This window comes from Mangifera indica, chromosome 2, assembly GCF_011075055.1.
Source record: "Mangifera indica cultivar Alphonso chromosome 2, CATAS_Mindica_2.1, whole genome shotgun sequence".
NCBI classification, from domain to species: domain Eukaryota; kingdom Viridiplantae; phylum Streptophyta; class Magnoliopsida; order Sapindales; family Anacardiaceae; genus Mangifera; species Mangifera indica.
Genome location: NC_058138.1, coordinates 7,505,795 through 7,577,883, shown reverse-complemented (window position 1 = coordinate 7,577,883; position 72,089 = coordinate 7,505,795). Strand labels below are relative to the sequence as shown.

Genomic DNA, 72,089 nt, shown 5'->3' with positions numbered 1-72,089 from the left:
TGAACATTAAAATTTAAGTAAATAACTGCTGAAAATTTGGATTTTGTTTAATGTTATATATATCATCTATTAACTATTAGTTGCAAATTTATTACAGGATCACTATAAAAAAAGGGATACAACAACTAATTTCAATTAGTTATTGAGAATTATTTTTAACAATTAATATCTTAGTTACTAATTAAAATTAAAATAGTTGTAAATTGGCCTAAATAACCATTCATTTTAGTCACAAATAAATGTTATTAGCATCTAAAAGAATCAAATGCAAAAATAAATGTGTTTAGCAACTAAAAAAATTAGATGCGACTAAATGTCGTTAACAACTAAAAATATTATATACAAATTAGTAATTAAGAAAATTAGATGTGAATTAATGTCGTTAGCAACTAAGTAAATTAGTTGCAAATGTATGTCGTTAGCAATAGAACTTAAGATTATAGTTGATTGATTTATTTTATTGAATTTATACAAAATAAATCTTACTGGTAGTATCAAAGTAGTATGCAATAGGTTATAAAATTTGAATTCTATAATTGAAGTCATGGTTTAATATTTTTAATATGAGATTGAAATTGTTTCATTCTTAGGATTTTTGATTGATGAATCAAATAATGAAATCAAGATTATAGAGATTGAAATTAGGGGTTAAAATTTCAAAAATAGGGTTCTTTTGAATTTGGGTTTAATTTAGTTTTTAAAATTAGGTTTAAAATTGAATAATCCAAATAAAAAAATAACAATCCCTAATCTGATCTTCGGTAAAATACTGTTGTGATTAGTGGCGGAATGGGGTTGAATGAGCTGCCATCGGTGTGAGCCATGTCTCACGCCACTTCCTTGTCAGCTGAAACCTCCAATAGGTGAATGAAATCTGTAGAAAGAGATCATCGGTGTTGCTAGCTTTTCCTTTTCTATCATGACGTATGTATTCGAATCTGGTGACTTAGTCTTTAGTAAAGCAATAATTGTGAGTTGACTCTCATTTCCCTTCTTGCATTAGTAACACTTGGATTCAAGTATGCCAATAAACTCTATTTTTAAAATTACCTCTAGAGTTAATTTTATAAGTTGCTATTTAAAGAAATTGTGAAGAAATTCTTTAAAACTACTAAATAAACAATAATTTTTAAAGGGATAAAATGGTCATTTTAGAAGGATATAAGGGACAAAGTGAGAATGTGAATTGAATGACACACTTGAAATTATATGATGGAGCTAAGGGTTTTTGGTAATTGTATAGGGATATAATAGTAATTTTTGGAGAAAGCTAAGGGTAAATTAGTCCAAAATGATTATAAAGGTAAAAACTATTTATTTTCTTCTTCCTTGGCCTAGAATCCTCCATAAAACTTCACTAAGGTTTTCATCAAACAAAGATTCACTAAAAAACTAGTTAAACCATCTAATTTCTAGAGTCTCTAGTTATAAAAAATATATATCTATGAATTCTGACAAGTTCTAAGGTAAAAAGTTTAATTTCTAAGAGATGTCAAGTTTAGAGTTTTAATTGATGATTATGTTTTTGGTTGATTAAGGTTGCTAAGAAAAAGAAAAGAAGGAGAATAGGTTTAAATAACCTAATTAGCAAAGAAAATGTAAGAATTTCATACTTTACATACTTAAAGTAATTTGAGTTAAGTTATTCAAATAACCTTTACTTGTATAAGTGTGTAGGGTATAAAATTAAGATGATTTATGCTTAAAAGAATAAAGAAATTCATTAGGACTTATGATGTAATTTTTGGCCATAGGGTATTTTAGACATTTCTTATTCCTAGGGTTAGTTTAGTTGATTTTGTGTATTGAGTATGTGAAAAATGATGAATTGATGGAAGAATTTGCACTAAGGGTAGGCATGTAACTTTTGGCCATAAGGGAAAAAGTGTCATTTTATGTGATATAGGTTAATTTTGCTTAATTATGTGCATGCTAGGTGTAAAAACCATTATAATAAATATTATATTCTTATGGAATGTGGTATGTGCTGTCGTTGACACCCAAATTAAATCCTAAATTCCTGCAAAAAAAATGTAGTAAAGGAAAGTAGGGATCGTTCCCTCGAAGAGCTTTAATTAATATGTCGTCACAAATAAATCGAAACAAATAAAGAAAAGGGGGGTTTTGAAGTGAATGCAAATTACAATGAAAAACACTAATTAAAAATTCAGTAAAATAATCTAAAATGAATAAATCGATTTAACAAACCTTGGTCTTCGGTCACATCTACCATTGGAACTACGATCGATCATTGAAACAAAATATCAAATTAATTATTCAAATATTCGTTGTGGTATTTAAATTAGCCTGTCCTTCCTTACGATTAGTTAACCAAAAACATGTATTTCAATTAACCCTTATTGATTAATAATTCGGATACGATCTCGAATTTAATTAAACAATAGCATTACGAATTAGAAAGACCAACGAAGCAAGACAACACAAACGTATGACGTTGCATTTAATCTAGTTGATTATTTTCCTAGGATTATAGCTTCTGACGCAGCAAACGATAAACCTAGTTGCCACTTCGATTAGATGGATTGAATAATTACGGATTCAGCACCTAAACTAGCCGTACATTATATTAATTGATAAACTAATCGCGCGCCTTATAAATCAACCAACACAATCATAAACAAATAATTCAGAAAGATAATCAATACTCGAATAAATAAAAAAGATGCATTAAAGAACAGAATAAATCTCACAATCATTATAGTTCCATGGTTTCAGATCCCTTTAACCAAGAAAAATTATTCAGCCACTGTAAACCATATTTTGCTCTCTAATTCTCTAATTACAATGGTTGATAATTCTCAAATAAAAATAAGAGTATATATATTGCATTCCTACTAAAAATCTGGAAATTGAAAGTGAATCTTAATCTCCTAATCCAACCAAGCAAAGTGATACATATCTTCCAAAAAGAAAGGAAAAGATATGTATTTTTAATGTATATCCTTCTTCTAAAAAATATCCTTCCTTATCTAGCTCAATTAATCCTCTTTTCCAACTGGTGATTATCCCTTTCCTAGGAAGCAAATCTTAATATTTTATGGACTCTTGCAGCTGATCTGGGTGTTCAGATCTGTTTTCCGAATTTTGCTCTCATCTTTCATTTGCTTACGCCTAGTCTGCATTACGAAAATTCCAGATTAATAAATCTGCTCCAGTTTTTCATCTTTTTGGCCCAACTTATTCCAAAAATGCTCAAAGCTTCCTAAATGCAAAAAGATAAGTAATTCCATTAGATTGAATCAAATTTCCACACAACACAAGGGAATTATAAATCAAAATAGTAACAATTAATGGCCTTATCAGAATATATGAGAAAATAATCTGATGTTTGATGAGGCTTGAAAAGAATAAGAAAAAAACAATGAATGGGTATATTTCATATTACGGTTATACATGTATACATGAGGAATCATAGCATATATATGTTTTCAGAAAAATAAAGAAAGAGGAAAAATATTTTCTAAGCAATGTATGTTTTCAAAAAATAGAAAACAAGTGTTTTTTTGGTTTTATAATGACTCATATGATACAGGAAAACAAAAAGTATGCTTGAAATCCTTATATACGAGTTGTACTGTATGGACAATAAAAAAAGATATTGACGATATTATGTGGACAACAAAGAAAGATATCAACTATACCGTGTAGACAACAAAGAAATACATATTGTACCATATGGACAACAAAGAAAGATATCAATTGTACTGTATGGATAACAAATAAAGATGTCAGTTGTCTTTGTAGACAACAAAGATAAATAGTGAAATGTGCGTGTAAGAGAGAATTATACCTCGTATAGTGATTGTAAGTACTATCATATGTAATCTAGATCAGTCAATGAAAATATTTGATAAACAAAAAAAAAAAAAAGAATTGTTAAATTTTGTATGAAAGCCATTTGTATTAGAATCATACATGTAAGCTTATATGACTGATAAAAAGTTGAAAAAGATGTACGATCAGAAAATGGAAAAGTCATGACACTTATACATGCATAAATCATAACATGTGAATCATATTTGCATAGTGATAAAGAGAGAAATGATATATGGTTAATACATGTTACGTGTAAATTATCTTCCATATGACTAGCCCAAACACATACTTTGAGTATTTAGTATGATTTTCTTACCGAGCCGTGGTCACTAACTTTATATAATTTAATATTTTATAGGTAAAAAGTTACAGTAAAAGTTCCCAGAGAGTACTAGCGAGACATAAGGTTGTGTATATATGAATATATGTGTGTGTATATATATATATAGGTTCTTATATATGTATATGTAGTTATTGTACTGATGTGCATATACCTCTATCTAGTGGATAGTATATACTTATGAGAATATATATGTCTTTCTGATTATGGGATATATGTGAATGTGTATGTATGGTTAGTTGTTGAATTTGGTTATAAAGTTCTTGTGGGTGGTAATTTTTATGATAGTTACTATTTTTATTTATTCCATCAATTGTGACCAAGTTGATGAAATTCCAGTTGGTTGGTAGGACTGGTTTATGTCAATTGCTAATTAGGAGTGTTACAGGGCATAATAAAAATTCTCCGGGCCCTATAAAATAGGAAAACTCTTGTCGTTTTTCTATAATATACCTATTGGTTAGGATAGGTTATAGCATTTGAGATAAAAAAATTTGACATCAATGATAAAAAGATCTTAAAGCTAGGGTTTTTTTATATATCAAGTCGATTCTAGGTTAGGAAAAACCTAGATATTCAACCTATATGCAAATAGGCTAAGTTGATTAGGTCAAAGTCAAAATGGGTTAGGCTTAATCCAGTTTGGAACTTGTTAACTAGATAGGCCTCGAACCCTTGTATTTGTAACTTGATTTTGGGGTGCATGCATTACACATGTGCTAGTTCCTACAGGACTTGATGCCTATTGCATGTGAGAGTGTGTGCCAATAAGATCAAGCACGTGATCATGGATCAAAAAATTTAGTTATGCATGTAAGCACATGAACCACTTCTAGTGTTGTGTGTAAGTACATAACTAGGTTCTAGTGGACCATGCCAATGTGTGTAAAGCTTCCAGAGGATTGTGAAAGCATGTAGAGCTTATTAATGGCATGTTCTGACATGTGTAGTGCTTTTGGAGGCACGTGAAAGGTTTTTTAGGTGTGTAATTATGAGTTAGTGGTCTTTAAAGGCATTTATAAGCTTATGGTGTGTGTAAATAACCTGTAGCATCTTCTAAAAATATCTCAATGCATGTTAATAATGAATTCTATCGAGTGGTTACACATAATAGTATGTGATCAGTTCCAATAGTGTGTGTAAGTGGAAGTGATAAAGTTGTAAAGTTTTTTAGGTCATGTTATTGCAGGTGATAAGGTTTTAAAGTTTTCCTATGATACGCAAGTGCACATGAAAGGTTTTATTAGTTACATGTGAGTATATAAGCATTAGTTAAGCCCATTAGAGTGTGTAAAAGCTTAAGCTAGTGTGTGAAGCATAATAAAGACATGTGACGATAAGTGAGATCACATTAAAGGTTTAAGGATGCACGTTAGAACTTGTTAAAGGTCAGCAACAATCCATAACATCCATGAAAGACTTATGTTAACACTTGAATGGCTTATGATAACATGTAAAGACATATGAGGTACTTGTAGATCTCTATTTAAAGGAGAATTTAATTTTAAGATAAATATTATGGCATAAAAGTACTATCCTTTTTAGGAGTCATAAGTTTAATTATGATATCAACTTTATTGTGTATGGTCAAGTTACCACATACCTCTACACAGAATATAGCCTGAAAAGGCATGCATTACTTGATTTCTTAATTAAAGACATCGAAATTTAAAAGCATGTAATTAATTCACTTATAATTAAAAGTATACAAAAAGGTGTCAATTGGATAAATACTTTAAATGCAATAAAACCGTTCATTATTACAAATAAATTTCTGAAAGTAATTGAGAATCTTTACAATACATAAGTGGAAACAAAAACACATATATGAGATAATTTCTAAAATTATGATTTTGCCCTCACTTTTATGCAATAGCACGATTGGACCGTTGGCTTACTCGCATGCCTTGTTACTTACCTCTACCTGTAAAACCATAAAAAGAAATGCATGAGTGAAAACACTCAGTAAGTTGGTGACACCTTGGTACTTTACACAAAACATAAAATTGAAATCGTAGTGTTCCATCGTTAAATATACTTCTGGTTGAAATGGATGTTTTTTGGGTCTTTACCTTGGCCATCTGACTATTCTTGGCATCCTTGTGCCTTATGTACATAGGCCATCTCACATAGACTGGTAAGGCCTAAGCTGAACTTTGTAGCTTTGATACCCTAATGATAACAAATGACACCTTGTATCTCTGCTCAATAGCGTCCCTTACGCATGGGTCATACGACCTATTGGGCGAACTAATTATGATGCCCTGAATAACACATAAAACACATAAGCTTGGTGTTCCATTCGTGAATCTCAATGTGGTCACAACTCAACACCCTCATGCCTTGACATAATCCATCCACAAAGGTTATTAAGACCTAAGCTAAGATTGACATATCTGATATCTTAATGAAAGCATAAGACACCTTGTATGTTATTATCTATCATGTCTTATACATATGCCATACAACGTATTGGGTTAGCTATCTGGGACACCCTAGTTATACAAGAAATAATGTCGTAGAAGTTTTTTCTCTTATCACATAAGCTAATCAGAATTGTTGTTTAAACCACTTGGGATGACCCTTCATGTGGATACATGGGTGATACATCTCACTAACCGCATGAGAAAATATTTGAGAAGTCACAATCCTTACCATGCATATTTGAACAAATTAAGTGGCTATGCACATAATACATCTTATGGGTCTCCAACTTTACTACTTTCACGAATCTTTTCATATACCTATATAGCTAGTGGTTTTTTAGATGTGAACCACTTTTCTTAACTTTTCTGATTTTTAACCTAGATCTGAATTGGTCAAGGTCATGTGTCGTCTTTCACATAGTTAGACACCTCTTTTATCTCTAACTATCTTAACTTATCTTGCTAAGGTCTTTTATTCTCTTTGTTTCTCCTTCCTTATCCTTATAATTAGCTTAAGGGTAAAATAGTCTTTTTCTTATACTAAAATATCTTACGTTGGCATCAATTGCCTTTTCATTCCTTTGACCTTCATTTAATCTTGCATGGGTGTACTTTTAATTTACCTTCTTATACTTCTCCTTGGATTAAACACAAAGGTATACTTGGTAAGGAGCGAATGTCTCTCTGATTTGATTATATTTTGTTATTCTTCCTTATACATATTCATCCACTTTTGGAAAAGTCACTCATAAGTGTGTGTTTCATACCACACAATCATGTATGTCCTCTTCAGAATTAGTGTACAAAAATTGAGAAATTTCTTAGTTTGCTTGAAGGACACATAAAAGTGTATGAGACCATATACAGTCAAGTGTCGCGATTTGGAATCGTAACTTATCATTTTCCTACATTGTTTTAACTATCTTTTAATGATCTATTAACACAAAAATGGCCCTACAATACCCTTAAACAATTATTCATACTTTCATCTAACCAATAAACATATACAAGGCCTCATCAAACTTAAATCACAATAATATTGCTATCCAGGCTGTTTTTATCTCAAACAATATCAATCAATTTATATAACAAACTAGAAGGGTTCACATATATGCCAACATGATTTAGTTCATTATAATCTTTCTTAGAATCATTAATAGAATATAAAAATCATTTAAACATTCATAAGACAGTAATTCATAAGTCAATCAATCAACAAACAAGGTTCTACACTTAACTAAACTAACCACTATATTGATTCATCAGTCTCCATCCATACCCTCAACAAAACATCATTATTTGATCATCAAAAAGGCCTTTAGGAATCTAAGAATCACCATAATATTTTTATAACAAACTAGCTTATGCCTTAAAAATGTTTAATCAAGCCAAGAGCCACTACTTACCTAACTTCTAAAGCTTGTAAGTTCTTAGCGCTGCTATAAGGATTCTAGTGATCATAAACTCTTTTATAGTGATCATGATCCTCTTTTCTGTTTTTTCCCTCTAGATTGGATAGCTACCAGGGTTAATTCCTTGTAAAATGATCAAACTTTGTGTTTAACTACAAATCCTACCCAACTATAACATACATGCATATTTAATAAGGCATACAGGCGTATGCCTCTTTTTAATTAACAACTTTCATACACTCATGTGAAATGACTTTCTTGCCTTTTCTAGGTATGAACAGACATCACTCTTACGATGTACGATCTTTTTTGCTATAAATCCATTTAAATGACACTTTAAACATAATTTTGGATTAAAAAACACTAAAATGCCATAGGCTTACATGTGGATGTTATATTTCTTCCCCTTAAATGAATTTCATCCTCAAAATTCAGCCAAAGAGTTATGAAAACCTCTTTCTCATGTATTCCTTGTCCTCCTATGTGGCCTTCTTGACCAAATGCTTCCTCTAATATCTCAAATGGTCTCACCAACCTCGACACTAACTTGTCATTTTTGTCGAAACTCACAACAACTTTATCATCCACTCTATACTTAAGATCTTAGTTTTTCTTGTCAGCATACTCTTCTATTAGTCTTGAGTTTGCTCATCATTTCTTTGATCTATCTAACATCTTTTATAGCCTTTAGGTCAATTCTTGTCCTTATGCCTATGTTAGGGCATCTCTCTCATGTATCTCATCCATATGTGAAGGTGATTAGCACTTTCTACCTTAAAATTTCTCATATAGAGCTATAAATATAGTTGTTTGGTGGCTAGATTGTATTGAAAACTAAAATCATACCCAATCACCACTATATACTCAACCAAAAACTGGGATGAACTTGGTGTTTCAATTTAATATTATTGTCTTGGGTACCCCATAGAGCCTTACTATCTTCTTAACATACATCTGACCCAATTAATCTATACTCATGGTGTTTTTCATTGCAATGAAGTGTGTTGACTGGTCAATTTGTCAATTATGACCTACAAAACATTGTATCCTCCTCTGAGCCTTGACAATCCTATCACAAAATCTATCGAGATGTGTTCTTATTTTAACTTTGGAATACTAAAAGGTTACAGCAATCTTGATGGTTTCTGATGTTCAACTTTAACTTACTAACATACTTGATACTTGGCCACAAAATTTGTCTTTCAAACTCTAGTCTCAAGGAACATACACTTAGCCATTGAATTTTAGAATGCCTTTTATAACATTAAAATCTGGTTTAGTACTCTTAGTGAGTCTGCCTAATCTGGACACACCTATCAATTGATACTTAGGCCGTTGCGGAATTCACCTTGTGTTATATCTGAAAGTTACATTTTGTCACTATGGAAATTACAGAATCAAGTCTTTTACTTTCTTTCACCCTCTCCATTGACATATGCACCAAAAAAAAAAGTGATCATGCTCACAAGGTTGACATGCAGTGATATGTTTCACCATTAGTTGTTTTGATGACATTGGCAGGCTTACAACTGTGACGCTTTGTGAAGTTGTAAGATTTGGTTTCTTTTGTAAAAAAGAACTGAACTAGTAGTTTTCTTTCCTTCAGGTTCTATCCATGAACTGCACTTCTTTTGCAAGAACTGTTTCTAAATGTGAGTGGTTGAAAAATTTTGCCAAAATTTGGGAACTTGTAAAAAGCTTTCCTATCATCTCAGATTATAGTAAAATGCTTCATAGTTTTGGTATGTTTAGGAAGTAGTCAACTCAAAATGCTTCATATGTTTTCTCTTTCTTAGGTGATACCATGGATAATCCTCGTTTGCCATTTTGCGATAAGCTAGTATTACTTTTTATGCTTTATTAGTGATAATATTAAGTATCAATTCCCTGATTAGGATTCGTATCAGCTAGAGCCCTCGATAATGAGTCACTTGAACCTTAGAATTTGATTTTTTGCTGATATTTTAATCTTTGTCTCTTTATATATACCCTAGTTAATAAAAACGAGAATAATTCGCGTTTAATTTTCGTTTATGTTTAATTCACATATTAAACACTATGTTTCATATTTTTGAATTCAAAACTTATTAAACACGTATTTTTTACGTTTGTCATATTAAACACGTTAATACATTTTTCCTTTTTTTAATTTCAAAGAAATCTAAAATGACATTATTTCGATACCTAAGTTTAAAGTACGAAAGTATCCCATTAGCCTAGTAACTTGTCATTCCAGTCTAAACTGTTTAACACCCATCCACCCAAATTCAAACTTAAACAATTATCTCACAACCCCAATATTTCACCTCCTTAACCTAACTACGAGCATAATTCTAACCCACTTTCACTAAACGAAACCCAACCCACTTATACAAACACACCCATGCCAAACTCTCTTGAACAAACACAACCTAATTGTAACACCTTTAACCTGAGCCAACTGAATTCCTCTAACCTTACTGACTCATCTTATCCATTTCTCCTTATTTCCCAAATCAACTTTACCATAACAAAACCGACATCTCCAACTGCTTTGCCATTGTTAATGCCTTCCAAAACTAAATGTCAAATTTTAATTTTCTTTCTTCTCTACTAATAATTTCCACACCAACCGTTTTTGTTCTCCTCTCCACCAATCCAAAATGGACATATGGACGTCTAGATTCTTGGATCACACTTTGTTCATTACATGATAAAAGCTCTATTAATTTGTTGGGTTTGCATCAATATATAATAAAACTTTATGCACTAATAATGGTTACACATGCAGGTACAAATATTGATATGTCATAATGTAATTAAAATATTTTAAATTATAAATAAAATAACATATAATCAATTGATGACACGTCAATATTTATACTTGTGTTTGTAACTATTATTACTCAAAATCACCCAATCTTATTCATATAATTAATTATTACTTGTTATGAAATAATAAAAAGGAAAAATGATCAAAGAAGAAGGAATATATATATATATATATGGCCTGGACCTCTTATAATTAATATCATATATCAAAACCATTGTAACGGTAGTTGAGGTCATAGCTACTTACGCATGGAGGTTGAGAGGTTGCAGATGCTACAAAATTTTGCTGCAGAAGGAAACGTGGATGCTTTATTTTCAGTACTTGAAGAGGATCCCTATGTTTTGGAGCGTATTGAACAAATACCATTTGTGACTACTCCCTTACACACAGCTGCAAGTGAGGGAAATATCTATTTCGCCAAGGAAATACTAAACTTAAAGCCTTCATTTGCTGGGAAGCGAGACCTCTTGGGCGTAGCCCCCTCCATTTGGCTTTGGAGGGGAAACACCTGAAGGATGAGCTTAGTCCTCTTAATTCAGATTTTGAGGAGAAGTACCAGTAACTTGTAACATGGTTGATAAAGCATGACAGTGAGCTTGTCCGTGTTAAAGCAAAGGGGATGATTACTCCTTTGCACTATGTAGCTCAAATAGACGACGAATCCAATTTGGCTGATTTTTTGTATGTTTGTCCATCATCAATCGAAGATTTGACTGTTAAAGGTGAAATAGTTGTCTATGTTGCCCTCACAAAAGGGAGTCTCAAGGCCTTTAAAGTCTTGTTAGGATTTCTTCGATGCTTCGACAAAGAAGGGATTCTAAACTGGGAGGACGAAGAAGAAAACAATGCATTGCATACTACAGTATCTGCAAATCAACCTGAGATATATATATAAGCATCCCATATGTTTTTAACTTCTGGAAGGTCGGACTAATGAACTGTTTTGCCTTTTCATTTTCTTCTCAACTAAGAAGCATGAAAAAGCAGAGCAGTGTGCGTTTCCACGAATCTGAAACGTTTTGATTTCTGAAACGGCCCGAAACTGGTATGAAATGTTTCGGGGCCGTTTTGGTAATTTTAAATAAAAGGGAAATGCGTTTCTTAACCTAAAGAGTTTCCTATACATACTAGGATTCTGAAAGTGCATCCTAAATGAATTCTAAAAAGATTTTGAAAATAAATAACAAAAATAGTTTTCTGTATATAATAGTCTTCTAGGCATCTTCTCTTCTTTGCTGTCAATCTGCTGGGCGTCTTCTTCTTCTGCTGGGTGTCTTCTTCTCTTCTTTGCTGTCTTGGGCGTCTTTCTTCTTCTTTGAAACACTGGCTGGAAGAAACAAATCTCTGTGAAAAAAGTATGAGTTTTTTTGCCCTTCTATGATATAAATTAATTTATATAGATTTGAATTTAATGCATCTCTGGGCCAAGATTATAATTCTGCTGCGTCTTCCAGATTTGTTAGCTTTCCAAGATTTGTTAGTTTCCCAGGACTTTTATTTTATTATAAAACATATATTAAACTATTATATATACTCTACATTAGCCTGCCTTTTGCTCAAAGTAAATTAGACTCCATTAGCCTTTGTCGTCAATGCATGTTTTCTTCCAGATGTGTCAACCTCAGCCTTGGAATTCTAATTTATTATAAAATATATTTTAAAACATTAAATTATTTGCTCTATTCCCCCTAATATATATATATATATATATATATATATATATATATATTATATCAATGCAATTTGATTAATTTTTGCAATATATATATATATCATGAATATAATTTGTAATTATAATTCATAATTTATTTTATTAATAATTATTGAATATTTGATTTTATATAATTTAATCGAATAATTTTATAGTTTGTAATTTAGTTATTCTTGTTTAATTTGAATATTATTTATAAATAAAAGTTTTCCTATAATTAAATTGATTTATTTATGTTTCCAATTTGTGCTTTTATTTCAGTTGTGTAGTAAGCTGCCAAGAAGAATAGTCGGTGATTTATGTGATTTGGTTGATTTTTTTGATAAATTCTAGCAAATTGTTGGTGATACTGAATTTGAGTTAATCATTAATGGATTCTGCTACTGGTAAGGAAAATTCAAATTCTAAAAGTAGTAGTAGTAGTGTGGGTTCTGCAAAAAAGAATAGTGATGAAGACCAAAATCCATTGTGGAAATATGTCACAAAAATTGAGAAACTTGGAGAATCAAAGGGTACATGCAAATGGGTTTGTAATTTTTGTCAGAAAGAAAGGCAAGGGACTTATACTAGAGTTAAAGCTCACCTATTAAAAATTACGGGGAAAAGAATCGGTGCTTATTCTAAAGTGAAATTTGAAGATTTAGTAGAAATGAGAAAATTAGATGATGAAGCTACCAATAAGGTTTATAATTCTCAACCTAAGGAAGTGTCATTGCCTAGTAGTACTACTAATGTAAATCAATCATTGTCTTTATCCTTACCGTTACCGAGTGGGTCAAATCTTTTTTTAAAGAAGAGAAAAGTTGATGATTCTCCTATTGCTAAATCTTTTGACATACAAACTAGAGCTCAATTAGATGAGAAAATTGCTAGAATGTTTTACACTGGTGGTCTCCTTTTTAATTTTGCTAGGAATCCAAACTATATTAGTGCCTTTTCATTTGCAGCTAATCATTCATTGGGTGGTTATGTGCCTCCTGGGTACAATAAATTAAAAACTACACTACTTCAGCAAGAGAAAACAAATGTGGAAAGGTTATTGGAACCTATTAAAAGCACTTGGATGGAAAAAGGGGTTAGTATTGTTAGTGATGGATGGAGTGACCCACAAAGGAGACCTTTAATTAACTTCATGGTAGTTTGTGAATCAGGCCCGATGTTTATTAAAGCTGTTAATTGTGCAGGTGAAGTTAAAGATAAATATTTCATTGCAAATTTATTGAAGAAGATAATTGATGAGGTTGGTCATAAAAAAGTAGTTCAAGTAATAATTGATAATGCTAAAAATTGTAAAGGTGTTGGGGAAATCATTGAAGGTATGTTTCCACATATTTATTGGACTCCATGTGTTGTGCATACTTTGAATCTAGCTTTGAAAAATATATGTGCAACTAAAAATGTGGAATCTAATCAAGAGACATATGATGAATGTCATTGGATAACTGATGTTTATGGTGATGTTATGGTAATTAAAAACTTCATAATGAACCATTTAATGCGATTGGCTATGTTTAATCAATTTAGTCCTTTGAAATTACTTTCAGTTGCAGACACTCGTTTTGCTTCTGTTGTTGTTATGCTCAAAAGATTTAAATTAATTAAGGATGCTCTAGAATCAATGATTGTAAGTGAACAATGGGGACAATATAGAGAAGATGATCAAGGCAAAGCAAGATTTGTTCGTGATAAGGTGTTGGATAAGAATTGGTGGGCGAAGGTCAATTACATTCTTGCTTTTACTGCACCGATTTATGATATGATTCGAATGTGTGATACAAATAAGTCATGTCTTCATTTGATTTATGAGAATTGGGATTCTATGATTGAAAAAGTTAAATCAGTTATTTATGAACATGAAGGAAAGTTTTCTACCCAAGATTCTCCTCTCTATTCAGTGATCTATAGTATTCTTTATGATCGTTGGGCAAAAAGTAATACTCCACTCCATTGTCTAGCTCATTCATTGAATCCAAGGTAAATATTTAATTGAATTATATATTTCTTTCATACTTATTTGATATATTTATTTATTAAATTGGGTATTAATTTGTTAACTATTTGATATATTTATTATTTGTGAAGGTTTTATAGTGAACAATGGCTTGAAGGAGGTGAAGGTAGAGTGCCTCCTCATATGGATGGGGAAGTATCTATTGAGAGGAACAAATGTTTTAGAAGGATCTTTTCTGAAGATGAGCGTTTTAAAGCATTGGATGAGTATGCTAACTTCTCTCTCAAAAGTGGACCGTTTGAAGATCCTGATTCAATTGGTGCTAGATTTAATACAGAACCGATGAAGTGGTGGGCATGTTTTGGTTCAAATGCTCCATTGCTTCAAAAGTTAACATTCAGAGTACTTGGACAACCTAGTTCCTCCTCTTGTTGTGAAAGAAATTGGAGTACTTATTCTTTCATTCATTCAATTAGAAGGAATAAATTAATTCCAAAACGTGTAGAAGATTTGGTTTTTGTTCATAACAATCTTCGTTTATTGTCAAGGGTTAACTCTAAGTATTATGATGATAAGGAGAAGATGTGAGATGTTGGTGGAGATGACTTTGGGAGTATGGAAGATGTGGGAGTTCTTCAATTAGCCAACCTATCATTAGATGAACCAGAATTGGAGTCTGTTTTTTTCGATGAAGATGCAAATGACATAATGGATAAGGAGAATGATCAAATAGAGAAAATACAATAAATATTTTACTATTTTTTAAATTTTTTATTATATTTTATTTGATGACTTTGATATTGACCCTTGGAAATTATTATTTTGATGAATTAATATTGAGTTTGTAGGTTGATTTATTTACATTGTGATAAAATATATTGATTTATATACATGTTTATTTTCCATTTTAAAAGATGAATATATAAGTGTTGATTTAATTTATACATACATGTTTCAAGAACTTGAATTTGTAATTTATTTTTGGTATAAAATTATTTTGTTATATGTTATTTTAAATTGGTTGGAAAAAATCAATTGTTGTATTTTTTTAATTAAAATATAGGTTATTGTATTTTTTATAAAAATTTCATATTTATAAAAAAAACCCTATATTTTTTTATATTTACACGTTTTCCCACGTTTCCGTTTCCTACTTTTTAAAGAAAATATGTTTCCACGTTTCCGTTTCCGTGCTACCTAGCTTCTCAATCATACAGGCAGTGAAGCTGTTGATCAGAGATGTCCAGGTCAATAGAAAGAACAGTAAAGGTTTGACAGCTTTGGACATATATGATCGCCAAGGTTCGCTAGATACAGCAGTTAAGGACATTCTACTTGCTAAAGTTAAAACAGCACCCATAAGTCTTTCAAAAATAATTAGTACAAATTTATTTGGTTTACGAAATTCAGTACTGGAGTGCTTTTCTAGGCCCCTAACCTTTTCAGCACGAATTCTGAAAAGTTCAGGTCTGGTTTACCAAAGAATAGAACATATTCCTCTGGAAGCCCGAAGCATACTACTTGTGGTGGCTGTATTGGTAGCCACAGCCACATATCAAGCTGCACTAAGCCCACCCGGAGCATATTGGCAAGATGACGGCAATCTGCAGCCTGCCAACAGCACTGGTGTCAGTAACACCACCACCAACATCTTCAGTACAGGTCCATCAACAGAACGAGCAGGACATATGATTCTGGTGTCTTTAACGCATTTTGTGTTTTTGATATACAATTCTTTGGCTTTTTTCATGTCTGTGTGTTTAATTGTGATTCTCACAACTGGCCACCGATTAGTCATTCTCCCGACAACCCTTTTGGCATGTTTGTTTTGTCTTGCGGTTGTTGACACTTCCTTTTACAAGAAACGTACAGCTGTAGGGCTTTGTTTTTGTATTTTCCTGCTTGTAAGTGCACCTATAGCATGTGGTATCCCATTATTATTATATCTCCAAGGAAAGGAGCTCCAATGGCTAGGCCGGCGGAGGAATCTACGTCTGGGAAGCTTTTAAAAACTTAAAATGTGAAGTCAGCATCATTTGTAATGTTATGCCTGCTTTGAATATTTAATAAAGTTGCTTCTTTTATCAGTAGAATGGGATCTCAGCTAGCTCTATGATATCACCTTCAAGTTATACGATGCTTAGACCCAATTATACATAAAATTGGATCGAAATTAACCTAACACCTCTAAATAAAATTATGTATAAAATTCTAAGGAATGTTTACAAACTTACAATAGTTTAAATTTGTAGATACTTGGTATAATAATATAATATAAAGATTGTTTATATTATTATAAACTTGGGAATTTTAATGTCTTGATGCTGCTGCATACATGAACTTTGAACTGCATAGCTACCTACCAACCTGACCAAGACTAAATCCTCATAATGAAAAGGAGTTGGCTCTCCTTACCTTTTTAGAATGGCAATTAGATACCCAACAACATTTTCGGCCTTTTTAATGTTGGAAAAGAATTACATGTACGACCTTTATTTTTTACTAATTAATTATTCATATAAATTGACATGTACTAAGTGATTAAATAATATAATTTTTATTTAACCTTTGAGAGACAATTTGTGTGATAAGGATTTGGGATTTCAAATATAAAAATAAGGATTCAAAGTTTTTTTTATAATATTTTAATATTAAACTAAATTTTTATTGTTATTAAAAAAATATATTTATTTATTTTTTCTATTATTTCAAAATTATCAAATGGTATAAATAAACTAGTATAAAATGTTTGTATATATCTCGTCTATAATAAACGTGTTGAAGTAATATATTGATTGGATATATGAAACTGAATAAAAATAATAGTTTAAGGTCGACAGTTTTACATTTTCTACCATTGCCAACGTTTGTTAGATATAGAAGTTAGGGACATCCTACTTGCTGCTAAAGTTAGTAGTGTTGTTATAAAAAAGATAGAAACACTTAAGAAAATGCAGAAAATATTGAGCAAATTTTAAAATAAAGATAAATAACACTCACATCATTTGATGAGGTTTGACAAACGTGTTTGTGTCCTTAGGTTGTGATGCCCAATTTACTATAAATGAGGTTTACAAATTTTGTCGGATACATTATTCTTATACGTAATATAATTTATTTAAATAAATTATTAATTATAATAATTATAGGGTCAGCTTTTTAATAATATTAAAAATTGGTGTCTAATGAAATTTCTAGAACTTTCGGGGAGATAATGTAATAAACTAAATTTGTGAAATGCACATTAAAGTCATAATCACCGAAGCAGTAAGTTCTCAGGCGCGCAACAATGGCTACCACCGGCTCTTCCAATACTTGACCGGTTCCCTCGGCCCCCAAAGTGCTCCTGGCGAAGCCGGGGCTGGTCTCTTCAGGACCCGTTTCCGGGAAATTCGGATGCAGTGGTGCCGAAGGCGAAACGACGGCGCATCGATCTAGTCTTCCATCCCTCAATCTCCTCTCCGATTCTTGGGACTTCCACATCGGTCGGTTTTTCCCGGTAACGTCTCAATGGCAGCTCTGTATATTTGAAATATCAGTTGGTACTTTTACTTGTTTTATGAGTTCAAGGCTGTTTATTTCCCTGGAAAATGAGAGAAAATTGAAAAAAATTTCAAAATTTCAATTTTTTATAGAAGTTACAAATAGTTTTCAATTGGGTATAATTTTGAAGTTTTTAATCATACTTAAAAAATTGCAAATTTTTAGTTCTGTACGGTAGCTATAATAGTTTTCAAATGGCTATTATTTTGAAGCTTTTAAACAAACTTTAAAAAAATTGCAAATTTTAATTTTCATGTAGTAACTATAAATTGTTGCACTTGGCTATTATTTTGAAGCTTTAATCATACTTAAAAAATAATAGTAATAATAAAGCAAATTTTGAGTTTTATGTGGTAGCCATATATAGTTGTCAATTGGCTATTATTTTGAAGTTTTCCAATCATACTTTTAAGTGTAACTTGCTGATTATGAGCTGGGGTGGCATTCTAGAAAATGCTTACTTCTGCTAATATATGTGTAATGACTGTGAGTAGATTAAAGTACTTTGTGATGAGCTGGTTATGTGTAATGACTGTGAGTAGATTAAAGAATTTTTCGATTATTGTCATTCTAAGGTATTTTAACTTTTAGAATTCGAATTTTAGTTCTATTTTTTCGAATTTTACCGTTTTACGATATATCGACTGTTAAAATCTGGAAAATACGAGTCGATATATCCTAAAACGTTGAAATTCGAAAAAACGGAAATAAAATTCGAATTCTATACGTTGAAATACCATAGAATGTTAACAATCGAAAAATCAATCGAAATTTTAAAAAATATGAGTCGATATATCCTAAAACGGTGAAATTCGAAAAAACGAAACTGAAATTCGAATTCTAAACGTTGAAATACCCTAGAATGGTAACAATCGAAAAATCGTTCCAAAATCTGGAAAATACGAATCATACTCAATACTCAAAGTATTTCATACCAATACTAATTTTTTCCATGCTCAGCGTGTCTGGGCTATTCATATATAAAATAATTGACATGGAACACACATTAAACACATATCATAATTCTCTTCTTTCACCCATTTATTCATTTTTTTACTATACAAATATGATTCACTTGTTATGATTTATACATATATGAGTGTCATGACTTTTTTATTTTCTGATCGTACATCTTTCTCAACTCTTTATCAGCCACATAGGCTTGCATGCATGATTCTAATGCAAATAACTTTCATAAAATATTTGCTAATTCTTTCTTTTTTTTTCAAATATTTTCATTGACCAGTCTAGACTACATAAGACAGTACTCATAGTCACCATGCAAGATACAATCCTCCCCTACACGCATATTTCTCTTTTTTTTTTTGTTGTCCACACAGTACAACTAACATTTTTTTTCTTTGTTGTCCACATAGTACAACTAATATCTTTCTTTGCTGTCCATACAGTACAATTGACTTTTTTTTTTCTTAGCTGTCCACATAGTACAGCTCGCATGTAAGGATTTTAAGCATGCTTTCTGCTTTCCTGTATCATATGAGTCATTATAAAGCTAAAAACATTTGTTTTCCATTTTCTGAAAACATGCATAACTTAGAAAATGTTTTTCCTGCATCTTTATTTTTCTGAAATCATGCATATATTATGATTCCTCATGTATAAATATATAACCATAATATGAAATATGTCTATTCATTGTTTTCCTTATTCTTTTTTTTTCAAACCTCATCAAGCATTAGATTATTTTCTCATGTATTTACATATATCTCATGCATTCTATATGAATATACATATTTATTATAATGGTTTTTTACACATATCATACACATAATTAAGCAAAATTAACCTACATCATATAAAATGACATTTTCACCCTTATGGATATAAGGGTTATTCCATATATTATACACATAATTAAACAAAAATTAACCTTATGGATAAAATTCCATGCTTACCCGTAATGCCAATTCTTTCATCAATTCATCATTTCTTATATATTCAACACACAAAATCCACTAAGCTAACCCTAGGAATATGAAATGTCCAAAATACCCTTATGGCCAAAAATTATATCATAAGTCCTAATGAATTTGTTTATTCTTTTAAGCATAAATCACCTTAATTCTAATACCTTACACACTTATACAAGTAAAAGTTATTAAAATAACCTAACTCAAATTACTTCAAGTATATAAAGTATGAAATTCTTACTTGTTCTTTGCTAATTAGGTGATTTAAGCTTACCCTCCTTCTTTTCTTCTTCCTAGCGACCTTAATCAACCAAAAATATAATCATCCATCAAAACCCTAAACTTGACATCTCTTAAAAATTAAACTTTTTATCTTAAAACTTATCAAAATTGATAGATCTACACTTTTTTATAACTAGAGGCTTTGGAAATTAGGTGGTTTAGCTAGGTTTTTTGATGAATTTTTGCTTGAAGGAAAAGTTTAGCTAAAATTGTGGAGATTCTCGGTCAAAGAAGAAGAAAATGAATAGTTGGTTGGTTTTATAAGCTTTTTGGACTAATTTACCCTTAACCTTTTCCATAAATGAGTATTTTATCCTTAGCCAATTACCAAAAACCCTTAGCACCACCATATAATTTCAAGTGTGTCATTCAATTTTCATTCCCACTTTGTCTCTTAAATCCTTCTAAAATGACCATTTTACCCCCTTTGAAAATTATTGCTCATTTAGTAATTTTCTATAATTCTTTTACAATTTCTTTAAACAAGAAGTTATAAAATCCACTTTAGGGGTAATTTTGGAAGTAGAGTTCACTGGCATACCTGAATCTGGGTGTTACAAAAATAATCTGCATAGAACGAGATATAAATCTCGTTGTTATAGGTCTAAAGCACAAAGTGTGCAAGCTTTAGGAATGTAATATGACCTAAAACTATCATCCAAACATTGGTACTTAAAATTTCATTAATACTTTATGACTTTAAAATCATTAATCAAGACAACCATGCCTATGTGACAAAATCTAGTGACAAAATCTAATGGCAAATTTTGCAATTCTATCTATATGTATAATGATGTGTAGATAGCTAGAAATGATTTGAAGTAAGTGATGATCATTAAATGATGGTTATCTATACTTTTGACCTACAAGATGTGGGTAAACAAATTAGATATTGGGAATTAAACTCTAGAAGGATTGTTCAAAAAAGCTTTTGACTCTATCACAAGAGCATAATATTCAAAAGATTCTAGAACAGTTTAATATAGTAAACTGTGAACCTACTGATATTTCGATGTCAAATGATGAATTAATGAGCCGAGAGATAGTCCCAAAACTTAAGATTGAAGTAAAGAAATGTTAATAATTACCTATTCAAATGTCATCGGGTGTATTATGTATGTTTACATGCCTAGAAATTTGTTTTGTTGTTGGGCTAGTTTGTTGATATGAGTCAATATTGAAAAGAGCACTGAAAAGCTATACATATTTTATTAATATATTTAAAAGGCTCTGTGAATTATTGGCTATTTAGATGTCAGTTAGAGAAGTAATTTAGACTAACGTAAATCAATTTTTGGCTATATTTTTTAACTCCAAAAGGGCTCATATCTTGAAGCGATAAGAAAAAGAGATACGTAGCCATATTTATAATAAAGAGTGAGTATATAGCTTGTTCAGTAATTGTGTAAGAAACTATTTGGTTAAGAAGAGTTTTTGTGAATTTGGGTAAACAGGACGATATTGTCAGAGCAATAGTTGTTTGTTGAAATAAACGATTTGAGTATAATAGGATAACCAAACATATCGATACTAAACACAATGTTCTAAAAGACATCATTTCCAAGAGGAAAATGAGTGGACAATATAATTATACGCATTATATGATAGCTGATCCTTTGACCAAGATTGTTCCAAGAAAAGTATATTTTACACATATTAAATTTCTTGGATTGTGTAGACTGTGATTGCTAAGTTATTGAGCTTATATATTGTACTAGTGACATAATATAAAAAATCATGAATTCAAGTTTAATTTGTATTTGAACTTGCATTATGAAATTCTTGTTTTTTCACTGCATACACATCATTTTTAACTCAACTAGATTATAATGTCATACAAGTTAGAGATTGACTCATTCATACGAGCAATCGCCTTTAGCGTTGAGAGAACAACTAAAGATGAGAGATTATTATTGAGAAAAGTGACGTTGAAAGAACATGCTAATGAGAGACAAATTTCTCAAGAAACAAATTTATCAAAGTTAAATGTCACCTTGATGATCGATCAAGATAAAGTTATAGATAGATACATTTGAAAATGATCGATTTGGATTCTCCACATCCAAATAACTTGTGAATGTCAAATGTGAGTTCTTAATATGGATAAATACCTGCAAGTGTGATGATGATTAAAAACTCAGGTTAGACACTGAGTGTAGCGACTGAAGTAAGTTCTTTATAATATTGAGAATGACATTTGAGAAAATACACACTGTAGCATATGATTCATACCATGTGTGCATAAGTAAAACGACTAGTTAAAATAGTGAGAGGATGAATCTCTACTCCCTCACTATGTGAGACTTTATGAGGATTACCTCATATTGGTGCCTTTTGACTCTTTGTTGTTATCTGATGTTTACTTTTAATGTTGCTATCATAGTTTAACACCTATGGCCACACACAATTCGGTCTATGGAACATGACTAGAAAATCAGCTAAGTTTAAACTGAGAGTTTTGAGTAGAAAAGGAAGACTTATATATTTTGTGTGTTCATTGGTTGATTGATCATGTCATTCATTTGAGAGAATGAACTTGATAATGGATATATAGGAAAATAACACAATGATAAATAAGGGATTAATGAGAGCCAGTATAATTGAGTAAGTTTAGGATGTTGTGAGCCTAATGCATTATTTTGTTTTATTCGGATTAAAGCAGTTATGCTATTCCTAACAAATACATAGCATTTAGCTCTCAAATACAGGTTGCTCGCAATGTTGTATGACACATTTACAAGTATGAAAGTACTGCCATATGAGATTTTTGTGGACAAGTATTTGATTTAGGTCTTCCATCATGTGTGAGTAGGAGATATTAGGTATAGGTTCACCCATGATAGGTTAACCCGATCGGGTTTACTTAATTATCGAAATGCAGTTATTAGAGGTTATTGGATGATAGTTGGACTGTTATTTAAAAACTGCCATCCCATAGAGATGAACGCAAAAAATAATACATTAGTCTCTCATCTTCTTTACCCTAGGCACAGTAAACACAAAAACAAATGTCTCCCAAAAAGAATGTAGTATGTGGACAAATGGGATTGTGGAAATAACTCATGTCAATACCTCATATTGCATTCAGATAAGCTTCATTGCAAACTTGAATCCAAGTACGTCGATTTATATTTACAAAATTTATAGAATTCAATTTGACATGTTTAAATGTTTCCAACATAAACAATAAAATTACGTGTATCAATCTTGAATATACAAATGAGTATATATTTGATATGTATCGTTATATGATTAGATGATTTTGAATTTATGATAAAATAACACTCAATCACATAATAACAAACATAAATGTATATCTATTTATGTACTCAAAATGGATATGTTTAGTATTGCTCATACTTAAAAAGTCACCAATGATTTTAAACATATTAAGATTGTATAATATTGACATCAATGGTTTGCAAAACTGATAAAGTATTAAAATATTTAGGGAGAAAATTTAGATTTAGAACTCTGTTGCGTTTGTGAAACTTTGATTTGAATTACATACAAAAAAGAAAAACAATTTGTGATAAACATAAAGACAATGTTCTATTTGTGTACTCAAAGTGAATGGCATCACACCGCTATTTTTAGTATATATTTGTTTAGTTAGTCCATTTGCTTCTCTCACATAAAAATAAAGCAAATATATATATATATATATATATATATATATATATATATATATATATATATATATATATATATATATATATATATCAATAAAACTATGTACACAAAAATTCTGTACAAAAAATGTATGTCACCATGTAATTAAGTATTATTTTATTTTTAATTTTTAATTATACAATTATATGATGACATATTATTATTTATGTATATAATACTATTATATATATTATTTATTTTATCACACACCTGTTGGTTAAAAAGCGCTAGAATTCAAGTAATGAAAATTTCACATTCATTATCCACATTATCATGCATAATTATGTGACAAATAAATTTGACATGTTAATATAACCTAATTTGCACAATTAATTAACCCACTTGATGTTACAAATCACTATGGAGTTATAGGTGATGTAATTAGATAATCATCATAAAGACATTAGAATTGATGCTAATAACTTATATGTAATTAAAATTTCACCGTCTTCTTCATGAAATATTAAATACCATAACTCATAATAAATGCCAGTTAATCTTATAATTAAATACAAAATCATAAAATAATCAATAATATTTATGCAACGAGTTACAAGAAAAGTAGCACTCAATAAATAATATTTTTTATTTTTCTATTTTCTCCTTATTGTTTTTATATTTCTATTTTGTATAAAAGTTTGAGTAGACAGTGTACAGATCTCTCCACGAACCAAAAAAGAAATATAATGATGACAAAACGAAGCAATGTAAATTTGAAAGACAAAAAATGGAAGAATTAAAGAGTAATATAAAACCTAAATAAACGAAATTGAAAGGTAAATGAAATGAATAGTGGGTGTGAGACCTTAATGGCGACAACCGAACCGTGGAGATCAAAGACTTCGCAAAAGGAGCACTCGGTGGCATTACAGGTAAGTCCTCCGACTTAAATAGAACTTTCATCGTCGATCGTCATCTGCAGTTATAAGAAATGCGATTAATCAGAACCAAAATCAGAACATCTCAATAATAGGAGCATATAAGGTCCATACATGTATGCATCCAAAGCACACTCGAACAATGAGTGGACTCGGCAGAGTGAAAATTGAATGTTGGATTGAATTTGGGTTAGGGTTGAATTAGGTTAGGGGTTATATACAAATCATGTGCTTGGAAACCAGAGTAAAACAATCTTAGTATATTTTCACAAATAGGTTTACCTTTAGGGGTCGTTTGGTTCCATAGATTTAAAAATTCCTTTAATAATCTATCTTTTATTATTTATATTATCTTGTTTGGTTTATCAGTAATAAAATATTACAATAATATTCTATTATTAATGCTGACGTAACAGGTAATATATGTGGTAATCTGATTATCACATTTGCCTTGAAAATTAAAAGATTACTGAGGTAATCTTGATTTTATTATAATTATATTATTATTTATTAATTTTTTGAGATAAAAATAAATATATTTATAATTAACATAACAAATAATATAAAAATATTTAAAAATAATTATATTCAACGATATTTAAGTAAAATAATTTACTATCATTCTTTTATTATCTTTAATCAAACACAATAATTATTTATACCTATTAAATTTTATCAAATATAGTAATAATTTATACCAAATAATCTTTTAAGTAATCTATCATCAAGGTAATCTCTTTATCTTGGTAATAAAATGTTACCCAAACTAAACGCCCTTTTAGTATATATTTTGGGCTTATTGGATTAGAACCACGATTTTGAACTAAATTTGAACCACAAATCTAAATGATATATTCAAACTATGAATTCAAGTCAAATTCAAACTAAATCATATCAAACACTCTTTAACTTTAGTTCAATTTGGTTTAGAAAAATGAACTAACTTTTTTTGTAAACTTATTTCAAATTTAAACTAAATGAATTTAAATCAAATCAAACCAAGTCAAACTAAATTTTGAGATTGAGTCAACTAGGTTTAGATTTAGTCTTACATAATATCATTCATAGTTCAATTCAATCGTGATGCTATTGTAACATTTTACATACCCTTAAGAACAATAACAATGGATTTGTAAGTTTTTTAGTAAGAAATTTGAAAAGCCTGTAGTTAAATTCTAAATTTATTTAATTCTAATAAAATTATAAATAATTAGTCACTAAAATCATAAAAATAACATTTCTAATGATTAGATTTTTACCCATTTGTTATTTTTCTGTTGTTAAAGTATTTTTAGTGTTGGAACAAAAAAATGATCATCATTAGTGTCACAATATAATTATTATAAATGTCATAATACATTTTTAAATATTTTTTATAGTGACATTTAATTGTCACAATATGTTGATTAAATGTAATAAAAAAATACTGCTAAATATTTCCATGACGTCTATTATAACAAATATTATAATAACTTTTTAATTATTTTTACTTTGCTCAATTTTTTGTGGCATTTAATATAAATGCCATAATAAAAAGGTCACCAAATATTCTTATATGTGTTGCAGATGGTGGATTTTTCCACCCCCTCTTTTTGACTTTAGCCAAAAGAAATGGGAAGGCATTAAATGCCTCAGAAGCTTTGCCTGGAAGGCATTATTTTTATTGGTTGGAGGGGAGGCAAATTGCCTATAAATACCCCCTCCTCCCTTCATGTAAACTACAATTTTTCTGTTATCTTCTCTGCATCCGGTTCATATATAAAAGCAATTCTTTCTTTCTTTCTGCTTCTTCTTATTTCTTTATTCCTTCTGCCGTGTTTTGGCTTAATAATACTTTGGCAAGTCAATTACTTTATTAATTTTATAACACGTTATCAGCACGATCAGCTCAGGTATATTATATCTTTATATTATGCTGTTATGCTGCTTAAATATTATAAATACGGATATCCCAGTTGATTTTTAATTTCTGTTATATTTCTGCTTATTTTTTTATATATAATACAATATTTGCAACCCGAAGTTTGCAAAATTGTAATCTGGACCTGAAGTCCTGAAACTCTTGAATCTAGACCTGAAGTCTGGAATATCATAAATCTGGACCTGAAGTTCTGAATATTATTTGTAACCTGAAGTTTACACAATTATGAATTTAGATCTGAAGTCTAGAATATCATAAATCTGAACCTGAAGTTCTGAATCCTATTTGTAACTTGAAGTTTACAAAATTATGAATCTGGACCTGTAGTCCTGAATATCATGAATCTGGACCTGCAGTCCTGAATATCATGAATCTGGATCTGAAATCCTGAATATCGTTCGTAACCCGAAGTTTACGAAATTATAAATTTGTGACCTGAAGTCATAAATATTATTTGTAACCTGAAGCTTACAAAACCAAGAATCTGGACCGGAAGTCCTGATATTATTTAAATGTTTATTTTTATTTCATTTATTTGAATATTTATTTATTCGCATATTTATTTATTTGAATCTTTATCTTTATTTATATCCGATTTACAACCTGAAGTTTATAAAATCGTGAGAAAATCATATATATGGGCCCGAAGTCCCGAGTTTTACGATTTACAACTTGAAGTTTGTAAAATCATGAGAATACATGTTTATGGGCCGGAAGTCCCCAGTTTCATCAAAGTCTTTATTTTAATAATGATATCACCTTTGCAACCTGAAGTTTGCATAAAGTGTGAAAATTATGGACTTGAAGTCCAAAACATAATCAGAATATATATTATAATATTGTAAATATTAATTACAAAACCAGAAGTTTTGTATATATGGGATAATATATGGACCTGAAGCTTCCAAAATTAATCCCAATATTTCTCCTATAAAATCAGCTATTTTGTACATATGAGATAATATTTGAACCTGAAGTTTCAAAGATTAACTCATATATATTATACAAAACCAGAAGTTTTGTAAATATGACAATAATTGAACCTGAAGTTCCTAAAATTAGATGAATAATATTAAATGGGCTTTTTGCATGAGTCTCCACCTAGAATTTATGAGCCTTGAAAACTAACTAAATAAAATATCCCAGAAGGATAAATACAAGACTATTATCTTTTGGCATCATATCCCTGAAGGATTGCAAGCCGAAATATGAAAACAATGATTCTATATTTAGTATAACTCTGTAATATTCAGAATCTTTTCTTGATTATGGAAAATAAAATATTCCCCACATTTTATTTTTGCTCCTGTAGTAGCAATATCAGAAAAGAAATTCTGAATTAATATTTTCTAGTTATATATCGTTCCCTGAAGTGAATGTAACTACCAGAAGTAGTTATTATGAAATGCCCCGAAATTTTTATAATTAAATCCATCATATATATTTATTTTGGAGTCATGCATATTATTTTGTATTTTATTGTCATGTTCTCTTCCTTTCAATATTTTGTGTACGTTATAACTAACGTAATTTTTAAATGAAAGGAAATGAACTCCAAAACTGAAGCATTGACTTCAAAGGCTGATGAAGGAGATATATGTTTGGTGGATAGTGCAACAACGCACACAATTCTTAAGGAAAAGAAATTTTTCTTATCTTTAGCATTAATCGAAGCTAAAGTAACTACCATATCAGGATCAATTGATCTGATAGAAGGCTCCGGAAGAGCCGCAATTATGTTAAATAATGGGACCAAATTAATCATCAATGATGCATTATATTCAAGTAGATCCAGAAGAAATCTACTGAGTTTTAAAGATATAAGAAAAAATGGTTATCATCTTGAAACCATAAGTGAAAATGGTGCAGAATTCATCTGTATAACTAGTAATGCCTCCGGAAGAAGGCTTATACTAGAAAAATTGCCTGCTTTATCATCTGGATTGTATTATACAACCATAAAGGCAATTGAGACCTACGCAGTATCGAACCAAAAGTTCGTTGATCCAAAAGCATTTATGCTTTGGCATGATCGTTTAGGCCACCCAGGATCTACAATGATGCGTAGGATTGTTGAAAATTCACATGGACATACATTACAGAATCATAAAATTTTATTGTCTAGTGAACAATTCTGCACCGCCTGTACTCAAGGTAAATTAGTAATAAGACCATCTCCCTCCAAAATTGGAGGTGAATCCCCATCATTCCTGCAAAGGATTCAAGGGGATATATGTGGACCCATTCATCCACCAAGTGGGCCATTCCGTTATTTTATGGTCTTAATTGATGCATCTGCACGATGGTCTCATGTTTGTTTATTGCCTACTCGAAATGTTGCATTTGCTAAACTGTTAGCACAAATTATCAAATTAAAGGCGCATTTCGCAGATCATTCGATCAAGTCAATACGGCTAGATAATGCTGGTGAATTTACATCCAAAACATTTGATGATTATTGCATGTCTATGGGGATTGAGGTTGAACATCCAGTCTCACATGTCCACACACAGAATGGATTAGCAGAGTCTCTTATCAAACGACTCCAGGTAATTGCACGTACTTTATTATTAAAAAGTCAATTACCTACTTCTATGTGGGGACATGCTATATTACATGCTGCAGCGTTAATTCGCTTGCGACCTTCTTCTTATCATCAATATTCTCCCCTACAATTGGTTCTTGGTCACCAACCTGATGTATCTCATTTGAGAATTTTTGGTTGTGCTGTATATGTCCCTATTGCGTCCCCTCAACGCACAAAAATGGGATCCCAACGTCGTTTGGGAATATATGTTGGATATAATTCACCATCCATTATCAGATACCTGGAACCATTAACAGGTGATCTTTTTACTGCACGATTTGTAGATTGTCACTTTGATGAGACAACTTTCCCATCTTTAGGGGAAAAGAAAATGCCTCCTGAAGTTAGGCATGAACTTACTTGGTATGTACCTACCATGTCTCATTTAGATCCTCGCACATCACAAAGTGAAACTGAAGTGCAAAGGATAGTGCGATTACAAATTATTGCCAACCAAATGCCCGATGCATTTGTGGATACGGCAAAAGTGACAAGATCACATGTTCCAGCTGCTAATGCACCAGCAAGAATCAATGTGACTGCTGAACAGTCCATTCGAACCGTGACTGATCCATCTACCTCACGCCAGAAGCGTGGTAGACCTGTTGGATCGAAGGACACTGTCCCTCGAAAAAGAAAGGCAAATAATCAAATAAATATTCCTCCAGAAGAGGTTATAGTCCCTGAAGAGACTCAAGCCCCTGAAGTGGCACGAGCCCCTGAAGTGGCACAAGCCCCTGAAGAGGCACAAACCCCTGAAGTGGTACAAAATCCTGAAGAACAGGAAAATGAGAATATTGAAATATCTTTAAATTATGTTCATACACAAAAAATGTGGAATCGTGAAACAATTATAGTTGATGATATATTCTCATTTGCAGTAGCTACTGAAATTCTGAATGATGATGATTTTGAACCACGTACTGTGGCTGAGTGTAAACAAAGACATGATTGGCCTAAATGGGAAGAAGCAATTCAAACAGAATTAGCTTCTCTAGCAAAACGTCAAGTGTTTGGGCCTGTAGTTCCAACACCTCAAGACGTACAACCCGTTGGATATAAATGGGTATTTGTGAGAAAAAGAAATGAGAAAAATGAAATTGCTAGATATAAAGCCAGGCTTGTAGCCCAAGGCTTTTCCCAAAGGCCCGGTATAGACTTTGATGAAACATATGCACCTGTTATGGATATAATTACATTCAGATATTTAATCAGTTTAACAGTCTCTGAAGGACTGGATATGCGTCTAATGGATGTAGTTACTGCTTATTTGTATGGAAATTTAGACGCTGAAATTTACATGAAACTCCCTGAAGGATACAAATTGCCTGAAGCAAAAAGTGTCAATTCAAGAGGCTTGTACTCAATTAAATTACAACGATCATTATACGGATTAAAACAATCCGGACGTATGTGGTACAATCGCCTCAGTGAATATTTGAAAAATGAGGGTTATGTGAATGACCCTATATGCCCATGTGTCTTTATAAGAAGGTCAGAATCGGGATTTGCTATTGTGGCAGTTTATGTTGATGATATGAATTTAATTGGGACTCCTGAAGAGCTCTCAAAAACTGCTGAATATCTGAAAAAAGAATTTGAAATGAAGGATTTGGGGAAAACAAAATATTGTCTCGGCCTGCAGATCGAGCACAATTCAAATGGAATACTTATCCATCAAGCAGCGTATATTGAAAAATTATTAAAACGCTTTAATATGGATAACGCTTATCCTTTGAGCACCCCAATGGTTGTTCGGTCTCTTGATCCAAAAAAGGACCCATTTCGTCCTAAAGAAGAAGATGAAAAGATACTTGGTCCTGAAGTACCATATCTTAATGCCATTGGAGCCTTATTATATTTGGCCCAATGCACGAGACCGGATATATCCTTCGCAGTTAATTTATTGGCTCGATTTAGCTCTGCACCAACCCGTCGCCATTGGAACGGAATCAAACATATACTCCGTTATCTTTGTGGAACTAGAGATTTGGGATTATTATATTCTGTCAAATCCCCTAAAAATCCTAGTTTGGTTGGATATGCAGATGCTGGTTATCTTTCTGACCCTCATAAGGCCCGTTCACAAACGGGATATGTTTTCACTTATAATGACACAGCTATATCATGGCGTTCCACCAAGCAGACCTTGGTTGCAACTTCTTCAAATCATTCAGAAATTTTAGCTCTCCATGAAGCCAGCCGAGAATGTATATGGTTACGGTCTGTCATCCATCATATCAGAAATGCATGTAGTCTTCCTTCTACATCAGACACTCCTACCATATTGTATGAAGACAATGCAGCATGTATAGCCCAAATTAGAGGTGGGTACATCAAAGGAGACAGAACCAAACATATCTCACCAAAGTTCTTTTACACCCATGAGCTCCAGCAGAGCAACAAGATTGATGTCAAGCAAATTAGATCCAGTGAGAATCTTGCAGATTTGTTCACTAAGACACTACCGACATCAACATTTGAGAAGTTAGTATATAACATCGGTATGCGGCGGCTCAATAAGCAACCAAGTTAATCCTACTACAAAGAGGGGGAGCGTTCATCAGGGGGAGCATTCATCAGGCAAAATTTTGAAGTATTGGACAAAAGGTGCACTGTACTCTTTTTTCCTTCACTAGGTTTTGTCCCACTGGGTTTTCCTAGTAAGGTTTTTAACGAGGCAGTTTAAGCACGTTCAATGCCAACTTACAGAACATTTAATAATTATGTTCCTTGGCTTTGGTTTTTATCCCACTGGGTTTTTCCTTAGCAAGGTTAATATAATTATCTGTAAGTGGTAAAAATCCAAGGGGGAGTGTTGCAGATGGTGGATTTTTCCACCCCCTCTTTTTGACTTTAGCCAAAAGAAATGGGAAGGCATTAAATGCCTCAGAAGCTTTGCCTGGAAGGCATTATTTTTATTGGCTGGAGGGGAGGCAAATTGCCTATAAATACCCCCTCCTCCCTTCATGTAAACTACAATTTTTCTGTTATCTTCTCTGCATCCGGTTCATATATAAAAGCAATTCTTTCTTTCTTTCTGCTTCTTCTTATTTCTTTATTCCTTCTGCCGTGTTTTGGCTTAATAATACTTTGGCAAGTCAATTACTTTATTAATTTTATAACAATATGGTCAATTGTAATAAATGTAACAATATATTATTAATTTTTATACTTTTTATGTTTTTTAGTGGCTTTTGATAAAATTTTTGAATAAATGTATTATTAAATTTTTTTACTTCTTTTAGTTTTTAGTCGGATTTGATAAAATGCCACTATATATTGTTTTTGTTGTAGTGTTAAAATCATAAGTATATTACAATTACTTCACAAGGTCTTTTTGCTTCAAGTTAGGGTTTGATTCTTTTATTTGGCACATCCCAACATGAATACTTTTTATTTGTTGAGTTCATGTATAAACTTTGGGTGGCATGGTTGATTCAGTAAAAAAGGGAAGGTATCACTGAATTGGCTGAGGATTGCATGAGTTGCATTATCTATAATGTATTTATAGAATTTTCATTAGAAAAAAAAATGTTGAAAAAATAATTTAAGACTTTTTCCATATTTCTATTGATAGATAGATACATGTAGTAGTTTTTTGAAATTATATCTATCTCTTTTCTCAATATGTACACATTAGATTTGACATTCTTTAATAATTTAATAAAATTATGTGAACACATTTTTAATACATAATTTGTGTACACAGATAATGTGTTATCATATGATTGGATGATTTTAAATTAAAGATAAAGTAACACCCAATCATATGATGATACATCATTTATGTATCTAAATTATATATTAAAAATATGTACACATAATATTGCTCATAATCTTTATGATTACACCCATGGTTTTAAAAATTGGATTGGTCTTTGAACTAGCACCCGCTAGTCGAAACAGTTTTGGTTCCATTGAAAATCATTTTTGGATTTACGTTGGATTTAATTGGATTAAATTGAATTGAATTGTTTAAACTGTTTTATTGAAAAAGCTAAAAAATAACATTTGACATGGTCAACATAAAAAAAATTATTATTAGGAGTTAAACCTAAAATCTCATTTATTAATTATAAACATATATATCATCAATCCAAATATATTTTGATATTAAGATAATTCAAATTATTTATTTTATGATAAATTATACAAAAAAGATATTTTAAATATTAATTTAAAACAGTTAATTAGTTCGGCCATCACTCAAATGGTTGGACCTGACTGTCCCCTCCACTTGGTTAATGTCTATCCCTTTTTTAAAACATTGATTGTACCTCTATTAAGTTATAGGCTTCTCATGGTAATAAAACTAGCTTGGTCCCAACATTATGACTACAGAGAACTTCTACTTATATATATTCGTTTTATCTTCCCATGTATAATCAAACTTTGGACTCCAATTCTTTTCATTGTCTTTAATTTCCAAGTAAGTTCCACCAGTTTTGTTAATTATGAGCTTGTCAAAAGCAGTTGTTTTCCTGGAGGTAAATCTCATTTAAACCGAGCAACTCTTCATATATCAATTGCAATCCTTGTCCTGCACGTTCATTGTCAGTTCAACATAAATTAACATTGGAATGCTTCTAACAATGTTCATTAAGTCTTTATTAATTTATTCTATTTCTTGAGGTTTATCGGATACACGTTATCTTAATTAATTTGGGTTTTTTTTCTTAATTGGAATGTTTAGTGTAATTAACATTAAATGCAAGTTATTTCAAAAAGTTAATCCATTTTATTCGTGTCCTGCACGTTCATCAATTGAATCTACATCAATCAATAATTTTAACCTTTATCTTTGTTTGACTAGCACCATTCAAATGCTTTCTTTCGTATGAAAGATTACACTTGTACAACAAATTTACAGAAAACTGAATAGTAGATTATGGAGATCATTCCATAAAAAAGTTCAAAAATCATTAACATCTAACTCTTTATAATATAGATATGAAAGCAAGTTAATTAACAGTATAACATAACTTTCGGATTTGCCCTTCAGAGCCAGTAAGAGGGTTGATGTTTCCCACCTTTATCATGGCAGCTGCGAAATCAGATTCGAATTTTTTACGCTTCTTACTATATTCAAGAACAATGCTATCAGTGGATCCTCCACTAAAAAGCACTTGATCTGATGCAAGAAGACCCTTCTTCTTAATAAGATTTTTGAAGTAGTTATTATCGAAAGAATTAGGTGTCACCGGATCTAGAGGTGCAAGAGTTGCATTCCCACCAGAAGCTGGACATTTACGTTTACGAGTAGCAGCAAAGCCAGCATTGATATCACTTGTATTGCAATAAATCCTAGTACGGAATGTGAGACATTGTGCTTGCCCAATTGTATGTGCACCTGAAAGAGCAACCATGTCCCTCGCACTCAACCCTTTGGTACTGAACAACGAAATAAGAGAATCAAGGCTAGCCTGAAAGTCGGGGAGTTGGGTATTAGCTAAGCTTAAATTTGCAGTTGTAGAATCTCTTCTTCCAAGTTTAACCTTCCATGATGGTCCACCAACCTGTTTGATTGTTAATATTAGGAACTTATTATTCACAGAATTTAGATTATATAAAATTATAAGAAAAATGATTTAAGATAATATTATAACTTACATAAACTGATGCATCACGGGCAGCAACAGCAAGAATATCTGCACACGAAACAACACCTGGACAAATTTTCTCGACTTGAGATTTAGCATTGTCTATGACTTGGAATCCTCTTACTGAATTCATATTGCCCGTGGCATGTTTCTCACTGATGATTGTGGAGGAATCATTCAACAAGATGGATGCATCACAACCCTGCAATTAATTGACAAACTCTTAAAATTTTTTTAATACAACAAATGAACAATAAGATTAAAACTCTGAAATAATATTAAGTGTTGTATACCTGAACAAAGCAATCATGAAAGTGGAGACGAACGAGAGAGGCAGCCATTCTACGCTCTCGTGAAATGGCAGTTCTAATAGCAGTGCGGATTGTAGTGAGGGCATTTGGACATGTGGAGTCATAAAAATTTGAAGAGAGTTTAGCTTCACTTTGTACACAAATGATCAACAATAGGGTGAGAACAGTACAAGCAAAGCTGATTGAAGAAGCCATTTTCAGTTACGAAAAACTAGATTGGCAGATTGAAAGAATTATGGTGGTTGAGATATATAGATGGGTGCATGGATGAATGAGAATCTTAACGCTAACATGTTATTTATAGTGTTTCAATTTTCACGAAATACTGTTATCAAACTATGAAGAAAGCTGGTCCGTAATGGCGGCTTGCCGCGGCTCAGAAATTAAAGAAACCTTAGATCTTTGACGGCTTTTTCTTTTTTAAATTTATCTGAACACGTGCATGTATGAATTTAAAAAAAAAAAAAACACATTAATTTCTATTGATTTTAGGTTCGCAGGAATGTATTCAGCCTCTTTTGGTTAAACCCACTGCTTCTTCTTAAAATTTTTATATTTATCCAATGCAAGATTCCAGTTTTTGTCTCTCACACCCTAAAAGCATGAAAAATTTTGATATTTATTTGGTATTCCTCATTTATCCCTTGTGAGACCTATTAGTGCTAAAAATTAATTCTACCAACGAGAAGTAGACCAACTTAAAAGTGTAATTCCATGTAAGTAAAGAAGAATACAATGACATTTATAAAGTGGTTTGAGTTACAGTTAAGAAGCTTATGTTCACTGCTGTATTATTGATTATTTAGAAGAAAATTCAACACAATAATATTATATGATACAAAAAGTGCTGTCTTTTTGCATTTGCATATTCCTATATTTATAAGATAAGAGAAAGGAAGTTACATAAGCATAAATACCCAAATCATAATATATTGAATCTATATATCTAAATAAATCTGTTTTTAAGGAGATTTGTTGATTGTGCTATCTAAAAAGTGGAAGATGATTGCTATCCAAATGGGAGATGATTGTTATACCATGAACGTAGAAAATAGAGATGGAACCTAATTGAGCAAATCTTGCAACTGTTAAGTTTCATTCTTCTTGCTATTTTTGAATAAAAAGACTCCTATATGCAGGTTAAGTCATCTTATATATAGATGATATGTTGAGTCGCTACATTCTATTGTAATAATTAATTGCTTTTGTGTAGTGTTTTTCTAAGAGAAAGTCTGACCATACAATAAGATTAAATAATATCATGCTCGTGCATTTTGATTAGCCAACATTGAAAATACATTTGTTGTTAGTAATGTGCTATTGTTTATTCAATTTAAAAAAAAAAGGGAAAAGAAAAATAAAAAATAATAAAGGAAAAAAGAAAAAAATAGAAAAATCTATGTAAAATAACTTTTCTGCTTTTTCACTTAACGAAATTTATGAATGGAAATGAATAACAAATGATAATTTGGTTTTCTAAAACTTAAAAGGACGAGAATTAGTCATTTTAGAAAACCTTGGGTGGGAATTAGTCCATGATGCTGTCATGATATTGATGTTGTTTCTGGAAATCTACTGTTGAACGCTTCAACATTGTCTCTTCATATTCCTAGTCCTATCTTTGCAAAAATCCACTGTTGAATGCTTCGATTAAAATTTTAATGAATAAATAAATCATCCAAAAAATTTTAATGAATAAATAAAACAAACATTTAAAAAAAAAAAATACTAAGTCTGTATCTTCAAAAGCAGGTGAAGAAGAATCTTCATTTATATTATATTTGATGACGGGCCCTAGAGCACTGTTCACAATCGCAATCTAAACATTAATTATGACAAATAATTTTCTTCCACTTGCCTCTTGATGCCGGTATTACTTTTGCATATTCTTCCACCAGGAAAACGATGTTATGTTAACAGATAGCGTTGATTCTAACATTCAAGTAGATGTTGATACTCTTAACCAATAATGTTAATAGGTCTTTGTCTTCTTGTGTGAGCGTTTTTATATGTTAATATATATATATATATATGGCCTGGACCTCTTATAATTAATATCATATATCAAAACCATTGTAACGGTAGTTGAGTGCATAGCTACTTACGCATGGAGGCTGAGAGGTTGCGGATGCTACAAAATTTTGCTGCGGAAGGAAACGTGGATGCTTTATTTTCAGTACTTGAAGAGGATCCCTATGTTTTGGAGCGTATTGAACAAATACCATTTGTGGCTACTCCCTTACACACAGCTGCAAGTGAGGGAAATGTCTATTTCGCCAAGGAGATACTAAACTTAAAGCCTTCATTTGCTAGGAAGCGAGACCATCTTGGGCGTAGCCCCCTCCATTTGGCTTTGGAGGGGAAACACCTGAAGGGTGAGCTTACGTACCAGCAACTTGTAACATGGTTGATAAAGCATGACAGTGAGCTTGTCCGTGTTAAAGCAAAGGGGATGATGACTCCTTTGCACTATGCAGCTCAAGTAGAAGACGAATCCAATTTGGCTGATTTTTTGTATGTTTGTCCATCATCAATCAAAGATTTGACTGTTAAAGGTGAAACTGCTGTCCATGTTGCCCTCAAAAATGGGAGTTTCAAGGCCTTTAAAGTCTTGTTAGGATTTCTTCGACGTTTCAACAAAGAAGAGATTCTAAACAGGGAGGACGAAGAAGGAAACAATGCATTGCATACTGCAGTATCTGCAAATCAACTTGAGGTATATATATAAGCATCTCATATGTTTTTAACTTCTGGAAGGCCGGACTAATGAACCATTTTGCCTTTTCATTTTCTTCTCAATCATACAGGCGGTGAAGCTGTTGGTCAGAGATGTCAACGTCAAAAGAAAGAACAGTAAAGGTTTGACAGCTTTGGACATCTTCCATGATCGCCAAGGTTCGCTAGATAGAGCAGTTAAGGACATTCTACTTGCTGCTGAAGCTAAAAAAGTGCCCATAAGTCTTTCAAAAATAATTATTATAGATTTATTTAGTTCACGAAATTCAGTAGTGGAGTACTTTTCTAGGCCCCTAAACTTTTCAGGAATAATCTGAAAGGGTTAAGACTGGATTACGTAAGCATAAACAAGATTCAAATGGATGTCCGAAACATACTACTTGTGGTGGCTATATTGGTAGCCACAGCCACATATCAAGCTGCACTAAGCCCACCCGGAGGATATTGGCAAGATGAGGGCAATCTGCAGCCTGCCAACAGCACTGGTGTCAGTAACACCACCACATATAAAGATTGTTTATATTATTATATACTTGGGAATTTTAATTTCTTGTATATTTGAAATATCAGTTGGTACTTTTACTTGTTTTATGAGTTCAAGGCTGTTTATTTCTCTGGAAAATGAGAGAAAATTGAAAAAAATTTCAAAATTTCAATTTTTTATAGAAGTTATAAATAGTTTTCAATTGGGTATAATTTTGAAGTTTTTAATCATACTTAAAAAATTGCAAATTTTTAGTTCTGTACGGTAGCTATAATAGTTTTCAAATGGCTATTATTTTGAAGTTTTTAAACAAACTTTAAAAAAATTGCAAATTTTAATTTTCATGTAGTAACTATAAATTGTTGCACTTGGCTATTATTTTGAAGCTTTAATCATACTTAAAAAATAATAGTAATAATAAAGCAAATTTTGAGTTTTATGTGGTAGCCATATATAGTTGTCAATTGGCTATTATTTTGAAGTTTCCAATCATACTTTTAAGTGTAACTTGCTGATTATGGGCTGGGGTGGCATTCTAGAAAATGCTTACTTCTGCTAATATATGTGTAATGACTGTGAGTAGATTAAAAAAATTTTCGATTGTTGTCATTCTAGGGTATTTCAACTTTTAGAATTCGAATTTTAGTTCTGTTTTTTTGAATTTTACCGTTTTACGATATATCGATTCGTATTTTCTAAATTTTCGAAGAATTTTTTGATTGTGCCATTCTAGGGTATTTCACCTTTTAGAATTCGAATTTTAGTTTTATTTTTTCGAATTTCACTGTTTTACAATATATCGACTAGTATTTTATAGATTTCTGAAGAATTTTTTTATTGTTGCCATTTTAGGGTATTTCAACTTTTAGAATTCGAATTTCAGTTCTGTTTTTTCAAATTTCATCGTTTTACGATATATTGACTCGTATTTTTCAGATTTTCGAAGAATTTTTCGATTGTTGCTAGATAGTAACATCACTCAAATCACATATAAAATGAAATCAAATACATATCTATATATAATAATAGATAAAGTACATCGTACACATACGCACATATAATAAAAATATACATACGAACATATGAAGAATGATAAATAAACAATGAACTAACTAAATATACATCCGTGAGCTACTCGATATAATGAAAATACAACTGCGACGCTAAACGTCGACGCATAGAGGTAAACGACTCTCCGGGAAAATCGACACTCTGTGACAACGTCAAACACTCAAAAAAACATAACATAAACATGCCACAGTCATCGGAGCCCAGTCCCTGCTGAGGGACATTCATCGCTCGATATAAAGCGAGGGAATCACGTCGTGGAGTCTATCCAGAAGCAGTCCAAAAACTCTTCGCCTCTAATAATATAGGTATGAATGTCATATACGATCGCATGCATTGCTCAAGAGACCCCATATTTCCCGAATATGATACATCCGAATCATATACTGTAATTGACCACTCATTAAATCTATAACTCCGGCCACCCAATGTGCGCAGTCGAAGTTTATAGGGATGTAAACCTATAAACAGTGACAAATTTTAGTTAATTACAGACTAATTCAACTAATTTAGTGTAATGAAAATACATATATACTATACCTAATCGACCATCTCCTATGATTTGTACAACAATCCTAGGGTGTATGCTATCTCAACCATCCTCGTGAAGAGTCCCAAAAACTCAAACTCCTCAAACGGTGTGGTCTGCCAACTCTTCCAAGCCATCTCAATATGGCCTCCACAGAATGTGTGGGCAGTCATCCAATGCTGTGAAACAATCACACGGTGGTCGTCCTGGTGCCGACGTAATAAAGCCAAAAAAGAATCCACATGCTAAAATGGTATAAACAAGTTTACATGTGTTAGTTATTGATAAATATATCAAACTTTTTTTCGAATTATATAGTATAGATAACTTACATCGTCGGTCAGCCACTCGCATAACTCTACCACAAGCTGCCAAAAACCATCCTTTGACTTCAACCCGATAAAGTAGACATCATGTGCATCGGAAGCCGCAGCTATGGTGTACCACATGAGGAAAGATTCCTCACGCTCTGAGGTAGAGGATGAAATGGTCCTAAGTTACCGTTTCACCCTCTCTTTGAGTGGATTTGTATGCGGGGTGCGAACCAGCGGACCCTTCCAGATGATCTAACCACGTGCTATACGAATCAGCTGTATGATCCCAAAAAACAATTAATTCATCATTCAATCCTACATAACAATTAGTATTAATCGATTTATTTTACCTTCTTCATGTCTGCGAGAGGAGGTTTAGTTGGAGAATCTTGAATCATGGTCAAGTCCACCACGCGTGCTTCCTCAACAGGCTATAAAATTGTAATTTTGAATATCTCAGTGACCAATATATACGAATATTTATATACTAAGTATAACTGATATACCTCAATATGGATGGCCTCAGAAATGTCCTCCTGGAAGTCCTCCTCTTGTGAACTAATATCTACTATCTTTTTGGTTGAGCTCGAGATATCAGCCAGTAACCATAATCGCTCGTCTTGAAAAAGAGTCAAAACATCATTAAATAAACAATATAATTGAAAAAACAAATCGATCAATGACATTTTTAAAAAAAAAAAGTTAACCTCAACTTCCGAGGAAGGTGTTCGGAGAGAACTCTCGATCGATAATATATCAATGTCGGTTCCCTATATGCTGAAAAAGACAAAATGGTAAATGATATTTCATATAAAATATAATATCTATAATAATTATCATACCTCAAGTGGAGGATCTGAAACAACTAGAGATCCGATCGGATGGCCTTCATGAGGAAGACCCTGTACGAATATATATACCCTATATTAATCGATAACCGAACAATCATAAAAATGAAGTTCCATTGATAAGTGACATACCTCAGCGCGGACAGGTGATGCAACAGAAGGGCTAACCGATGCCTCCTCCTGGTGACTATCCTAAGATAATAGTAATAATAACTTAATCAGTGACATTTCATATATAACAATACTATAATATAATAACGACATTTAACATTAGATATAAATTTGAAATATCATACGAACCTCGTGTGGCTGATGGAATGGTATTGCGGTATCAATGGGGGATGTTAGCCGGATATCGTCATCCCTCTCCTGTACAAATGTAATAATAGTTGTCAGAATAATAATACTGTAGACATTTTTTATAAGTAATAAATTAGAAGTGGTTTTACAACCTGAGCGACGGGGGCTGGATATGTACGCGTGACGATGTCTTTCAAACGAGTCATACGATCCTGTAATCGAGTCATATCGTCATGTAATCGAGTCATCTGGGATGAGATATTGTCACGAAAACTTGATATCTCACGTAGAATCATAGCACCCCAGTGCGTTAATGTAGCATCTAATGTAGAAATACTAGGTGATACGAATGAGGGACACTACTCGATGGCATGATGGGTAGTACGGTCCTCCACTCTAGGATGGTCTATCATCCGTGGGCTTTGAACTACAGGGGAACATAGAGGCTACTCCATAACAGGAAGCTAAATAGGCTCCTCATGTGTCTCAAAAGTCTCGATGGGTATATCTGAAGGTCCTGAAGCTGGAGAAGCCCCGTCCCCAATCGTGAGAGGAACTAAAGAAGATGAGGAGGAATCAGTATCGGGTAAACTGGTGTACTCACGAATCTCAACATACAGTGGTAAACCCTTCTCGATCGATAATGGACGAAGGGGGAATATGATATCCTCCTAATGATGAAGATATATAAGTCAAAATAATTGCAACATATAATGAATTAATCGACTTATTAATTAACGAGTACATACCGGATCACTAGTGAAAATACGACCTATATAAGTCCAACTGGGGACGTCTCGCGTATGCCACCTAAACATCCATGGGGACGTATAGAGCTCAACAAGGTCAATCCAATCGTATAACATGTCTAGAGTCTCATATATCCAATATTGCAATATAATCATTTACAATTTAAATAAATCAATTCATATTTTTTCCAATTAATATATATAATTAATAAATTAAAACTAACCTGAAATGCGAAAGGAAATCCACAAAGGTCATATCTACGCATCTCAGGCATCCGTTCGGAGCACACTCTGTCACTCACCTGTGACATAGACTCGTATATCATCTGTCACACGGGGACAACCCAGAGGTAGGAATTAAACCCGTCCAAATGATCAACCAATTGTAAATATTCTGAAGACACCTTCTTTCGTCGATAATTCTCCAACAAAACCATGTGAAGAACATACAATAAGACCATCTTAACAGCGTCAATATCGTCATCCCCCCATGACCTCGATAAGAAAACATGCTCTAGGTCATGATATTGCACCTTCGGACAACCTCGAAAGTACGTATCTCTGATCCTATGTCTGGAGGAGCGAGGAATATATGAAGAGATGTCAATGCATCGACTAAATGAAAGACCCATCACCAAAGCAAACTCATACGGGCTAAAACAAACATCAACCCTGCTAATCCTAAACCAAAACTCGTCTCTGGCAGAGAATCGATGTCGCTGTCGTTGTAGAAATGAATGAACCAATATCCCAGAGAATTTGTTCTCGGATAAACGAAGAAGATACCCAAAATATGTCTTCTCAAATAGTTGTAGCTGATCCGGGTTCAATGTAGACATAATCCTAGATAATGTTATGCGTTATGTATGACATATTAGATCTGTCCGAAAGTGTTTGGACTCATCGGGGATTCGCAGCTCGCCTTCAACACGTTTCTTTGCGAGAAATATCCGACAAAAATTTACAAAATTCGTTAGTCATTCATAAATAGAAAATATGTAAACAAATGTCTTCATGAAAAAATCATAAAAAGATAAAAAATACAAAACAATAAAAAAGGTGATCACGAAATTTTAAAAATAAGATTTCAAGATCGTAAAATAGTTAAAATAAAAAAACGAAACTGAAATTCAAATTTTATACGTTGAAATACCCTAGAATTTCAACAAAAGAAAAATCATTAGAAAATTTAAATAATACGAGTCGATATATCCTAAAACGGTGAAATTTGAAAAAACAAAAATGAAATTCGAATTTTATATGTTAAAATACCATAGAATGTTAACAATCAAAAAATCAGTCGAATTTCTGAAAAATACGAGTCGATATATCCTAAAATAGTAAAATTCGAAAAAACGAAACTGAAATTCTAATTTTAAACGTTGAAATACCCTAGAATGGTAACAATCAAAAAATCATTCTAAAATATAAAAAATACGAGTCGATATATCCTAAAACGGTGAAATTCGAAAAAACGGAAATAAAATTCAAATTCTATACATTGAAATGCCATAGAATGTTAACAATCGAAAAATCAATTGAAATTTTGAAAAATACGAGTCAATATATCCTAAAACGGTGAAATTCTTAAAAAAGAAACTGAAATTCGAATTCTAAACATTGAAATACCCTAGAATAGTAATAATCAAAAAATCGTTCCAAAATCTGGAAAATACGAGTCAATATATCCTAAAAAGATGAAATTAGAAAAAACGAAACTGAAATTCGAATTCTAAATATTGAAATACCCTAGAATGACAACAATCGAAAAATCATTCCAAAATCTGGAAAATACGGGTTGATATATTCTAAAACGAAAATGAAATTTGAATTCTATACATTGATATACCCTAGAATGTGAATAATTGAAAAGACGGAATTGAAATTTGAACTCTATCAGTTAAAATACATAAGAATATCACTAATCAAAAAAATAGTTCAGAAATTTAGAAAATACGAATCGATATATCATAAAACGGCAAAATTCGGAAAAATAAAATTGAAATTCAAAAGTACGAGTCGATATATCCTATAAATAAAAAAACTAAAATATTGAGTGAAATTAGGTCATTACATACATCGTAAAATGTGTCCAAAAGGCACAAAAATAAAAAAACTTAATCTCAAATTCGAAAACTACATATTGAAAAATCTTAAGACAGAAAAAACAGATATAAAATTCGAAAACTACATGTCGAGAAACCCTAGATGTGAAAAATATCAATTTACCCCCTGAGAAAATTTCTATTACAAACAGGTCCAATATTTATCCCTTGCCTCTCAGTAATTTTCGAATCTATTACTGTCTCTGCAGTTTCAAAAAAGTAAATTTTCACCCCAACCCACGCTATTCACCAGCAGCCCACTATCACAAAGCAAATTTCAGAAACGCCCACAGTGGACTAATTTATGACGACCAGATCCCTAATGTTTTAAAAAAGCCACTTAACCCCCCTAACCCACTGTCACAGTGGGAGTGTTCGTCATGACAGTGGGATACACTGTTCCCACTGTCGGACTGCCGAATGCTTTGGACACATTTTTCGATCAAAAATTGGTCATTTCGGCCTCCAATTTCAACACAAATCAAATCTACATAGGCTATAACACAAAACCCCTCAACAAATTCAACAAAAACAGCTAAGAATCAAAACATATTAAGCATTGTTCAAAATCGAAACCCTAAAGTTTCAAATCGCAAAATCTCAAAAATATGAATAATAACTTGATTCAAACAAGATTACGGAAGATATACTAACCTTCTTGACCATTTTCAATCGTCGAAAAGCAAGAAAATCGTCGAAAATCGGCTTGACAGTGGGACGACAGTGGACAGTGGGACAGTGGGCGATTTTTCTTTGGATTTGCACAGTGACAATGGAAGTTTCACAGTGGAAAATATGAAAATTTGCCTTGTTTATATATATAGGGGTAGTTTCAACATTTCACAAAAGTTGGGCATTTTTGCTTTAATCTGAACTTTTTGGGCAATTTCACTTAAACCTCCTTACTTTTTACCTATTTTTTATAATTTCCCTATATTATTTTACAATATATTCTATTATATCCACCTTTAAGCGCCCAAACTCGCACTCTGATACCAAAAATGAAACCTCTCCTAACTAATAGGTGTGTTACAGAAGAATAGCAAGAGTTCCCCTATTTTAGAAGGCCCAGGGAATATTTTCTCTTTTTAATTATCCCATGTAACACTCCTAATTAACAATTCACACAAACCAGTCCTACCAATCGACTGCATTTTCTTCACATAATCATAATAAACAAAATAAATATTATTAGTAACCATCATAAAAATTAGCACCCACAGAAACTTTATAACCAATTTCAATAACTACCCATATATATATATAGATATAGTTATACATATAGATATAGTTATACACAATCACATATATACATATAGGAAACAAAATATATACTTATCCACCAATCTTTATATCAAGTATATATTTATATATGCATATATTCACATATACAAAAAAAACAAATAAATCAACAAAAATATGATGTCTTCCTCCCTCAGTATCATGTTTTATTAGTGTTCCCTGAGAACTTTTGTTGTAACTCTTTACCTGTAAACTATTAAATTAAATGGAGTGAGCGACCATGGCTCAGTAAGAAGATCATACTCAATACTCAAAGTATTTCATACCAATACTAATCTCTTCCATACTCAGCGTGTCTTGGCTATTCATATATAAAATAATTGACATGGAACACGCATTAAACACATATCATAATTATCTTCTTTTACCCATTTATTCATTTCCTTACTATACAAATATGATTCACTTGTTATGATTTATACATATATGAGTGTCATGACTTTTATATTTTTTGTACATCTTTCTCAACTCTTTATCAGCCACATAGGTTTGCATGCATGATTCTAATGCAAATGACTTTCATAAAATATTTGCTAATTCTTTTTTTTTTTAAATATTTTCATTGACCGGTCTAGACTACATAAGATAGTACTCATAGTCACCATACAAGATACAATCCTCCCTTACACGCATATTTCTCTATTTTTTTCTTTGTTATCTACACAGTACAACTGACTTTTTTTTTTTTGCTATCCACATAGTACAACTAATATCTTTCTTTGTTGTCCATACAGTACAATTGACTTTTTTTTTCTTAACTGTCCACATAATACAGCTCGCGTGTAAGGATTTTAAGTATGCTTTTTGCTTTCCTGTATCATATGAGTCATTATAAAGCTAAAAACATTTGTTTTCCATTTTTTGAAAACATGCATAACTTAGAAAATGTTTTTCCTGCATCTTTATTTTTCTAAAATCATGCATATATTATGATTCCTCATGTATAAATGTATAACCATAATATGAAATATGCCTATTCATTGTTTTCCTTATTTTTTTTTTTAAACCTCATCAAACATTAGATTATTTTCTCATGTATTTACATATATCTCATGCATTCTATATGAATATACATATTTATTATAATGGTTTTTTATGCATATCATACATATAATTAAGCAAAATTAACCTACATCATATAAAATGACATTTTTACCCTTATAGATATAAGGGTTATTCCATATATTATACACATAATTAAGCAAAAATTAACCTTATGGATAAAATTCCGTGCTTACCCTTAATGCCAATTCTTTCATCAATTCATCATTTCTTATATATTTAACACACAAAATCCACAAAGCTAACCCTAGGAATATGAAATGTCCAAAATACCCTTATGGCCAAAAATTATATCATAAGTCCTAATGAATTTGTTTATTCTTTTAAGTGTAAATCACCTTAATTCTAATACCTTACACACTTATACAAGTAAAAGTTATTAAAATAACCTAACTCAAATTACTTCAAGTATGTAAAGTGTGAAATTCTTACTTTTTCTTTGCTAATTAGGTGATTTAAGCTTACCTTCATTCTTTTCTTCTTCCTAGCAACCTTAATCAACCAAAAAAATAATCATCCATCAAAACCCTAAACTTGACATTTCTTAAAAATTAAACTTTTTATCTTAAAACTTATTAGAATTGATAGAGCTACACTTTTTATAACTGGAAGGTCTAGAAATTAGGTGGTTTAACTAGGTTTTTTGATGAATTTTTGCTTGAAGGAAAACTTTAGCTAAAATTGTGGAGATTTTCGGTCAAGGAAGAAGAAAATGAATAGTTGGTTGGTTTTATAAGCTTTTTGGACTAATTTACCCTTAACCTTTTCCATAAATGAGTATTTTATCTTTAGCCAATTACAAAAAACCCTTTGCACCACCATATAATTTCAAGTGTGCCATTCAATTTTCATTCCCACTTTGTCTCTTAAATCCTTCTAAAATAACCATTTTACCCCATTTAAAAATTATTGCTTATTTAGTAGTTTTCTATAATTCTTTTACAATTTCTTTAAACAAGAAGTTATAAAATCCACTTTAGGGGTAATTTTGAAAGTAGAGTTCATTGACATACCTGAATCCGGGTGTTACAAAAATAATCTACATAGAACGAGATATAAATCTCGTTGTTATAGGTCTAAAGCACAAAGTGTGTAAGCTTCAAGAATGTAATATGACCTAAAACTATCATCCAAACATTGGTACTTAAAATTTCATTAATACTTTATGACTTTAAATTCATTAATCAAGACAACTATGCCTATGTGACAAAATCTAGTGACACAATCTAATGACAAATTTTGCAATTCTATCTATATATATAATGATGTGTAGATAGCTAGAAATGATTTGAAGTAAGTGATGATCATTAAATGATTGTTATCTATACTTTTGACCTACAATATTGTGTAACATCCCTCCCTAGAAATACTATCCATCGAAGGAGAAATGTTACGAATTAATATTCGGAGCGTCTATTTTTTCTTTTTTTAAAAATACTTTAAAATAAATGCCTCATTAAAAGTGTTTAGGAAGTATTTCAAAAAAACTGAAAATCTGGAAGCGAACAAAAGATGTATATACTCATATAAAGACTCATCTGAAAGTATCTGAAAATAGAGAGTAATCATATGCAACTGTACCATAATCTCAAAAAGTCAAAAGTCGATAAGAACATGCTACTGTATGCATGTAATAGAAACCAGAGATAACCTGCTCCAGCCAGATCTACCTACGTTGACCTGACCCTGCCTCGCAGCTACCTCGATCACCTGTACCTGCAATCAGGAAAGAAAAGGGAGTGAGTGATAAGAACACTCAGTAAGGGGGAAGAATCAAGTAAACTATCTTTTTTCTTTTTTCTGTTCTAACTCACTTTTGGGACTCAACCTCACATCCTAACCTCTATAAGAGATTGAGGGGGTAATTTAGTTCACTCTTTACTATTTGGGTCATACTTTGTCCCATCTGGTGTCTATTTAATACTTTCTGGAAGCTAACTATAGGGATTTAACACTTTTCTAAGCTCAAGCTCTTTTTCTTTCACTACACTATTTCTGAATCTGAATTAAGCTCTACTGCGAGCGGACCCTACTGGGGGTCTATGTCCTACTACGGATGTGTCCTACTGCATATGTGCTCTATTGTGGGCGGTGTAGTGTAAAGTGCCCCCTCATAGTTTATAGCATGCATGCGAGTCTTATATCTTACTAATTTTGCTTCCATCTAAATTTATTCATAATTCACCAGACATTACTCTTGGGATGACCCTTGAATCTTGAGTCCCAACCTTTTCTTGCTTTTCTTTCTTTTCTTTTTCTCTTCTTTTTTTTTTTCTTTCCTTTCCTTTCTTTTCTTTTTCTTTCCTTTCTTTTCTTTCTTTTCCTTTCCAAACTGTGAAATACTGTTTACACTATGTTCATTTGACAGGGCAGCCTTCTTTTCATACAATTTCACAGTCCAAACAGTTCCTAATTCATGCAAGTTATATATCGTTGAAAAGAGGATTCGAAGAGCTTTCTAACAAGCTATAATAACACTCATAATTCATTCAATCCGGCAGTCAAAACAGCAGATAAAATCAGTGGCAAAAACTGCCTCCTTTGTTTATTTGATAAAGCAGTCCTTGTGGTTCATGCAATATTTAACAATCCAAATGATTTTCAATTCATACAAGCTATATATCACTGAAAATATAATTAAAAGAGCTTTCCAACAAGATATAATAGCACTCATAATTCCATAGATAAGGCAGTCAAAACGTGAGATAAACTCAGTGACAAAACTGCCTCCTCTGTTTATTTAGTAAACCAGTCCTTTCGGTTCATACAAATCGTTAACAGTCCAAATGATCTCTAATTCATACAATATATATATCATTGGAAAGAGGATTCAAAGAGATTTCCAACAAGATATAATAGCACTCATAATTCATCAAATAAGGCAGCCAAAACATGGGACGAACTCAGTGGCAAAAACTGTAAATATTATGCAACTTTCTACCATAAACAAAATCACATACATAGACATCCCAAATGGCAAAACAATATTCCTCAACATCAACATCATCATTTATAACATAGATCCAAGGAACCAAAAGCCTAAAACATGTCACATATCAAGGATGATATCTCTTACCTTGTTTCAAGCCAAATCTTTGCAAGTTGGCTTCCTCCTCTTTGTTGCTTCTTTTATCACCAAGACAACTTTAAATCAATACCAAAACACACCAACATATTCACATAACATGCATATAAACATAGATGAAAGGGAAAGGAAGGAGATCTTTGGTTACCAAAGCTTCCAAGGTGCTTATTCTTCTTTTTTCTTTTTATTTTATCTTCCAATATCTCTTCAATTTCTTCCTTTGGCTTCAAGAAAGCAAAGAAAAGGCATGAAGTGGCTGCTGGAATATGGACGGAAATGATGGAAAATCTTCTCTTTCTCTTTATATCTAAAGCCTTATCTCTTTCTCTTTTTCTCTTTGTCTTTTTCCTTTCCTTTTCTTTTTTTTTTCTTTTTCTTTAGGTATATATATATATATATATATATATATATATATATATATATATAAACACACATATACATGTAAAACAAATATATGTACTTAAAATGGGAAATATCTCTAAATAGAGTCAAAAGACATAAATACCCCTAAAACATACCTGAGGGTATTACAATTTGCGTAAACAAATTAGATATTGGGAATTAAACTCTAGAGAGATTGTTCAAAAAAGCTTTTGACTCTATCACAAGAGCATAATATTCAAAAGATTCTAGAACAGTTTAATATAGTAAACTGTGAACCTATTGATACTTCGATGTCAAATGATGAATTAATGAGCCGAGAGATAGTCCCAAAACTTAAGATTGAAATAAAGAAATGTTAATAATTACCTATTCAAATGTCATCGAGTGTATTATGTATGTTTACATGCCTAGAAATTTGTTTTGCTGTTGGGCTAGTTTGTTGATATGAGTCAATATTGAAAAGAGCATTGAAAAGCTATATATATTTTATTAATGTATTTAAAAGGCTCTGTGGATTATTGGCTATTTAGATGTCAATTAGGGAAGTAATTTAGACTAACGTAAACCAATTTTTGGCTATATTTTTTAACTCCAAAAGGGCTCATATTTTGAAGCGATAAAAAAAAGAGATACGTAGCCTTATTTATAATGAAGAGTGAGTATATAGCTTGTTCAGTAATTGTGTAAGAAACTATTTGGTTAAGAAGAGTTTTTGTGAATCTAGGTAAACAGGATGATATTGTTAGAGCAATAGTTGTCTATTGAAATAAACGACTTGAGTATAATAAGATAACCAAACATATCGATACAAAACACAATGTTCTAAAAGACATCATTTGCAAGAGGAAAATGAGTGTACAATATAATTCTACGCATTATATGATAGCTGATCCTTTGATCAAGATTATTCCAAGAAAAGTATATTTTACACATATTAAATTTCTTGGATTGTGTAGACTATGATTGCTTAGTTGTTGAGCTTATATATTGTACTGGTGACATAATATAAAAAATCATGAATTCAAGTTTAATTTGCATTTGAACTTGCATTATGAAATTTTTGTTTTTTCATTGCATACACATCATTTTTAACTCAACTAGATTATAATGTCATACAAGTTAGAGATTGACTCATTCATACGAGCAATCGCTTTTAGTGTTGAGAGAACAACCAAAGATGAGAGATTATTATTGAGAAAATTGACATTGAAAGAACATGCTAATGGGAGACAAATTTTTCGAGAAAAAAATTTATCAAAGTTAAATGTCACCTTGATGATCGATCAAGATAAAGTCATAGATAGATACATTTGAAAATGATCGATTTGGATTCTCCATATCCAAATAACTTTTGAATGTCAAATGTGAGTTCTTAATATGGATAAATACCTGTAAGTGTGACAATGATTAAAAACTCAGGTTAGATGTTGAGTGTAGCGACTGAAGTAAGTTCTTTATAGTATTGAGAATGACATTTGAGAAAATACACACTGTAACATATGATTCATACCATGTGTGCATAAGTAAGACGACTAGTTAAAATAGTGAGAGGATGAATCTCTGCTCCCTTACTATGTGAGACTTTATAAGGATTACCTCATATTGGTACCTTTTGACTCTTTGTTGTTATCTGATGTTTACTCTTAATATTGTTATATTCGGTCTATGGAACATGACTAGAAAATTAACTAAGTTTAAACTGAGGGTTTTGAGTAGAAAAGGAAGACTTATATATTTCGTATGTCTATTGGTTGAACGATCATGTCATTCATTTGAGAGAATGGACTTGATCATGGATACATAGGAAAATAACACAATAATAAATAAAGGATTAATGAGACCTAGTATAATCGAGTAAGTTTAGGATTTGTGAGCCTAACGCATTATTTTATTTTATTCGGATTGAAGCAGTTATGCTATTCCTAACAAATACATAGCATTTAGCTCTCAAATATAGGTTGCTCGCAAGGTTGTAAGACACATTTACAATTATGAAAGTACTGCCATATGAGATTTTTGTGGACAAGTATTTGATTTAGGTCTTCCATCATGTGTGAGTAAGAGATATTAGGTATAGGTTCACCCATGATAGTTGGACTATTATTTAAATGTCCAAAAACTGCCATCCCATAGAGATGAACGCAAAAAATAAAACATTAGTCTCTCATCTTCTTCTCCTAAGGCATAGTAAACACAAAAACAAATGTCTCCCAAAAAGAATGTAGTATGTGGACAAATGAGATTGTGGAAATAACTCATGTCAACACCTCATATTGTATTCAGATAAGCTTCATTGCAAACTCGAATCCAAGTATGCCAATTTATATTTACAAAATTTACAGAATTCAATTTGACATGTTTAAATGTTTCCAACATAAACAATAAAATTATGTATATCAATCTTGAATATACAAATGAGTACATATTTGATATGTATCGTTATATGATTAGATGATTTTAAATTTATGATAAAATAATACTCAATCACATAATAACAGACATAAATGTGTATCTATTTATGCACTCAAAATAGATATGTTTAGTATTGCTCATACTTAAAAAGTCACTACTGATTTTAAACATATTAAGATTGTATAATATTGACATCAATGGTTTGCAAAACTGATAAAGTATTAAAAACTTTAGGGAGAAAATTTAGATTTAGAACTTTGTTGCATTCGTGAAACTTTGATTTGAATTACATAAAAAAAAAAAAAATTGTGATAAATATAAAAACTATATTCTATTTGTGTACTCAAAGTGGATGTCATAACACTGTTGTTTTTAATATATATTTTTTTAGTTAGTCCATTTGCTTCTCTCACATATAAATATATGAGTAATACTATGTGTACCCATTTTGGGTACACAAATGTATACGCACTCATATGTGTCATCATATGATTGGTTATTGTTTTATTCTTAATTCAAAATCATCCAATCATATGATGACACATATTAATGTGTACACATTTGTGTACCTAAAGTAGGTACACATAGTTTTATTGTAAATATATATATATATAATTAAAACTTTGTGCACAATTTTTGTGTACAAACAATATGTGTCATCATATGATTAAATGTTATTTTATTTTTAATTCTTAATTATCCAATCATATGATGATAATCATTATTTGTATACAAAATACTACTATATATATATATATATGTTCAACTTATTTATTTTATCACACACCTGTTGGTTAAAAATACTAGAATTCAAGCAATGAAAATTTCACATTCATTATCCACATTATAATGCTAATAACTTATATGTAATTAAAATTTCACCGTCTTCTTCATCAAATATTAAATACCATAACTCATAATAAATGCCAGTTAATCATTAATTACCAAATTTATAATTAAATACAAAATCATAAAATAATCAATAATATTTATGCAAGGAGTTACAAGAAAAGTAGAACTCAATAAATAATATTTTTTATTTTTCTATTTTCTCCTTATTCTTTTTATATTTCTATTTTGTATAAAAGTTTGAGTAGACAGTGTACAGATCTCTCCACGAACCAAAAAAGAAATATAATGATGACAAAACGAAGCAATGTAAATTTGAAAGACAAAAAATGGAAGAATTAAAGAGTAATATAAAACCTAAATAAACGAAATTGAAAGATAAATGAAATGAATAGTGGGTGTGAGACCTTAATGGCGACAACCGAACCGTGGAGATCGAAGACTTCGCAAAAGGAGCACTCGGTGGTGTTACAGGTAAGTCCTCCGACTTAAATAGAACTCTCATCGTCGATCATCATCTGCAGTTATAAGAAATGCGATTAATCAGAACATCTCAATAATAGGAGCATATAAGGTCCATACATGTATGCATCCAAAGCACACTCGAACCATGAGTGGACTCGGCGGAGTGAAAATTGAATGTTGGATTGAATTTGGGTTAGGGTTGAATTAGGTTAGGGGTTATATACAAATCATGTGCTTGGAAACCAGAGTAAAACAATCTTAGTATATTTTCACAAATAGGTTTACCTTTAGGGGTCGTTTGGTTCCATAGATTTAAAAATTTATTTAATAATCTAACTTTTATTATTTATATTATCTTATTTGGTTTATCAGTAATAAAATATTACAATAATATTTTATTATTAATACTGACGTAACAGGTAATATATGTGATAATCTGATTACCACATTTACCTTGGATATTAAATGATTACTGAGGTAATCTTGATTTTATTATAATTATATTATTATTTATTAATTTTTTAAGATAAAAATAAATGTATTTATAATTAACATAACAAATAATATACAAATATTTAAAAATAATTATATTCAACGATATTTAAGTAAAATAATTTACTGTCATTTTTTTATTATCTTTAATCAAACACAATAATTATTTATACCTATTAAATTTTATCAAATATAGTAATAATTTATATCAAATAATCTTTTAAGTAATCTATCCTCAAGGTAATCTTTTTATCTTGGTAATAAAATGTTATACAAACCAAACGCCCTCTTAGTATATATTTTGGACTTATTAGATTAGAACCACGATTTCGAACTAAATTTGAACCACAAATCTAAATGATATATTCAAACTATGAATTCAAGTCAAATTCAAACTAAATCATATCAAACACTCTTTAACTTTAGTTCAATTTGGTTTAGAAAAATGAACTAACTTTTTTTGTGAACTCATTTCAAATTTAAACTAAATGAATTTAAATCAAATCAAACCAAGTCAAACTAAATTTTGGGATTGAGTCAACTAGGTTTAGATTTTCATTAGAATTTTCATTAGAAAAAAAAATGTTGAAAAAATAATTTAAGACTTTTTCCATATTTCTATTGATAGATAGATACATGTAGTAGTTTTTTGAAATTATATCTATCTCTTTTCTCAATATGATTGGATGATTTTAAATTAAAGATAAAGTAACACCCAATCATATGATGATACATCATTTATGTATCTAAATTATATATTAAAAATATGTACACATAATATTGCTCATAATTTTTATGATTACACCCATGGTTTTAGAAATTGGATTGGTCTTTGAACTATCACCTGCTAGTCGAAACAGTTTTGGTTCCATTGAAAATCATTTTTGGATTTACGTTGGATTTAATTGGATTAAATTGAATTGAATTGTTTAAACTGTTTGATTGAAAAAGCTAAAAAATAACATTTGACATGGTCAACATAAAAAAAATTATTATTAGGACTTAAACCTAAAATCTCATTTATTAATTATGAACATATATATCATCAATCCAAATATATTTTGATATTAAGATAATTCAAATTATTTATTTTATGATAAATTATACAAAAAAGATATTTTAAATATTAATTTAAAACAGTTAATTAGTTCGGCCATCAGTCAAATGGTTGGACCTGACTGTCCCCTCCACTTGGTTAATGTCTATCCCTTTTTTAAAACATTGATTGTACCTCTATTAAGTTATAGGCTTCTCATGGTAATAAAACTAGCTTGGTCCCAACATTATGACTACAGAGAACTTCTACTTATATATATTCGTTTTATCTTCCCATGTATAATCAAACTTTGGACTCCAGTTCTTTTCATTGTCTTTAATTTCCAAGTAAGTTCCACCAGTTTTGTTAATTATGAGCTTGTCAAAAGCTGTTGTTTTCCTGGAGGTAAATCTCATTTCAACCGAGCAACTCTTCATATATCAATTGCAATCCTTGTCCATTCTTGTCAGTTCAACATAAATTAACATTGGAATGCTTCTAACAATGTTCATTAAGTCTTTATTAATTTATTCTATTTCTTGAGGTTTATCGGATACACGTTATCTTAATTAATTTGGGTTTTTTTTCTTAATTGGAATGTTTAGTGTAATTAACATTAAATGCAAGTTATTTCAAAAAGTTAATCCATTTTGTTCGTGTCCTGCACGTTCATCAATTGAATCTACATCAATCAATAATTTTAACCTTTATCTTTGTTTGACTAGCACCATTCAAATGCTTTCTTTCGCATGAAAGATTACACTTGTACAACAAATTTACAGAAAACTGAATAGCAGATTACGGAGATCATTCCATAAAAAAGTTCAAAAATCATTAACATCTAACTCTTTATGATATAGATATGAAAGCAAGTTAATTAACAGTATAACATAACTTTCGGATTTGCCCTTCAGAGCCAGTAAGAGGGTTGATGTTTCCCACCTTTATCATGGCAGCTGCGAAATCAGATTCGAATTTTTTACGCTTCTTACTATATTCAAGAACAATGCTATCAGTGGATCCTCCACTAAAAAGCACTTGATCTGATGCAAGAAGACCCTTCTTCTTAATAAGATTTTTGAAGTAGTTATTATCGAAAGAATTAGGTGTCACCGGATCTAGAGGTGCAAGAGTTGCATCCCCACCAGAAGCTGGACATTTACGTTTACGAGTAGCAGCAAAGCCAAGATTGATATCACTTGTGTTGCAATAAATCCTAGTACGGAATGTGACACATTGTGCTTGCCCAATTGTATGTGCACCTGAAAGAGCAACCATGTCCCTCGCACTCAACCCTTTGGTACTGAACAACGAAATAAGAGAATCAAGGCTAGCCTGAAAGTCGGGGAGTTGGGTATTTGCTAAGCTTAAATTTGCAGTTGTAGAATCTCTTCTTCCAAGTTTAACCTTCCATGATGGTCCACCAACCTGTTTGATTGTTAATATTAGGAACTTATTATTCACAGAATTTAGATTATATAAAATTATAAGAAAAATGATTTAAGATAATATTATAACTTACATAAACTGATGCATCACGGGCAGCAACAGCAAGAATATCTGCACACGAAACAACACCCGGACAAATTTTCTCGACTTGAGATTTAGCATTATCTATGACTTGGAATCCCCTTACTGAATTCATATTGCCCGTGGCATGTTTCTCACTGGTGATTGTGGAGGAATCATTCAACAAGATGGATGCATCACAACCCTGCAATTAATTGACAAACTCTTAAATTTTTTTAATACAACAAATGAACAATAAAATTAAAACTCTGAAATAATATTAAGTATTATATACCTGAATAAAGCAATCATGAAAGTGGAGACGAACGAGAGAGGCAGCCATTCTACGCTCTCGTGAAATGGCAGTTCTAATAGCAGTGCGGATTGTAGTGAGGGCATTTGGACATGTGGAGTCATAAAAATTTGAAGACAGTTTAGCTTCACTTTGTACACAAATGATCAACAATAGGGTGAGAACAGTACAAGCAAAGCTGATTGAAGAAGCCATTTTCAGTTACGAAAAACTAGATTGGCAGATTGAAAGAATTATGGTGGTTGAGATATATAGATGGGTGCATGGATGAATGAGAATCTTAACGCTAACATGTTATTTATAGTGTTTCAATTTTCACGAAATACTGTTATAAAACTATGAAGAAAGCTGGTCCGTAATGGCGGCTTGCCGCGGCTCAGAAATTAAAGAAACCTTAGATCTTTGACGGCTTTTTCTTTTTTAAATTTATCTGAACACGTGCATGTATGAATTAAAAAAAAAAAACACAGATTAATTTCTATTGATTTTAGGTTCGCAGGAATGTATTCAGCCTCTTTTGGTAAAACCCACTGCTTCTTAAAATTTTTATATTTATCCAATGCAAGATTCCAGTTTTTGTCTCTCACACCCTAAAAGCATGAAAAATTTTGATATTTATTTGGTCTTCCTCATTTATCCCTTATGAGATCTATTAGTGATAAAAATTAATTCTACCAACGAGAAGTAGACCAACTTAAAAGTGTAATTCCATGTAAGTAAAGAAGAATACAATGACATTTATAAAGTGGTTTGAGTTACAGTTAAGAAGCTTATGTTCACTGCTGTATTATTGATTATTTAGAAGAAAAGTCAACACAATAATATTATATGATACAAAAAGTGCTGTCTTTTTGCATTTGCACTTTTTGTATAAATATATAAATATATAAATATTATTCCTATATTTATAAGATAAGAGAAAGGAAGTTACATAAGCATATATACCCAAATCATAATATATTGAATCTATATATCTAAATAAATCTGTTTTTAAGGAGATTTGTTGATTGTGCTATCTAAAAAGTGGAAGATGATTGCTATCCAAATGGGAGATGATTGTTATACCATGAACGTAGAAAATAGAGATGGAATCTAATTGAGCAAGTCTTGCAACTGTTAAGTTTCATTCTTCTTGCTATTTTTGAATAAAAAGACTCCTATATGCAGGTTAAGTCATCTTATATATAGATGATATGTTGAGTCGCTACATTCTATTGTAATAATTAATTGCTTTTGTGTAGTGTTTTTCTAAGAGAAAGTCTGACCATACAATAAGATTAAATAATATCATTCTCGTGCATTTTGATTAGCCAACATTGAAAATACATTTGTTGTTAGTAATGTGCTATTGTTTATTCAATTTAAAAAAAAAAAAGGGAAAAGAAAAATAAAAAATAATAAAGGAAAAAAGGAAAAAATAGAAAAATCTATGTAAAATAACTTTTCTGCTTTTTCACTTAACGAAATTTATCAATGGAAATGAATAACAAATGATAATTTCGTTTTCTAAAACTTAAAAGGACGAGAATTAGTCATTTTAGAAAACCTTGGGTGGGAATTAGTCTATGATGCTGTCATGATCTTGATGTTATTTCTGGAAATCTACTGTTGAACGCTTCAACATTGTCTCTTCATATTCCTAGTCCTTGCTTTGCAAAAATCCACGGTTGAATGCTTCGATTAAAATTTTAATGAATAAATAAATCATCCAAAAAATTTAAAGGGTGAAAGGATATTCTTAAATAAAATTCATTTAACAATAGACTTTTGAAAAGGAAATAAAACAAACATTTAAAAAAGAAAAAAATACTAAGCCTGTGTCTTCAAAAGCAGGTGAAGAACAATCTTCATTTATATTATATTTGATGACGGGCCCTAAAGCACTGTTCACAATCGCAATCTAAACATTAATTATGACAAATAATTTTCTTCCACTTGCCTCTTGATGCCGATATTACTTTTGCATATTCTTCCACCAGGAAAACGATGTTATGTTAACAGATAGCGTAGTTGATACTCTTAACCAATAATGTTAATAGGTCTTTGTCTTCTTGTGTGAGCGTTTTTGTATGTTAATATATAGAGTGCTTCCTTTCTTTTCAATCTTTGCCGTCTTTACTAAGCTAAAAAAAGACCTTGAAGATTGCTCATAATATGTTGTTGATTAAAAGCATCGGTGTTTATGATATGTTTTGAAAGAAATCAAACATCAGTTTTTCTATTTTTTTTTCTACCTCCTTTATGGACACATGGTTATTGGTGTAAAGTTATTATAGGAAAAATTAATGTAAACAAATGGAGCAAAAAGGAAATCACATATTAGCTCTCAAATTATTAATCACAAGAATAAGATATGAGTGTATTAGACTTGACTTAAAGAGTCATACATTCATTTCTAAGAGGCATATTTTCTTGCATACTTGACTCTTGATGTTGCCTATTCTTGCACTTGGAAAACGATATTACGTTGACAGCGTCTTGATAATATGTGTTTCAGAAATTGGAACTTAAATTTGTAATTGAAGCGGAAAATAGTGAGGCATGTATTATCGTTCACGCAAAAAATGACAAAGCTCTGCATTTAATAACATCTATTTTGTGTTGATATATCAAAGCTTGCTCCAGTTTTGTTTTCACAGTACGTAGTTAAAGCTTACAATTATGGCAGAAATCTAATTTCACTTTCTTTTATACCTGATGCAAATTTTCCTCTTTGTTTTGGAAGCAAATTAAAGTGATTAGTTAAGTACCATTAATAATAAATAGTGAAAGTTTAATTCCTTCTATAAGAAAATAAAAAAGTTTAAACTCTTTAATAAAAAAGTTTAAAAAATCAATCATTTCAACAAAAAACAAAAGTAGATCATTTTAATAGACTAAAGGTGATAGTTTGATATCTCCAAAGTGTTTTTATCTCAAAATTGATGATAAACTAATATGGTCAACCATTATATTTTCAAGTGTTTTCTGGAAAGAGGTTATTTTTAAGCTTAATAGGAAGTAGAACAGAAGCTCTATTGACAAAGCAAAGAACTCTGGAAAAGAAAAAAAAAAAAGATGCAACCTAATGAGCAATCTTCAAGGTCTTTTAAAAAAAAAAAAAAAAGCTAAGTAAAGATGGTGGACATTGAAAACAAAGGAATATCTAGGCAATCTCATCATAGACGCAAAAACACTTGCATAGTATGACTAGGTCAACTACGTTATCAAGGTTTATTTGAATGTTAGAATCATGACTATTAATATAATATCGTTTTCCAATATAGTTGAAGAGGGAAAATTACGTTTTCCTATAATGAAAATTTGTCATAAAAAGTAGAACTACTAACATGAGGATAATGTTGACCCTAAAAGATAAAGACTTTCATTAAAGTGTCAACTACGTAATTTTCACTAACATGAGGATAATATTAACCCTAAAAGATAAAGACTTTGATTAAATTTGTCATGAAAAGTAGAACCACTAACATGAGAATAATGTTGACCCTAAAAGATAAAGACTTTCATTAAAGTGTCAACTACGTAATTTTCACTAACATGAGGATAATGTTGACCTTAAAAAATAAAGACTTTCATTAAATTTGTCATAAAAAGTATAACCACTAACATGAGGATAATGTTGACTCTAAAATTTTAGTAAGGCCAGAGGACCTATTCCCACCCAAGATTTGTTGTATTCCCAAATTGATATATGTTAATTATTGAAAATTTAAATTCTCATAATGTGAATTATTAAAACTAATAGAATCAGTTAAGTATCAGAGATAAAATTGTTATTTAACTAATAATACATTAAAAATAATAAAACACTATCTATTTCTCTCATAGATTTAAAAAACTAACAATTTCCTTATAGGATTAAACTTTGAAATATGATATTTTCCCTCCCTAGTCTGGTGCCGTCTCCAACCAACTTCTCTCTTTCTCCCATTTTTCATTGTCGTCTTTATTAAAGACAAACATGATTGTTTTTGTCTAGAGATGACACTGAAAAAGGGAAGAGAGAGATAAGCTGGCTAAAGACAATGACAAAAAAAAGAGGGAAAAAAAAAAAGAAACCCTAAAAAGGGAAATACAACATTTTAAAGTTTAATATTAAAGAAAAATTATTTGTTTTTTAAACTTATGAGAGAAATAAATAATATTAATTAGTTATATTAATTTTAATAACCCACGAGTGGGTGTTTAGAGTTTAAATAATTAATAGATCCTAATTCGAAAATACAATCAACTTTTGATGAGATTTAGTCCTTTGGCCTACTAAAATTTTAGAGTCAAGACTTTAATTATCATTTTCCTAGTGGACGAAAAGCAACATTAGTATCCAATCCACACATCAAAGAGGCCGTAGAATCTACGTGAGCAATAAAATTGAAGTAGTCCACCTCTATCTTTTTAAATTCTATGTATATATATTTTTTATACACAAATATATAGATATATGAATGCATCATTATGTAATTAAATAATACTTTATTATTAATTAAAAATTACTAAATTATATAATGATATATTTATATATGTATATATTTAAATATAAAAAATGTATATACATAGGTTTTATTGTTAATATAAATGCATACATGACAACCACCTTTTTAAAGCTAAGTCAAATACATCTGACCATATATCCATTTGTTGCCTTTATATATAGAGCAATACTATGTGTACTTATTTTTGGTACATAATTTATATACATAGTGATGTGTAATAATGTAATTAGGTGATTTTAAAACATGTGTTATCATATGATAAAAAAAATATCTAATCACATGATAACATCTCATCTGTGTACACAAATTGTATACCAAAAATAAGTATACATAGTTTTATTGTTATATATATGCATAGCTTTTTCACCAATTTCCCTGCTTTAGTTTGTTGTTATGCGCTACGAGAAAATTAACATTTAGCATCCAAAGTAAATAGTTGCTAAAATTTCATATTTAGTTAAATACTGTATTTACCTTTTTTAAATATTAGTCACACATTTATTGCGAAATTATCATTGAGAAAAAGATATCACGACTAATTTTAATTAATTATTGAAAATTGTTTTTAACAACTAATATCTTAATTGTTAATTAAAATTAAAATAGTTACAAATTGGTCGATATAACCATTTACTTTAGCCACAAATAAATGTCGTTAACATATACAAAAATTCAATGCAAAAATGAATGTGTTAAACAGCCAAAAAAATTAGACGCAACTAAATGTTGTTAATAACTGAAATAATTATATGCAAAAATGAATATCCTTAATAATTAAAAAATTAGACATAAATTAATGTCGTTAGCAACTAAAAAAAATTAGTCACAAATGAATATCATTAACAACTTAAAAAATAAGATATAAAAGAATGTCATCATATATAATTTTTTTCCAAGAAGATGATTAGTTATAAAATTTATTCTTTAATATTTTGCTAGTATATGGTTTTAACATTTAGTAACTATATTAGTTACTAAAATAATAATGTTTGCAACAAAAATTATTAGACATTATGGTTTTATTCTGTCATAATTTTTATTTTAAGTTTCCTGGTTTTATATATACTATAAAAATGATACAATATCACAATTATTTTAATTTTATCATAATACGTGTCTTCTGCTACAGATACAAAACACATTTATCTATTAGGGGTGAGCACATTAGCTGTTCGGAACCGAAATCATTGGGTATCTAATGTTCAATTCCAGTTCCTACCCAAAATCAAAAGAGATAGGGTAGGTTCTAAGTATTGAACTAAAATAACTTGCGGGTTCTAGGACGATTTCGGTTCCTTGCTCTCAGGAACTGAAACGGACCTAGTTAGTGGTTCATTAGACAGATTTCAGTTCCTCCCATTTGGACACCTGATTGGCGTTGAAACCAGACGAAGACAAAGCTGTCGTTTTTGTCTTCCACGGCTTTTCCAACGCCGATTGGGTGTCTAAATAAAAGGAAAGAGACCACTAGAAAGAGAGGATGCTTCGGGAGGGAGAGACCGTCAGCAATGAAGTTGGAGATGAAATCAGAGATTTCAAAACGAAACCCTAGGGTGAAATTACCGTTTTTTAAAACTTAAGATGGGGGAAACTTTTAGTTTTTAAAGTTTAGAGAGAAAAAAGAGATAAAACTTCAAGGGATTAGGTTCTGTTAATTTTAACTGCTCATGGATAGGTATTTGGTATTATCAAAGTTAATGGGAGAACACTTGAGAATACAACATACCTTGGGTGAGAAATAGTCCTTTGGCCTTTTATAAATAGTGAAAGTTTAATTCCTTCTATAAGAAAATAAAAAAGTTTAAACTCTTTAATGAAAAAATTTAAAAATTCAATCATTTCAACTAAAAACAAAATTAGATCATTTTGATAGACTAAAGGTGATAGTTCGATATCTCCAAAGTGTTTTTATCTCAAAATTGATGATAAACTAATATGGTCAACCATTATATTTTCAAGTGTTTTCTGGAAAGAGGTTATTTTTAAACTTAATAGGAAGTAGAACAGAAGCTCTATTGACAAAGCTAAGAACTTTGGAAAAGAAAATAAAAAGATGCAACCTAATGAGCAATCTTCAAGGTCTTTTAAAAAAAAAAGCCTTAGTACAGATAGCGGACATTGAAAAGAAAGGAATATCTAGGCAATTTCATCATAGACGCAAAAGCACTGGCATAGTATGGCTGGATCAACTACGTTATCAAAGTTTACTTGAATGTTTGAATCATGACTCTATTAACATAATGAAAATTACGTTTTCCTATAATAAAAATTAGTCAAAAAAGTAGAACCACTAACATAAGGATAATGTTAACCCTAAAAGATAAAGACCTCTTTAAAGTGTCAACAATGTTAGAAGTATTTACTAAAAGGCCAAAGGACTTATTCTCATCAAAGGTTGATTGTATTTCCAAATTAGTATTTATTAATTATTCAAAATCTAAACACCCACTCATGGGTTATTAAAATTAATATAATTAATTAACATTATTCATTTCTTTTATAGGTTTAGAAAATTAATAATTTTTCCTTAATATTAAACTTTGAAATATTATATTTCCCTCCTTAGGGTTTCTTTTTTTTTCCTCTTTTTTTTTTGTCACTGTCTATAGCCAACTTATCTCTCTCTTCCTTTTTTCAGTGTCATCTCTACATGAAGAAAATCATGTTTGTCTTTAATAAAGATGACAACGAAAAAGGGAGGAAGAGAGAAGTTGGTTAGAGATGACGCTTGACTAGGGAGGGAAAATATTATATTTCAAAGTTTAATATTATGAAAAATTGTTAGTTTTCTAAACCTATGAAAAAATAGATAATGTTTTATTATTTTTAATGTATTATTAGTTAAATAACGATTTTATTTCTGATACTTAATTGATTCTATTAATTTTAATAACTTACATGATGAGAATTTAAATTTTCAATAATTAAGATATATCAATTTGGGAATACAACAAATATTGGGTGGGACTAGGTCCTTTGGCCTTACTAAAATGTTAGAGCCAAGACTTTAATTATTGATATCATTTTCCTAGTGGACGAAAAGCAACATTATTATCCAATCCACACATCAAAGAGTCCGTAGAATCTACATGAGCAATAAAATTGAAGTAGTCCACCTCTATCTTTTTAAATTTTATGTATATATATTTTTGATATACAAATATATAGATATATGAATGTATCATTATATAATTAGATAATACTTTATTATTAATTAAAAATTACTAAATTATATAATGATATATTTATATATGTATATATTTAAATATAAAAAATGTATATACATAGGTTTTATTGTTAATATAAATGCATGCATGACAAACACCTTTTTAAAGCTAAGTCAAATACGTCTGACCATATATCCATTTGTTGCTTTTATATATATACATAGCTTTTTCACCAATTTCCCTGCTTCAGTTTGTTGTTATGCGCTACAAGAAAATTAACATTTAGCGTCCAAAGTAAATAGTTGCTAAAATTTCATATTTAGTTAAATCCTATATTTACCGTTTTTTAAATATTAGTCACACATTTATTCCGAAATTATCGTTGAGAAAAAAATATCACAACTAATTTTAATTAATTATTGAAAATTGTTTTTAACAACTAATATCTTAATTGTTAATTAAAATTAAAATAGTTACAAATTGGTCGAAATAACCACTTACTTTAGCCACAAATAAATGTCGTTAACATATACAAAAAGTAAATGCAAAAATGAATGTGTTAAACAACTAAAAAAATTAGACGCAACTAAAGGTTGTTAATAACTAAAATAATTATATGCAAAAATGAATATCTTTAATAATTAAAAAATTAGACATAAATTAATATCGTTAGCAACTAAAAAAAATTAGTCACAAACGAATATCATTAACAACTAAAAAAATTAAATATAAAAGAATGCCGTCATATATAATTTTTTTCCAAGAAGATGATTAGTTATAAAATTTATTCTTTAATATTTTGCTAGTATATGGTTTTAACATTTAGTAACTAATATAGTTACTAAAATAATAATGTTTGCAACAAAAATTATTAGACATTATGGTTTTATTCTGTCATAATTTTTATTTTTATTTTCCTGGTTTAATATATACTATAAAAATGATACAGTATCACAATTATTTTAATTTTATCATAATACATATGTCTTTTGCTTCATATACAAAACATATTTATCTATTAGGGGTGAGCACATTACCTGTTCGGAACCGAAATCATTGGGTACCTGATGTTCAATTCCAGTTCCTACCCAAAATCAAAAGAGATAGGGCAGGTTCTAAGTATTGAACTAAAATAACTTGCGGGTTCCAGGACCAATTTCGGTTCCTTGCTCTTAGGAACTTAAAAAAAAAAATTTGATGCATAAAATTAACCTATTTGCTTTTTACTGGAATTTTCTCAGGTTTGCTAGTCTTCTTTGCTTGCTTTTGCTTCTTCGCCATTTGTTGGCACTGTTGCAGCTCTGACCCATGTCCATTGCCTTTAGCCACTGTGGTTGCACTCATAAGTCCATTTTGTTACCCCGTCATCTTTGTTCATTCACTATGAAGTCAGTTTTCTTGGGTTTTTTTGGTGATCCTTAGTTTTTGAGGTTATATATATATATATATATATATATATTGTGCTATAGATTTTGGGTAGGAATCGGAACCTACCTAGACCCTGTAAGGTTAGTCTCCACCGAAAACTGACCTTACAGGTTCAAGATTTTGGTTCCTAAAAATTTTACAGGGTTTCCACCCTTATTATTTGTACATAAAAAATATATATTGTCACTGTTAAACAACCATATAAACATATGTTTTTCGCTACAAAACCAACACTTTAGTATGTGCATATCCAAATAGTAAAAAACTCCCACATATTGAACCTAAGATACCTAAACAACTCATATATTTCCAAAAAAAAAAAGTTCATAATTAGACAGTAAGAAGCTCATATATTTATAGTTACATAACCAAAAAGTGTACATATAAGTGTCCATCCTTAAAAGCTAAAAATTCAAATTTCAGAAGGACCTCAATTAGAAAGAGAGTAAAGAGGTTAAGATGAAGGTGATACATATAACACCAAAGATTTTCAATAAATTCATCATGTTGTTTTGTTTTTCTTCAAGTTTGATTTTTTGCTCTTGTTGAGATTTTTTTATTGTCTAATTCTTTAATTTTAACTTCTTATTCTCAACTTTACGTCGTAACTCTAAAGTTTTTTCTAATATAGTATCAGAAGCATAATGTTAAGACAGACAAAATGTGAACTTTCAGTTAAATCTTAAAACTTTTGCAAGAACTTACTCACAAACTTGTTTTTCACTTCTTACAAATCCCACAACTATATAAATTGTTCTTGCAACTCAAACATTTTCTCCTAACATAATAATGTGCATAATTACTAGCCATCTCTTTCAATAGCATATAAATAATTAAAACTTAGATGAACTATTGACTATATCATTAGATCTTATGTTCTTTTAAATATATCTTCATGTCATATATTCTCATAATAAGGTTATTTATTCAATATAAAAAGTTAGATAAAAACATAAATTACATATTGAACTCTAGCTTCATCATCATGAGTGGCATGAAACAATTGAATCAATCCTTCAATTTCCTTAATTTGTTTAAGCTAATTGAAAGGAAATGATTAATAATATTAAATGAGAAACTGAAATTGTAAAGTTTATAAATATATTGATAAGTAATTATTCTAGAGTTTCACAAGCGTGACAGTGACTCAAACTCAAGTTTTTTATTTGAAAGTTTTAATGTTTCACCAATTTTGCTAACCTCTAGTGTAATACCTTTTCCTTTTTTATGTTGAACAAAATTCTTAGAAATTATAATATTCTAACTCAAAGAATATACTTTTCTTTGTCCAATTAGATGAATTACATACAATCATTAGTGAATTACATGAATTCCTACCACCCATCTTTTTGCTGTGGGCTAAAGAAAAAAATGCAAGTACCTATGCTTACCATCCATGGAAAATATGTAGGGGTACAGAGATAATGAGATATTAATTAAAATAACCTATTTTTTCCCCTTGTATGTATATATATATATATAGCCATTTTTTTTCCTATTATACATATGTAACCCAAAACATAAAATATCCTTAGGGTTTCTACTCACCCAACCAAGGCATAAACTCACCTAGCCAACCTAGCCAAGGCATAAAACTCATCCACTCACCCAACCAAGACATAAAGCTTATCCACTCACCCAACCAAGGCATAAAACTCACCACCATCACCAAGCAACTAAGTCATCGCTCCATTGTGGGCAAATTAGGTTGGCCAACAAGTTGTCGTCTCTCCATCATAGTTATCAATGTCGTCCAATCATTGATAGTCATGTTTTCATACTTTTGGATGCATTCTATCGACAAGTTTTCATCAACTTCGTTGATTTTCATCTGATTTCAAGCTCAAACACCTAAAAAGTCAAATGAGGTGAGTATTGGTTCAAAAATTTACTTAGTTTTTTAAATTGCTTATTTTACTTAGTTATTCTTTTTGTGGTTTGTTTCAAAAATTTCTTATCAATGAGTGGGATGGTAAGTATAGGTTCCACATTACACAGATTTTGAGCCCAAGTGATTGTCAAAGTGAGCCTAGATGCAATTACAAGGATCTACTCTAGCCTTAGTATGACTAATAGAGAAATTTTAAAAGGAACATGTTTTGAGCATTTTCTAAGCATGTGAGAACATTAGAATGGCTTGATACTCATGCACTCAATGTTATTCTATATTATAAACTGTGAGCATTGTAGAAGGAAGTTTTGACTCTAAGTAAATGGTGTTGATGTTCCAGTTTAGCCTAGTAGAGTTTGCCTTGGTGATAGGGGTAATTTTTAGCAATAATACAAATGTGTTATCATATGTATACATTTCAAGGGCCCTCTAATTGAGACGATAATATATTCCAAGGGTTGCATCAATTAATTATATTGATATGAAGGCAAAGATTGAGGCATATTGCTAGGGTGATGACGATGACGATGAGGTCAAGCTAGTCATCTTATATTTTTCACATAACGCTGTAATTAGGGTGGGGGGGGGGGGGGGGGGGGGAGGGGACACTAAGAAGGTCATCCATGATCGGTTCATACATTTAGCAGATGACCTTGATACATTTAGTAGGTACTCATGGGGACCATTGTGTGGAATGCAATGATGGACTTGTCATGGCAAGCCATACACACGAGATATGAGTACATTGTGAAGAGTTATCCACCTTTCCTTATTGTATCGCTGTCTATAAATTATTTGATAATGAGGTATGCAATAGGCTTCTAGGTAATCATGTTATTTATTTATTAATGAGTTTTTTATCACGTGATCATATTTGTTAACCTAAATGTTGGGTGAAAATACAGTTATGGAGTTACGAAGTATTAGGTAACCTCAGGGATTTTGTTAAAAACAACAGAATTGATCAAATCCCTCAGATGCTAAAATAGAGGACCCTGAACATCCTTTCATGGGAACACAAACCAATGATTATAGAGGCTTTTCCTATAAGGATTAGTTTCAAATATCTTGTAGTTATTTGAATCATTAATTTTAATTTTATAATCGAATTTGTTTTATTTAACTTAATAGGACATTCTCTTTCCTGTGTTGCTTCCAACACTGTAATAGAGAAAGGCATAGTGGTTTCTTAGGGTGGTGTCATGGATAAGTGAGGAGGAGGATTATGAGATTGGAGAGGAATGTGGTGTTTTATTTAATATTCGTTGTTCACATGAAATAACATATATTATTCCTATGTAGGACGAGGACCTTTCCAAGAACAAAAGCCAAAATGAGCCACCAAGCAATTAAAATTTATAGCTAGGCATACAATTGAAGTTCATAAATATTTTAAGCAACATACAAGAAACAGTATAAATAAACACATGAAATTTAAATGTCAATTGAAGGTCATCCCTTGTTCGGCCAAAAACTTAAGAGGAAGATGCCACAATTATATGGATTAGACTTGGACATGCATTTCTAGTACGACCAGGTTCGTGGCATCTGTTACAGAAACATTTTTAAACTTCCTCAACCTGTGAGGCTCTTTTGTGGTGGTTGGATGGTCAACCCAATCATTGTTGTTGTATTGGCAGTAGTCGAATTTCATATCAATTTTGATGATAAACCTATATGGATAAATATGGCTATTATTATCTTTTGCAACAACAATAAATAGTCTCCCAAGGTGCCTTTCTTTCAAATATGCAATATTAATACAAATAACTGGACAAAAGTTTTTTTAAATCCCCATACTAAACACCCAATGTCATGAAAAAAAACTTAAATCAGTTACATTCATCTATATCAATATGTGTGATTGTGTTATGGTTGCTTGACACAAGATTATGATAGTACTCTAGTCAGAGCATGAAAAAATCCTTTGGTAAGCCTTTTAATGCATTTAATGCACATGTCTTTGCATGCCACGTTGTGTGTACGATATGCCAATCTTGTATCTATCTATTATATCATTGATGATTCCTCAATACTCAAGCACTAGCCTATTTATGATAAAGTAATATTTGATCTTTGGGACACGTGTATTTCATCCAAATGACGTAACTACCATAAGTCAATTCCATCTTTCTTTTTTGCCCGTGTCTGCCATTTACAATGTTCTTTGTTCCTACATCTAATCACCCATTGTTTTGTTGTTGACCTATAAGCTTTGTATTGAAAACCTTGTTCTAAAGCAAGTTTTGCAAATAAATCTTGTAATTCTTCCTTACTATTATAATAACCCATCAATTTGATCCTTACATTGGGTTGTCTTTCAACATTACCAATTAGCTCATTCTTAACATCCACAGTTATCGACAGGAACCATTGAAATAGATTAGAGACATTTATATTTATCGAGGATGCTCTATGATCAGCCTAACTATGATGTGTTGTGCTAGACTCGCCCTTGACATTATGAAAATTACTTGAACTTTTCTCAATGTCTTCTCTTCCATGCAACTCAAGCTTATCGACTGGTACATCATATATCTCATTAACATCCATAAACCTATCAAATTCTTCCTCTAGATCTTCATTCTTATCATAATCATCATTGTGATTACCTAATTCTTCATCCTTCTATACACTTGTGGTTGTGCCTAATCATATTTCATATCATCTAGCAATTGTTCTTCCTCAACTTGCTTTTTATCAAGATTGTCTCTTTCTTCAATTTGACTCTTTGTAACATAAAGACAAGTCAATACTTTTTTTTTTTTACTACCATTATAAAAAAATTCAACTTTCTAATCATCTTAGAGCTTATATGGGTTTCCAGGCACTGTTAAATCATTGTCTATATATATACACACATTTGATCGCCTTCGATTGATTCTCAAACGATAACATATTTTTTTGACTAATCCTTTCAAATCAACTCTTGTATCAACCATTATCATTCTTTCATCCCTACTAAATTATCTCATAATACCATTATCTTCGGTAACCCAATGCCCTTCAAACATAAAATCAAGAAAACATTTACTTTCTACTTGATATATTAAACTTTCTGGTTATTTATTCAGTATTTTATCTACTTTAACTTTGAAACAATAACCTTTATTAAGTAACCATGAGTTATCATACAAACATGCTCTCTAACAAAATAAATAACATTTAAATGGTGTAGATCTAGAACTTATTTGGATTGTTTTGTGTTTCATGCAATATTTTAACAACATTCTTTTTTTTTTTTTTTTCTAGAATGTTGTCAAAAGTAAAGCACAACTTTGGACCACTATTGCTTTTTGTCGAGTGTCTCTTCTCTTTTTAAAGACAATCAAATTAAAAAGTGGCTATGTTTGTATAATGGGAAAAAAGGTGGATACATATGTATAAAAGACAAAAAAAGTGACTATTTTAATTAATATCTCAAGATAATGACCCCTTTTTACATTTATTTCTCTCCAAATTTGTTTTAAAAAAATCCTACCCTCTCAAGCTTTACATGATAATTAGGTGTTATTTTATTTTTAATTCAAAATCATCCGATCACAATATGACACATTATTTGTGTATCCAAATTATGACCGAAAAGTGTGTACGCATAATTTTATTGTATCTTCCTAAACATCTGGTTGACATAAATCAAAGTATTTAGTCGTATCCAATTCATAATCAATATAAAAGTCTTCCACCTTAAACATGTCCATTGTGTATTCCTCCATTCCTTCCTCCATTTCTATCATATTAAGATATTTTCGCACAAACAGCCACATTATTTTTCTACTTTTAATTTTTTTTTTTTTGATGATGAAACCAAATCAAATAGCACCAGCTAATTTCTGTAGCTATTTTTGTGT

At 30.8% G+C, this 72,089-nt stretch overlaps 3 protein-coding genes and 1 pseudogene across 3 annotated transcripts; 2 read left to right on the top strand and 2 right to left on the bottom strand.

Annotated features, from left to right (window-relative positions):
• Window positions 1-11,075: 11,075 nt before the first annotated feature.
• On the top strand, window positions 11,076-11,722 carry LOC123208511 (ankyrin repeat-containing protein BDA1-like). Its single transcript, XM_044626047.1, has 2 exons — window positions 11,076-11,300; window positions 11,411-11,722. The coding sequence occupies exons 1-2, from the start codon at window positions 11,076-11,078 to the stop codon at window positions 11,720-11,722; spliced, it is 537 nt and encodes a 178-aa protein (XP_044481982.1).
• A 22,372-nt stretch (window positions 11,723-34,094) lies between these two features.
• On the bottom strand, window positions 34,095-35,496 carry LOC123209501 (lignin-forming anionic peroxidase-like). Its single transcript, XM_044627579.1, has 3 exons — window positions 35,200-35,496; window positions 34,917-35,108; window positions 34,095-34,822 (listed from the first exon to the last, which is right to left on the bottom strand). Exons 1-3 carry the CDS (start codon window positions 35,410-35,412, stop codon window positions 34,268-34,270), a joined length of 960 nt encoding a protein of 319 aa, XP_044483514.1. The 5' UTR covers window positions 35,413-35,496; the 3' UTR covers window positions 34,095-34,267.
• Window positions 35,497-37,286: 1,790 nt separating this feature from the next.
• LOC123208510 lies at window positions 37,287-38,589 on the top strand (annotated as a pseudogene).
• A 17,543-nt stretch (window positions 38,590-56,132) lies between these two features.
• LOC123205166 (lignin-forming anionic peroxidase-like) lies at window positions 56,133-57,585 on the bottom strand. Its single transcript, XM_044622074.1, has 3 exons — window positions 57,242-57,585; window positions 56,960-57,151; window positions 56,133-56,865 (listed from the first exon to the last, which is right to left on the bottom strand). The coding sequence occupies exons 1-3, from the start codon at window positions 57,452-57,454 to the stop codon at window positions 56,311-56,313; spliced, it is 960 nt and encodes a 319-aa protein (XP_044478009.1). The 5' UTR covers window positions 57,455-57,585; the 3' UTR covers window positions 56,133-56,310.
• Window positions 57,586-72,089: the final 14,504 nt, after the last annotated feature.

What these genes read in the sequence shown, in the direction of transcription:
- LOC123208511 (XM_044626047.1), top strand. Translation starts at nt 11,076, where the DNA reads ATGGAGGTTGAGAGGTTGCAGATGCTACAAAATTTTGCTGCAGAAGGA. An exon ending in GGAAGCGAGACCTCTTGGGC is followed by an intron (nt 11,301 to 11,410) that starts GTAGCCCCCTCC and finishes TGGTTGATAAAG; the next exon opens with CATGACAGTGAGCTTGTCCG.
- LOC123209501 (XM_044627579.1), bottom strand. Translation starts at nt 35,412, where the DNA reads ATGGCTTCTTCAATCAGCTTTGCTTGTACTGTTCTCACCCTATTGTTG. An exon ending in TTCATGATTGCTTTGTTCAG is followed by an intron (nt 35,109 to 35,199) that starts GTATACAACACT and finishes AATTAATTGCAG; the next exon opens with GGTTGTGATGCATCCATCTT. An exon ending in CCCGTGATGCATCAGTTTAT is followed by an intron (nt 34,823 to 34,916) that starts GTAAGTTATAAT and finishes ACAATCAAACAG; the next exon opens with GTTGGTGGACCATCATGGAA.
- LOC123205166 (XM_044622074.1), bottom strand. Translation starts at nt 57,454, where the DNA reads ATGGCTTCTTCAATCAGCTTTGCTTGTACTGTTCTCACCCTATTGTTG. An exon ending in TTCATGATTGCTTTATTCAG is followed by an intron (nt 57,152 to 57,241) that starts GTATATAATACT and finishes AATTAATTGCAG; the next exon opens with GGTTGTGATGCATCCATCTT. An exon ending in CCCGTGATGCATCAGTTTAT is followed by an intron (nt 56,866 to 56,959) that starts GTAAGTTATAAT and finishes ACAATCAAACAG; the next exon opens with GTTGGTGGACCATCATGGAA.